Below are 55869 nucleotides of genomic sequence, written 5' to 3' on the forward strand. Positions count from 1 at the left end.
GCACAGTTCACAGCCCCATCCCGGAGAGGCAGGGGTGACCGGGCTCGCACAAGGGCTGCGGGGAGCCGAGCGCAAGGACTGCCGCGGGCCCGGGGTCCGACGGCTCCGCTCGCAGCCGCGCGCCTCCCCTCCCCGCGCGGGGCTCGCCCACGCCGCTCCTGTGCAGGTGCCCCCCCTCCCTCGCCCCCTGGCGCCCCTGGTGCCGCCCGCGCCGACCCGGTCGGGATGCCGGGGTCCCTGAGTCCTGAAGCCCCAGCCGGGCCCAGCGCACTGGCCCCAGGGACCGTGCCCAGAGCGACGGCTGCCTCCAAAGCGGGCAGGGACCGCCGCGGCTTCGCCCGAGCCGTCGTCCGGCGCCCGGCACGCAGGGGTGGTCGAGGCCCGCAGCCCCGGGGTGGGTGGCCCCGGCGAGCAGGGGGTGGGGGGCCGCCGAGGGGCGCGGGCCGGGCGCGTGGCGGGCGGGGCGCCGGCGGGCGGGGGCGGGCGCGGGGGCGGAGCCGCGGCCAGAGGCGGCCGTGTCCCGAGCCCGGCTCAGGGGCCGGAGTGGCCGCCGCGGAGCCAGGCTGCCTCCAGGGAGCGCCCGGGCACAGAAGGGTTAACGGGCCGCCGGGGCCCGCGCAGAGCAGGTACAGACCCCTCCGGGACCACCCCCCTCCCCGGCCCCGGCCGCCCTCTCTCCCCGGTCCCGTTAGAGCCCCCGCCGCGCGCGCCCGCGCCGCCCCCCACCCCCGCTCCCCGCGCCCCGCGGTCGTGCCCCAGCCGCGACCCCGGCCCCAGCTCTGTAGCCTCGGAAGATCTTCCAGTTCCTGGGGTCGAATTCCTGGGGAGGGGGCTCTGATCCCGTGGAACTGTGGCCGCATCACCCGGGCGGAGAATCAGCCAAAATTCCTACTAAGTCACGGAGTAAAGTTGGAAAACATACCCAGGACCTCCCCGCACGCGCCGGCGCCTCCTGCCCTCCTCCTCTAGGAGGGTGCTCCTTCGAGGATGTGGGCCCCTGCCACCGCCTTAAGTCCTGGAGTTGCGGCCAGGGACGCTGGGAGGGTTGCCGAGGGGTGCCTTTGATCCAGCTCAGCCTGATGACTAGAAAGGAAGGACACCTGTTTGGATGGTCCTCCAGGACCCAGGAATGGAGGGCACGGTGAGGACCAAGGAGTTCTGACCCAGGACAGGGACTCTCCAACCAGCCCTGAAACATGCCGTCCCACCCCCTCCCCCTGCAGCAGCAACCCATTTCCCAGGAGTGGGTCCCTCTGGGGGTGAAGGGGTTAGCCCTGCCCAGGCCTCTCCTCCTTGATCCTCACCAGCCAGTGTGGAGGTATGGCCAGGAGGAGCCCAGGTTTGTCCAGACCAGTGTCCAGCCTGGCAGCGGGGTGACCACTTCTCACCTCTCCTTTCCTCACCCTGGGCAGTGAGACACACCAGATGAGGAACATGAAAAGGGGTGAGGAGCACAAATGTGTGTCTGTTTCTGCAGTGGAGGGGGTATCAGCCCCCTGCTCAGCTGTGCAGGGGGTGGCATAGGACTTTTCCAGAGAGGGAGCCAGGCCTGGCCAGGGCTCCAGGAGTTCACGTCACCCCCACCCCCCACCCCTCACTTCTCCAGGGAACTGCCAAAGCCAAACCCAGATCAGGACAGGATTATGTGTACTGGGTAGACCCATAGAGAGAGACAGCAAGATACAGACCCCGGGGGGGGGCGGGGGGGGCAGAGAAAAGCAGAGGCCAGGAGGGAGTGGAGAGGGTACCCAGCAGTAGAGAAGGGGAAGACAGTGACCATCACCGCCATCTCTCCTCTTCAGCCTCAAGCAACAGAGTCAGGCAGAGAGCTGAAGGTTTGGGTGGACCGTTGGCCCTTCTCTGGAGCCCCTACGCCCCCATCAGGGTGGAGCTGCTGACCTCAGTGGCCAGCCCAGCCAGGGGAAGGAGCGGCCATCAGCAACCCCTTCCCAACCCAAAACAGCTGAGGTGACCCTGTGCATTCAGATGCAACCTCTGCAAACCCTCCCTCAAACTTCCAAGTCTTGGGGTGTCAGAGAGGGGAGTGGGGCTGAGAGTGTTGCTACCCCCAAGTACATTCCTGCCCTTCGCTCTGTCATTTTCCTGCCCCTGAGCTGGCCCACCTCGGCATTAGCTCCTTGGATTCCTCTCCCGGGTGCCTTTCAGATCCAACAGAAACATTTTTTTTTTTCCTGGAAAGCAGAATTGAGAGCGGGTTGGGGAGTGCGTGTGGGAAGGGCTCACGCTGAGCAGCAGGGGGCTTTGAGACCAGGGTTGGGCTCCCAGCTCCACTTCCCTGATGATGAAAGCTAGACTTGAGGATGGACTTCCTGGCTCCCCAGAATGATAGGCCTGTGGTTGGGGAGCAAGGGCAGCTCTAGCTGCATCTCTCCTTCCCAGGTTCCCCCAGCCCATCATCACTGGGCCTGAAATAAGCCTCATTGAACCAATGCCCAGGGACTCTGGCCCCTAGAGGGAGGTTAAATAAAATGGGAAAATCACCTGCTTCTCTAGAGATTAAACCATCAGCCCATTTAGTTTATTTCTTGCTAGAAAGTGTTTCGAGGCGGGCAGAGATGCGCCTGAGTGTTCCAGAAAGAGCTTAGTTAAAAAAGGGAAGAAAAGCCTGGGAGTCAAGTAAGAAAAGGAAAGCCGAAGGGGGTTCCGGTCAGCTCCTCAGAGTGGGTATCGGCATGTTCTTACCCATGCCTCCCTCAACTGTCCAGGACCTCTGGAAGGGCAGGAGGCAAACCAGAGGAAAAATCATCTTAAGGAAGACGCGTGTGCCTGTGTGGCCTGAGCCGGCCTGGAAGCAGGCCCCAGTGGGGATGAGGGAGGAGCTGAGGAGTTCCTGCAGGCTGAGGGGAGGGGACTGTGCCCCCGTCGGGAGGCTGAGGTCAGACCCCCACCCTCTAGCCTCAGCGGTCGGGAAAGGGCAGCATTCCTTCCCGCTCTCACCCTTAGGGTCATAAAGGGGTGGGCCACACTTCCCCCACCCCTCCATCCTCACTCGGAGATGCCCTTCTGAGGAGCCATCCCCGCCAACCCCCAGCTTTCTGGAGACAGGAGAGGTAACCACCAGGCTTCTGTCCCCGCAGAGCGCGCCCCCTCCACACCCAGATGCCTGAGTAGTGTGTTTACTTCCGGTCCCCTCTCCCCGGCCCGGGGCGTCGAGGGAGGAGCGATGGAGAAGTGGGCGGGCAGGTAAGTGTGGGGCTGCCGGCCGGAGGGGCGGCTCTGTCCCTGGAAGGGAGGGAAAGGCCATTACTGGGCGGGGCGGGGGCAAGTGATGGGAAACTTCTGCTTTCTGAGAAGCTAGCCTCAGGATGTGGGGAGCCTGCTGCGGGGGAGGGGGTGTCATAACACCTCGTCTGGCTGGTTTGCAGGCCCCGGTTGTGTCTGATGCTGCTTCTGTCCCTCCCTGAGCTCTGCCTGGATCAGGAGGTAAGCCAGGGACCAGAGGTTGTGCTCCTGTCATCCTCCCTGGCGCCCACCCCACTTCTCCAGGCCAGGCGTCGGACTGGCCATTCGCGCAGCTTCTGATGAGCCATGGCGCCTTTCACATTTGCCTTCCTCCCACCCCCCAACTCACTGACTCCTTGCCAAATTACGTCAAGTCTTTTGTCTGATCTTTTTGTCCACACAGGTGTTGTCTGGACACTCTCTTCAGACACCCCCTGAGGAGGGTCAGGGCCCTGAGGGTGTCTGGGGTCCTTGGGACCAGTGGGCCTCTTGCTCCCAGCCCTGTGGAGTTGGGGTGCAGCGCAGGAGCCGGACCTGTCAGCTCCCTACAGCTCAACTCCACCAGGGCCTGTCCTTCCCACCCCGGCCCCCAAGACATCCAGAAGCCCTGCTACCCCGGGGTCAGAGCCCCAGACCTCAGACTTCCCGAGAAACCCTCCCCCTGTACAAGCCACAGCCTCGGGGAAGAGGTGGCCCACGTCGAGGTCCTGCTTCCCAACTAGGGAGAGCAGAAGCCCGGGAGATTCCAGGAGCTCGGAGGTGAGGGGTGGGGCTTCGAGGGGGGGCGGGGCCTCGGGTGAGGGGCGGGGCTCGGGAATGAAGGAGAGGGAGCAAAGGTGCTTGGCTTAGGGAGGATTATCTTTGGTGCTAGGAAGCAGGCTGAGGAGGCAGGTCGGAGTCGGCCAGAGCTGTGACCCCATGTCTGCTACACCTTCTCAGGTCCCGGGTTCGAGACTCCATCAAGCCCGGAATGTTTGGTTATGGGAAAGTGCCCTTTGCTTTGCCACTGCATCGGAATCGCAGGCACCCCAGGGGGCCGCCCAGAGCTGAGCTCTCCCAGGCCTCAGATCTTCCATCCCTGACTCCAAGGACAGAACCAGCCTCCATAAACCACACAGCTCAAACTCAGCTCCCTCCTACAGAACTTTCTGCCCACTCCCCACCACCCCCAGCAGAGCCCCCAAGCCCTGAAACTGCTCGGAAGGAGGTGCCCTCTAGAACCAGGCCTGCCCCCACACGGCCCCACCCCAGAGCCCAGGCCTCTGGCACAGAGCCCCCCTCATCCATCCCCTCCCCAGGAGAAAGTAGCTCCTTCCACATGTCCCCTCAGCCAAGAACGCCAGATTCCCAGGGTTGGGCCAGTCTCCGGGTGGCCGAGAGGCACCCTAATCCTTTCCTTTCTGTCCCTCGGGGCAGAGGCCACCAGAGCCAGGAGCACTGGAGACCTGGGGGGAATCTTCATGGGTCCCTCATGGAGTCTGCCTCCCACTACCCGGATGGCTGGTTGCCTCTGCTGAGTGATGGTCCCCACTCCAGTTCCCTCTGGAGCCTCTTTGCTCCCAGTAGCCCTGTCCTGAGATGTTCTGGGGAGAGTGAGCAGCTGAGAGCCTGCAGCCAAGCGGTGAGTTCTTCCTTGGACCATCCCCTCCCCAGACTTGCGATTCTGTTTCCCTGACCCTGAGTCTGGGTCCTCAGCTTGTCAGATCTGGACCTGAGGGCAAAGGGCCTTGGCGTCTGACCTCCTCAGGGTAGGGGCCTTTGAGCTCTTCCACAGACCTGACCTCCCCTCCCACGCCCCCAAAGCCAGCCCTGACCCACACCCCATTTTCCTCCCCAGCTTTGACTCCTCTGTATCCCCCACCTCAGCCCTGCCCCCCTGAGCAGCCAGACCCCCGGGCCCTGCAGTGTGCAGCCTTTGACTCCCAGGAGTTCATGGGCCAGCTGTACCAGTGGGAGCCCTTCACAGAAGGTGAGGTTTCTAGCCCACCCGCCCTGGGAAGCTGAGCTGGCTTCGGACTGGGAGATGATGGGGAAAGGGAGACCCTTTTTTTCTGTAGACCCTTGCATTTCCCCTCTGTGTAATATTTTCTTTCTTATTTCTCAGGGTTGGGGTGAAGAGACAGCACAGGCCAGGAAAGGGGCGTGGGTTTCAGACAGGGCCCAGCAGTCAGATGGTGATGGATAACCCGGGGGGCGGGGATCAGGCTGGGAGACAGAGTGCCCAGAGGTGCCCTTTGGCTGGCTTCCTCTGGGAAGAAGCCCGTCCCAGGAGGTGGGGCGGGCATGACGCGAGAAGGGCATGGTCAGAGAGACCCTGTCCGGTGGTGACAGCAGGGTGGGGCAGGCTGGCGGTGGACCACTTGCTCCCAAGTTACCGTCCACTTGATTTTCAGCCTGTGTCAACTCGATGCCAGGAAGCCCCTCATGAGCTCACATAATCATAGGTTTCGGGTATCTCTTCTCTCTCACGGCTCACAACCCCTTTGCTGATCTCAGTGACCTCAACTGACCTGACTCAACTTTTATGGGACCCTCAAAGCAACGTTTCAGAATATGGAATTGTCCTGTCTCCTTCATCCCTGGAGACGTAGGCGAGCTCAGGATGTTCTATAGCTAGGATGGGACTTTTGTCAGCCTCCCGCCAGGGACCCCAGCTAACCACTCTCCCACCCTGTTTCTTAGTTCAGGGCTCCCAACGCTGTGAACTGAACTGCCGTCCCCGCGGCTTCCGTTTCTATGTCCGTCACACGGAAAAGGTCCAGGATGGGACCCTGTGTCAGCCTGGAGCCCTAGACATCTGCGTGGCCGGCCGCTGTCTGGTGAGAGAGGGTGGAGTGTGTGTGCATGTGCACACCCATGCACACACACGCAGGCGTGCAGTCTCCTTAGTCATCACCACAGAGACAAAACACCAGGCTGAGATTGCAAAAAGGAAAGTTCTCACCTGCCCAGCTGGAGGTGAGAGCAGAGCCGGGAGGCCGAATTGCCAGAAGAAACCCCTCAGGCACTTCCCTGCTTTCCTGAGGCTGGCTGGGGATGGTGGGCTGGCATAGGAACATCTTCTCACTCAACAGTGTGAAGATCAAGATGCAGGGTGAGCTGGAGGGTCCCAAGAGGACCAGGCGGGGGTGCGGCGGTGTCTGGCTTCAGGCAGCCCCTGCCTCAATCTCCCCCAGAGCCCCGGCTGTGATGGGATCCTCGGCTCTGGCAGGCGTCCGGATGGCTGTGGGGTCTGTGGAGGAGATGATTCCACCTGCCGCCTGGTCTCTGGCAACCTCACGGACCGGGGGGGCCCCCTGGGCTATCAGAAGATCCTGTCGATTCCTGCTGGAGCCTCCCAGCTCCAGATTGCCCAGCTCCGGCCCAGCTCCAACTATCTCGGTGAGCTCTCCAGATTCTCTGAGTCTTGGGTCCCCGTTCCAGTCCTGGTCTCTTGGTTCAGCCCTCCACACCCCCGTTGAGCACAGCAAATGGGCCAAGCAGAGAGAAGTCAGGGGCTCCTTCCCTTGCGGAGGTGGCGGAGGAAGCCGAGAGGGTGCGGGGCATCGGGGCCTCTGTGTGGAGGAGCACGGTGTGACTGACCTCGTGTCCTGACCTCCGATCTCCAGCCCTTCGAGGCCCTGGGGGCCAGTCCATCATCAATGGAAACTGGGCTGTGGATCCCCCTGGGTCCTACTCAGCCAGCGGGACTGTCTTCCTGTACAACCGTCCTTCTCGAGAGGAGGGCAAGGGGGAGAGTCTGTCAGCCAGAGGCCCCACGACCCAGCCTGTGGATGTCTACGTGAGCTTGGGGCCTGGGGAAGCTGGACTGCTGGACGGGGTGGGGGCCTTTCCCTCTGGGGGCAAAGTTGTGGGCCACAAGATGGAGAAGAAGGCTAGTGGTATGCGCCCCCTTACCTCCCCCAGACAATTCATTATCTTCTCTCTCCCCAGGTGATCTTTCAGGAGGAAAACCCAGGCATTTTTTATCAGTATGTTATCTCCTCACTTCCTCCAAACCTTGAAAGCACCACCGCAGAGCCCCACCTCCCCCAACTCCAGCCGGGTGAGACTCTGCTCCTCAGACGTAGGAGGCGGGGAGGGGCTGAAAGCGGAGCTTCAGGGCAGTGGGGTGTATTTGATTTGCCTACTCAACTGCCCCTGCACAGAGATTTTGAGAGTAGAGCCCCCACCCGCTTCGATGCCCCGCCCTGCCCGGACCCCAGGCACCCTCCAGCGTCAGGTGCGGATCCCCCAGATGCATGCTCCACCCCATCCCAGGACATCCCTGGGTTCTCCAACTGGATACTGGAAGCGAGTGGGACACTCAGAGTGCTCAGCATCCTGTGGAAAAGGTGAGACTTCAGGCAGCAGCCTGTATTCCTGGCACCCTTAGCCCAAATCCCTGACTTGGCATCCTGATCCCACACTCTGGATTGTGGGTCCATACCTCCACTCTGTGCCAGGTCAAATTCCAGTGTCTGGGACCCCACTGACACTGGGCTCTGAGCCATCCTGCCTCTCCTGGCTTCCCTCTCATCCACTTCAGGTGTTTGGCGCCCCATTTTCCTCTGCATTTCTCGTGAGTCAGGGGAGGAACTGGATGAACACAGCTGCGCCGTGGGCGCCAGGCCCCCAGCCCCCCTGGAGCCCTGCCATGGTCCTCCGTGCCCCCCATAGTGAGTATGATCCACAGGGAGGGCTAGGGTCCTAGGAACACAAGAGTTGTCCCAGGCAGACACATCCACACTGCCTTAGGATCTCACCCTGAACTCTGCACCCAGCACGCAAGATCTCCTGGCTGCGGAGGGACAGTATTTGATTAGAAAGGCTTACATTCCCAGGGCGCCTGGGTGGCTCAGTCGATTAAGCAGCTGCCTTCGGCTCAGGTCATGATCCCAGGGTGCTGGGATCGAGCCCCACATCGGGCTCCCTGCTCAGGGGGGAGTCTGCTTCTCCCACTGCCCGCCCCCGCCCCGCTTGTGCACGCGTGCGCTCTCTCAAATAGGTAAATAAAATCCTAAAAAAAAAAAAAAAAAAATAGAAAGGCTTACGCTCCCCAGACAGGAAGAAAACCCTGGCAGCCTGAGCCCCACGAGGGCACTCAGACTCCAAGTGATGAAACTGCTCCCTCTCCTCTGTGGAGCCCCCCCACCCCGGGGCTGTGGTCCCTCACCCCACGCACGGCAGCCCTACCCATCTCGGTTTTCCTCCTCTGTGTCTCTGCCTCTTCTGGCCGCCGCCGCGCCCACAGCTGGGAGGCGGGCGAGTGGACGTCGTGCAGCCGCTCCTGCGGCCCCGGCGCCCAGCACCGCCCGCTGCTCTGCCGGCAGGAGTTCGCGGGGGGCGGCTCCTCGGTGCCTCCCGAGCGCTGTGGGCATCTCCCTCGGCCCAGTGCCACCCAGCCGTGTCAGCTGCGCCTCTGTGGCCACTGGGAGGTTCGCTCCCCTTGGAGCCAGGTGAGCGGGACCCAGCGGGGAGGCTGCTGGGGCGGGAAGGACCCTAGATGAACGGGCACCAGTGGGTGAGAGCAGTGGTCTCTCCAATCCTTTTGAATCAGCGGAGGCTTTTTTACTGTAAGAAGATCTCATGTGAAACCCCCGTCTATAAATCCGATAAGACACTGAACCAGGGGATGGGGGCCCAGAACCACCTGTTCCGCCTGCCCCTCAGCCCATAAAGCCATGTAACCCCTGAGTCAGGGACCAAAGGCAGGGCCTGGTTCGAAGACCATGGAGCTGGAGGCTGGGGAGGAAGCCGGGGAGTCGGGGTGCTCAGAGGCTCTCCTCCCCTCAGTGCTCAGTGCGGTGCGGGCGGGGCCAGAGGAGCCGGCAAGTCCGCTGCGTGGGCAACAATGGTGACGAAGTGAGCGAGAGGGAGTGTGCGGCAGGCCCTCCGCGGCCCCCCAGCAGAGAGGCCTGTGACATGGGGCCCTGTACCACAGCCTGGTTCCACAGCGACTGGAGCTCCAAGGTGGGCCCCACACCCCTTCTCCAAGTCGTGTGTCCCCGGTGCCCCACACCCAGGACCTTTCGGACACATTTCAGTATACATTTACCGAGCAAGCCCTATTATGTGCTGGATGCTGCTGATGCTGGGAACTCTAAGATAAGTGAGAAAAACCCACATTAGGGTCCTCGACCCCCAGTACAGCTTCCTCTTATCTGGCTGGTACCCGGGGCATTCCCTAACTCTGGGGATCCAGGATGCGCCACCCTCAGCCCCTCCTCCTCCTCCCCAATCCACCACCTTCTCAACAGTGCTCCGCCCAGTGTGGGACAGGAATCCAGCGACGGTCTGTGGTCTGCCTTGGGAGTGGGGAGTCCCATGGGGCGGGCCAGGAGGGAGCAGGAGCAGGGACCAGTGAGCAGAGCTGTGCACCGGGAAGCCGTCCCCCGGACATGCGTGCCTGCAGCTTGGGACCCTGTGAGAGGACGTGGTGCTGGTACACGGGGCCCTGGGCCGAGGTGAGCCAAGAGCCTGGGAGGGGGGTGCCCATCAGTGGGATTCCCTGTTGGGTGGCGGGAGTGATCCCTGTTCTCCCTTCCCCTTGCACACCCTACCCTTGCTCTGTATCAGTGCTCCTCAGAATGTGGCTCTGGCACGCAGCGTAGAGACATCATCTGTGTGTCCAAACTGGGTACTGAGTTCAACGTGACCTCTCCCAGCAACTGTTCCCACCTGCCCAGGCCCCCTGCCCTGCAGCCCTGTCAGGGGCAGGACTGCCAGGACCGATGGTTTTCTACACCCTGGAGTCCGGTGAGTGCCTGGCTCCCTTGTCCTACTAAGCAGGGACTGCCAGGGAAAGGGAGGCTTCTCTCATGGTATCGGACCGTGTCCCAGGATACGGCCAGCTGCAGTTGGTTCATCATTGTCCCACCTCCTGTAGATGTGGAGGACAGGTGGGCCCTGTCCATGTGGGATTTCACAGTGTTCCCGGAGAGGCCCGCCCCCCGCCCCGGCACACACATGCACACACTACTTTCAGAGAAGGAGGTGGCCTGGGGTTCAGGAGGAACCTGGTCATAGCGAGGGTCTGATTTGATAGCGGGGTCTCCGCAGTGTTCTCGTTCCTGCCAGGGCGGTATGCAGACGAGGGAGGTCCAGTGCCTGACCGCCAACCAGACCCTCAGCGTCCGATGCCCTCCTCACCTGCGGCCCTCCAGGAAACAACCCTGTAACAGCCAACCCTGCAGCCAGCGCCCCGGTGAGGAGACCTTTTTCCCCCCAGCCCCCAATACAGTGGAGTTAACTGAAGTATGGGGGAGATGAGAGAGGACCAGTGGGAGTGGGCACTGCATCTCCGGAGGGAAGGGTCTGCGTGACATGCCCACTGGCCTCCTCTGTCCCCAGATGATCAATGCAAGGACAGCTCTCCACATTGCCCCCTGGTGGTACAGGCCCGTCTCTGCGTCTATCCCTACTACACAGCCACCTGTTGCCGCTCTTGCGCCCATGTCCTGGAGCGTTCTCCCCCAGAGCCTGCCTGAAATGGGCCCAAGAGACCTTCTCCTCATGGTTTCCTCGAGCCACCATCAGTCACCCACCCATCGGCCCACTCTGTACTCTCTGGCTCTCCAGCCCGCCCTAGTCTCATCAGGGACGCCCCCTAGGGTGGTTGAAGGTGGCAAGGTGACTATCAAGATGTGTGGTTTGGGTGTGTGTGTGGTGTGATGGTGTGTGTGCACACACGCCCCCAGTGTGTATCGGGGCCTGCATGGATGTTATGTGCTCACACACGTATATTACTTTCCCCCAAGAAGAAGTGAAACAGACTGAAGAGGAGTGGAGAGGGGACAATGCCTGTTGCCCTGAGACTTTTCTAGGCTGAGAGGAAAGCAAGTTTGCAGCTCCTTAGTAATCCAGACTGCCTAGCAACTGGCCCCCCCATCGACCCCAACTTTGTGCCCTAAACTTCAGTTCTCATGTTGAGGCCTCACCTCTTCTAAGCCACCATTATCGTCTGACCGCTTCTCCCCACACTTAGTCTCTCTATCCCTACCTCTCATCATCAGCTAGGGATGATGGGGGTCAGCCCCTGCCAATCCTGCCTTACCCCAGGAAGAGAGACTACCTCCCCAGAGCAGGGACGCTGGGCAGAGGACGGGAAAAAGAAAAAATAGAACAAGACACCCTAGCCCCTGCTCCCACTCCACACCTCCTAAAATGGTTCCCACCCCAGAACTAATTTATTTTTTATTAAAGATGATAATGACAACTGAGAAACAGGCTCTTTATTGTCCTGATGGGAACCCAGCCACCTGGGCCACCGAAACAAGCAGCGTGAGGTCAGAATGAGGGGTGGGAAGGGGGAATAGCACCCTATAGTCCAGGCGGAGAGAGTCTGGGCCCAGAAAGGCTATTAAGTGAACCCCAATCCCGGGAGAGGATCCTGGCCAACCGTAGGTTGGTCATCGACCACTAGAGGTCACCACTTCTCCCACTTTAGGTATGGAGTTGGGAGCTTGGTTCCAGAGCTGAGGAAAAACTGCATGGCCTACGGTGGGTTTCTCCGTAGGCTGAGTCTTTCTGTAAAGTCTCGTAGAATCTAGTAACCCTGCTTTCAGTTTGGGGCTGAGTTGAATAGCGGTTGGCTTTGCAGGGGTCTTTTCTCCTGTTCTCCTTCTTTGGCCCTCCCTGCCTGCCTCCCCCGTCCTTTCTGCTATCACCCAGTTCCCTACTGAGGTCTTGGTTTACTGCTTTTGCTAAGGTGGGGGGAAAGGAAGTGATTTCTGCCCCTCCCCCCCCGCCCTCAGCGGAAACGCCCGGAGGAGGAGGAGCCGGGCCTGGCCCTACGGGACTTAGGGCGGGGTCGGGGGTGGAGCCAAGGCAGTACTGGATGTCCTGCCAAAGACACATTCTTCAGAGATGTATCATCCTAGCCTCCCTCCCTTCGCTCTTGTCATCTCTCAAGGTAAAAGCTTGCTAGAGGTGGTATGAGAGCGGGCAGCCTTTTTCATAATACAGATCCTTTCCCTGACCCCCTGCGGTTCTGAGGTCTGAGTTCCAGGTCTCTGCTTCTGGAAGCCAGATTTCTTGGGGTTCCCTGTGTCTAGGAGAGGAAGGGGGGCAGTGCAACAGAATCAGACTCATCCCCATTGGAAGCATCCCTCCCCCATCTCTGCACCTCCACAAGTCTGACCAAGTAAGACCATGAGTAAAGGCCTGTGGTAAAGTTGAACTCAGTGACTACTATTTCCTTGAACACACCAAGACCCTGTGAAGGATACCAGAGTTGCCCGAGGATATAGGATTTCTACTCTAGCAGCAAACTGGGGTCATGCTGTTACCTTGGGACGTAGACTTTTCCTGGGTTGGAAGTGGCTGAGAAGGAAGACTTTGGGCAACGTTTGGGGAGGAGAGTGGGTGAGGAAGGAGGCCAAGGGAGTGGAGGGAGAGTAAAATGAAACTGACGAGCCCCGGGGAAGGAGTGAGGAAAAGGGCAAGGCGAGCCCAGTCTCCGTGTTTCTGCTGAGCCTAAAGACGAGGTATTAGACATGTTCTTCTCTCTCTGGTGAACCTGTAAGGGGATCAGAGACGTGGGGGACCAGGGAAGTGGGACCTGAGCCAGCCCAGTAGATAACCGAGGGCTGCAGGCCGAGTCCTAAGACCAAGGGAGGGGTGGCAGTGAATAGCTGGGGCCCTCCCAGCGATTCCTGGAAGCGGCAGCCTGGGCGGTGGCCCCAGCTCAGCTGACTTCTCCGAAGTTCCCCTCCCTCTTAGGGCCTCTCAGGGCTGTTGCTGGGCAGGTTTGGAGTTTGGCCTGAGTCTGAGAACCAATCACAGGTGGGGAATGCAGCCACAACCCTTCTTAGGGCACCCCCAGCTTCAGCACCTCCTTGCTCTTTGTGGTTGCCCCTGAGCTCCCTCACAGCCACCAGCCTCTGACTTCTCAGGATATGGGCTTTCGTTTGGGGGGGGCGGTTTGCCCCCTTTCCCCTTTCATTTTAAAGCTAGGATGCAGTGCAGCCTCTTAAGGATTCTTCCCTCTGGTCGCTGAAGTCAGTATGGGGTCAATGTGGAAGCTTTCAGGAAGGGGAATTTGACCCGGAGCAACCCCTTTTCCTAGTCCCTTCAAGGGGAGTAGTGTGGCCAGACACCTCTCCTTTGACCTCTGAAACCCTCTAGAGGGACTTGGGAGAGAGGAAGCTGCAAGCCAAGGCCAGGGAGATGTGGTGGAGGGGCCCCAGGGTTTGGCGCACTGGGGGGAATTTAGGGAAGGACACAGAGGAACTGGACCCCTGAGAATTGAGGTGGGGGTGGGGTAGTTATAGGAACAATCTTGATAATGCATGAGAGAGATCAAGCGTGCAGAAACCAGCCAGCGTCTTGCTGAGTGCTCCTCATTTCTGAGTGTTTGCTGGGGCAAGGGGATTGTAGTTCTCTCTCAGTGTACTTGGGGGTGAACTTGTGAGGTCTCAGTTCAGCAGGGTCAGAATTCCTCTCCCCTCCCCCCTCCCGGCTTCCCCAGGGTAACTATCCACCCGATTAAGCTGGAGCCTTCGGACTAAATTTATCTCCTAGACTTCCCCAACCCCCTGGGCCTCCCTGCAAGCAGGTGCTCACAGCTGCAGGGGTGGGTCTGTGGAGACCCCCACTCCTCACTCAGCCAGCTTCAGCCTTGCAGCTAACCAGGAGTGAGGCAGAGCGCAGGGCCCACCGGCTGGCCCAGGGCATGTGTCACGGCCTTGAGGCTCCCTGTCTCAGTAGCCCTTCTGAGCAGAAATATGGTTGGAGGGACAGAGTGGGAAGAGGGATGGAGTGAGAACATGCAAGGAGAAGCTCCCCTTCAGATTCTCTCCAACCAGATCCTCTTTCATTTTTCACTTTCCCCTTCTGCCTAGTTTTACAGATAGACTTCGTTTTATTTTTATTTTTTAGAGACTTCACTTTAACTTAACCTGCTCCCCGACTAGAGTGAACTGAATCAGGGAGCCCTCCCCTATCCTTGAACCACAGAGAATCGGGCTAGAGATCGTAGTTTGGGTGTATGTGGTAGAGGTTCCCACGTTCCCACCCTCTCCTACTGACACCCCTCAAATCCACCATCTCTGGTGCTGGGAGGCAGCTGGGTGGGGAAGTTAGAGCAGAGGGGGCCGGTTTGTCACAGGCAGGTGATGAAGAGGTGTTAGCTTTCAAGGGTGGGGGCGGGGCATCTTCCACAGGAAGTATCTTTCTTCAGGAAAGTACCTAAGTCTGAATCTTTCAAGAGCAATAAACAGTTTGGGTTAATCTCAAACTAGACAGCACAAGTTCTGAATCTGACTTTGGGCCCTTAACCCAGGAGACTCGGGAAATTCTAGAGGGTGTTTTGGGGCTGAGGTCTGAAGGTAGAGAGAATTTGAGGGACGAATGTGCAACACTAGTCCAAAACAAGGTATGCGTGAGGCATGGCAGTCAGACCCTAGGGAAGAAAGCAGGCCTATCAGCTGAAGGGGAGGTGCAGAAGGAAGTGGACAAACCAGGGCATTTCCTCGGGCAGCACCAGAGAACTGTTGGAGTGGCCTGGGGAAGGACCTCAGTAGAGGAGGGATGGGCTCAACTTAGGAAGATCCCTGGTCGGGGTTAGGATGTGCAAAGCTGTACTTTCCTGTGCCTTACCTCAATCTCTTTAAGACACAGCTCTACAGGGGCACCTGGCTGGCTCAGTCAGTGGAGCATGTTTGGGGTCGTGGGTTCAAGCCCCACATTGGGCATAGAGCTTACTTTTTTTTTTTTTTTTTTTAAGATTTCATTCATTTATTTGACAGAGAGAGACACAGTGAGAGAGGGAACACAAGCAGGGGGAGTGGGAGAGGGAGAAGCAGGCTTCCTGCCGAGCAGGGAGCCCAATGCGGAGCCCGATGCGGGGCTCGATGCCAGGACCCTGGGGTCATGACCCGAGCTGAAGGCAGACACCCAACGACTGAGCCACCCAGGCGCCCCCATAGAGCTTACTTTAAAGAAAAAAAAGACACAATTCCACAGAACGTTGAATGAGGAGGAAACAGAACCAGGAAAGATGGTAGGGTGGCTCCTAAAAAGGAGGAGACCGTGTCCCTGGGATCCCTGGGCTAAAAGGCATGGAGGCAAAGGCCCTGCCGCTGATGAGAGGGACAGAGCTGGTCTGCCCTTGGAACCAGAGTACCCCTCCTTTCATCTCTCCCTCCCCACCCTGCTACTGATTCCTGGTTGACCTGCCTCTTTCATCACATAGTGTGACTCCTTTTTGGCTCTGGTAGAGGAGTGAGCAACCTTTTTCTCTGAAGGACCAGAGAGTAAATATTTTGGGTTTGCAGGCCATAGAATCTCTGTTGTGACCAATCAACTCTGCTCTTGTAGCACAAAAGCAGCCAGAAACAACATGTAAACAAATAGGCCACGGTTGTATTCAAATTTACGACACTGAAATTTTAATTTCATGTAAGCTTAACATGTCACAATGTTTTTCCAACCATTTAAACATGCAAAAATCACTCTTAGCTTGCTGGCCATACAGGCACTAGGGCAGATTTGGCAGGCAGGTAGTTTACTAACCCCTGGGATTTTTTCCATCTGGCTGAACTTCTGCTCTGCCTGGCCATGGAGAATCCTGTTTGTGTCACCTCTGGCCTTCACAATATAGCTATAGAACCTTTTTAAGGTCCTGCCTACTGATGTCTGCTTCCTAGTGGCTTCTTCCAGGGAATTCAGTGACTTGGAAATGGCTAATAGAGTAAACCCTTAAGCGACATTTCCTGACATTCCTTATGTTTTGTATGGTGCTTTAGGGTAAAGCAATTGTATATATTCTCTTTAAATCATCACAATAACAAAATAGGGTACAGGGGAGAAAACAAAGACCTGAGACCTAGGGTAGTCTTTTCACTCTTTAAATTCTACCTAATTCCTTTGTTCTGTTACTCAATTTCACTCCCATAAGGCACCCTTTATCAAAATACTCAGTAATTTGGGCCACAGTGATCCAGAACTTGGATGGCTGTAAGTGTGTTTGTTGTTTTCAAATGCCTTTCATGACTTGCCAGCATTTTAGGAAAACCCTAAGTTTTCTTTTTCAACCCAAAGTTTCAGGGAATTAAAAATACTTTCAAATGTATTCAGCATTTGGGGCGCCTGGGTGGCTCAGTCGGTTAAGTGACTGCCTTCGCTCAGGTCATGATCTCGGGGTCCTGGGATCGAGCCCCGCATCGGGCTCCCCGCTCCGTGGAAAGCCTGCTTTTCCCTCTCCCACTCCCCCTGCTTGTGTTCCCTCTCTCGTTGTGTCTCTCTGTCAAATAAATAAATAAAATCTTTAAAAAAATGTATTCAGCATTTTAGATCCAAGGAAATAATATACATGGTCTTTAAGGTACACTGCCATGAAACCTACACTTAGGTATTACTAGAGTCACCGTTTTTTCCCTAAGAGAAACTTTATCACTCAAAGTCCTGTACTTAAAAGCAACGCAGCTGCATTTCTTTTTTAAAATAACCTGTATCTGGGGCGCCTGGCTGGCTCAGTCAGTAGAGCCTGTGACTCTTGATCTTAGGGTTATAAGTTTGAGCCCCATACTGGGTATAGAGATTACTTAAAAAGAAAACCTTTAATAAAATAAAAACCTGTATCTGGGATTGCTTACCAAATCCTTATTCTGTCTTTGGAGTTTTTCTTTCATTCAGTAGCACTGATATATCCTTCATGGCTCATCATGGGGAAGGAAGATACAGAGACCTTTTTTGTTGCAGACCTGACCCCAACTACCGAACTCTGAGGTGGGGGAAAGGTCAGGGAAGCAGGAGCAAAAAACCTTCCTCCCCATTATTACCAAGCTCCTCCAGAACTGCTGTTCCTTAAAGCTGAAAACAAGCTACCTCATTTCAAAACACACACGCACACACACGCACGCACACAAGCACACAACATGCACACGCTCACACACAAAATATTTCATTTCGACACGAAAGCTATTTCCCCCTTTCTGTTTCTCTACTTTGCCTGATGAGGGATTTCTGAGAAATGAAATGTCACCTCCCACAACCTCAATCTGCAGTTTTGTTTTTTGAAATGAAGAGAGGGTTAGAGGAAAGGAGCATACTGCTGTAAGCATACAGTATTAATTCAAAAACTTGACCACAAAAGAAAATTGCCCTTCCTAAAACCCTTCAGCCTGGGTGGGCCCACCTTGCCTTCGATCTGGGCTTTCAGGGTCTAAGGAAATAAACAAGCTATCCTCTCAGGAAATTTCAGTAACAAAGCAGTGAAACACAACAGCTGTTCTCTGCAGCAGCCCAGCTGCCCTCCTCCCCACGATCCCACCAAGGATAGGAGAGGGGTAGGAATTGTTCCAGGCAACCTCAGAAGTGGAGGTGTGAGCGGAGGATGAGGGTGCATAGAGATCTGGGCATTGAGATTCAGGAATGAAATGCACACAAAGGTCAGGCTTCCCAGATAAAACCCCTACCTCCCCGTGGACTCTGAACATTCGAGAGTCAGAGCAGCCAAGGAGGGGAGACTGAAATGGGTAGCAAAATTTTCGAAACCAGCTCCTCCTACTAGAGAAGAAATTAACTTTTTTTTTTTAGGGGCACAGAACTGAAGGCATTTCTTAATCAAAATAAAGTGGAAAAGTCATCAAATCCCGGATGAAACCCAACAGTTAAACATTCTTTTCCTTGTCGGCTTTCCCAGCACACCTTGTCCCAGGCTAACTTGAATAAACACACACATGTGACCACATGAGGGCGGGAAGAAAACCAAGTGGGGGTGGCGAAATTCTGAATGGAATGCAGCCCCAGCTAGTTAGGGGGCCCAGGCTGAGTCCTCTGGCTCTGGCAGTGGATTTATACAGACAGGGAAGCCAAAACAATGAGCTCATGGGCAAGAATGCAGCCCGTGGGGAAGTCTGGGCAGTCAGAGCAAACTGGTTTTTTAACCAGGATGGGAATAGCTGTAATTGAGTCTCCCACGGGAATAGAATTAGGGAGCATGGAGCCACCATTCAGTATCTCGGGGTCCAGTTTAATAACTTTTGAGGGCTGTCCTTTATTCTAAAAGTCTGTTCTGTAGATAGCACAGCACTCTCCGGTCTGTGTTCAGGTTGGTTCCTTTCTCTTGTTATGTGAGATGTGTGAGGGAGCTACCTACTCTAGGTGAGGCTCTTCAGACAACCTTATTCAAAGCAACTGGATCCAAAGCAGGTCTGCCAAAGCCAGCTCTTACACCAAGATCCAGCAACAGCTATGACCCCAGAGACTGTGTATTCAGGGCTGCCACTTTAACATGATAGAGGAAACAATCAATGGCGTCTGTCTTCTTTACTTCCCAAATAAACACGATCCACCCAGCTGTGTGTCATTTACACCAAATTCAGACTTTCAAGACCAAAGACACATTCTTTTCTCTCCACCACTGTTTTTCACTATTTTTATATAAGGCCCCAAAAGGAAGAAATTGAAGATATACTACTTTCGGTGGCTATGTATGGTGAAGGGGAAGGAAGGTAGGGAGGGAAGAAATGAGAAGCAGAAAATTATCTACATCTCCCCACCCTACACTCCTGGAGGTTCTTTCCCAACTCTGTGCTTTTGTGCATTTTATTTCCTACTCATTAAGGTTCAACCTAAAATGTGTTTTTTTTTTTTTAAAGATCGTATTTATTTATTTGACAGAGAGAGACACAACAAGAGAGGGAACACAAGCAGGGGGAGTGGGAGAGGGAGAAGCAGGCTTCCCGTTGAGCAGGGAGCCCGATGCGGGGCTCGATCCCAGGACTCCCAGGATCATGACCTGAGCCGAAGGCAGACGCTTAACCACTGAGCCACCCAGGGGCCCCTAAAATGTTTCTTTTGAGGCCTTGACCATATCTGCTTCCATAAGTGGTCACCCTGCTTTGTCCCACTCCTTATCTTGGAATATCTTTATCATAGCACTTTATGCAATGTATTCTAATTTTTTGTCCATGGTTATCACTCCTACTAGACTGCAAGCTTTGACATTTTGCCACAATTGCTTTCTCATTATATGGTTGTGTGATAACATTCAGCTCTTCAGCATGTATCCCCTAAGAACAAGGACATTCTCTTATATAATCACACTATAATTAAAACACTCAAATTTAACACTGATACAGTACCATTTAACATATTGTCCATATTAAAATTTCCTCAGTTGTACACGTCCCTTAGACCTTTTTTTCACCTAGGATCCAATCAAAGATCATTCTACAATTAGTTGTCATGTTTCTTTCCACTTTTTTTTTTTTTTTAAGTAGTCTCCATGCCCAATATGGGGCTTGAACTCACAACCCCGAGATTAACAGTTGCATGCTCCACTGACTGAGCCAGCCAGACACCCCAGTTTCCTAGTCTTTTTTGACCGGGTTTCTTGAGGGGAAGAATTATTCTCTTTAGAATTCCAGTGTCCAACAGTGCCTGGTAAATAGCAAGCAGTCCACTGCCGTGTAATGAATAAATGAAGAGACTCAACAAACATCTGGCTGCCTAGAACTCATTAAATGTCCCGGCTCGGGCACCTGGGTGGCTCAGTTGGTTAAGCGATTGCCTTCAGCTCAGGTCACGATCCTGGAATCCCTGGATTGAGTCCCACATCAGGCTCTCTGCTCAGCAGGGAGTCTGCTTCTCCTTCTGACTCTCCCCCCCTCATATGCTCTCTCTCATTCTCCCCCAAATAAATAAATAAATAAAATCTTAAAAAAAATGTCCCTGCTCATTGCAGAGTTGAAACGTTCTTAATAAACTAAGGTAATCCCTGAACAGGAAATGAGAGCAGGCAAAGTGAGTAATACAGAAACTAACAGCAGAAACAAGCAATGAAAATGGATACTTGGAAGGGGTAAAATCTGGAGTAGTATTCTTGGCCCCAACAGATTTCCCACCAGTGAGGAACTATTATTCTATGCAGGTAAAAAAAAAAAAGGAACTGCAAAGGGAAACCAGGTATAGTGTGGGAACAAAAGCCTGCCATATGTATTCTTTTTTTACCTCACAAGAATCATTAGTAAAGAACACTGAATTCTCAGGGCACTTGGCTGGCTCAGTTGGTAGAACATGTGACTCTTGATCTCTGGGTTTAAGGTTTGAGCCTCACGTAGGGTGTTGAGATTACTTAAAATCTTTTTTAAAAGATGTATTTAAGGGGCGCCTGGGTGGCTTAGTCGTTAAGCGTCTGCCTTCTGCTCGGGTCATGATCCCAGGGTCCTGGGATGAACCCGGCATCAGGCTCCTTGCTCCGCAGGAAGCCTGCTTCTCCCTCTCCTCCTGCTTGTGTTCCCTCTCTTGCTCTGTCAAATAATAAAATCTTTTAAGAAAAAAAATGTATTTAAGTAATCTCTACACCCAACATAGGGCTCAAACTCATGACCCTGAGATCAAGAATCACATGTTCCTCTGAACCAGCCAGGCACCCCCTTTTTTTAAAAACTAGGCTCCATGCTCAACCTGGGGCTTGAACTCACAACCCTGAGCTTGAGTTGCATGCTCTATCAACTGAACCACATAGGCGCCCCCAAAATAAAGTCTTAAAAAACAAAAAAACCACACCCACTGAATCCTCAGAGGTCTGTTCCATTTGCCTGAAGGCAGATTCCCAACCCCCATCTTTCCACATGCTTCACATAACTAAGATAACACTGTAGCAACTCTGAAACTAAAGCTGGTCTAGTTAAATTTTCAAATCTTGAAAATGACAAGCCTTTGAACAGTGTGGGAGGGTTCAAGAAGACAAAGTTCTGTAATCTTTGAACAAGTAGGGCCAAAAAGAACTAGGGATAAATTAAGACAGATCATTTTGAACTCCAGGAATTAACGGGCCATGCTCTGAGCATCTGGCTGGAGCCATGCTACACACCAGTTGTGCAAGTTATTTCACTTTTTGTAAAATATACCAGCTGTCACAACTGCTTTAACATTTTCTGAAAGGAAACAGTATGAAGCAAGAGCTCTAAAGTCGCAAAACAGGAACTGAAAGACAAAGTCTGGTTGTGTCAAATGAAGGGAAGTGTTGATTACTTTGACTCCCTCAGTGACTCATGTTACCTAGTTACCGTTTGAGCCAAGTTTTTAAGGTGTTAAAACTAAGGAACATGACCGCAGAAATGGCTTCATATCACAACCTACCAATGGGAGCAACTGCAATGCACAGAACTCAACAAGGGCCAAGATTTGGACCCCTGGATCCTATGCTACCCTCACTCCAACCCTCTGCTTAGAAGTGCCCTAGTATGTAACAGCTTTGTAATGATTAAAGTTGCCCTCTCCTAGTAGTTAGGCTTCAGAAAAAGAGGGGCTTCCAAGCAGAAATGACCTTTTAAATGCACAAAAGCACAGAATCCTGTTTGTACAATTAGCATTTGGTGCTCAGGGCTTGAAACCAATATGCAAACTTCGTATTTGCACATTTCCATGGTGATTCAGCTCCCTTTCAAGGCAGCTGAAAATAAAGACAGGATAGGGTTTCTGAAATTAATGTGCTTATCCTCACCTTTGTTTTTGGGAGAAGGGGAAAAAAGTACCAAGAACCTATCAAAACTCTTAACTGTGGGTGTTAACTCTTCTATAGCTCCTTCATCTAAGAAGGTGGAGATGGGGAGATAGAACTGCAGCAATGAACCAGCACACGGTGACTAAAAGGTGAAAAATCAGACAGGGATTTTGTTAAAATGTACAGGAACTACTCCATAGTACAGCAGTAATACATTTCAAAACCCAACACCTCTAATTTGAATGAAGGAAGGGCTTATTTGGAAGGGAACCATCCTTTGCTCTAAAGCAAATCAGCTTTAGCAGGCTTTTGCTTGTTAATTCACCTATTTATTTGCTCAGCTGACTTCCCTAAAAGGCTTGTCTAAGTGGGGGAAGGAAGACAGTCATCGATTAGAAAACACCCATACCACACCTTGCATTTGAATAAAAGATTTATTATTTTCTTCTCAGGAAAAACAGGAAGTTAGGGAAACATACTACATTTTACAGCCCACATTAATTTGTAGTTGGTCCTAACCCTTCCTGGCACAGCTGTCAACAGCATTAGCTGTTTAACCAGAACCAAGGTGTTCACCCCCCAATAAAGTGTGCATGGACACTAGAGGATTGCATGTTTTTCCCTGAGAGAAGCGTAAGACAAGTTGCTGAGAGCCAGCTTTCCAAGCAGCCCCTCCCTTTCCATTTCAGAGGATTTGCTTAAACTATGCAAGCCAGTCAGCACTTAGAACACGTGCCTCCTCTCCCTAGAAAACCACCCACCCTTCCCTAAAGCACTTGGCTCCCTAAGCCCTGATAGCCCCCCTGACACAAAGTTTCAACTAAGACCCTCCTCTACATTTCAGCAGTCACACCTAGTAAATTGGGAAGTGGGTTCCCTAAACTCCTCCAATTTACATCTATGCGCTTATTTCCACAACTGGATATGGGGAGACAGGCCTTTTAGTCATCTTTACCAGATTTTAAGATTAATTAAAAACTACATAAAGTGCTTTTAGGTCCTTAGAGATAGACAGGACATAAATAAGTGGTTCATGATCAAGAACGATAAATACATAGGTAAAAATAGCTCTAGCTAGATGACCTTATGGCTCAATGATGGGCAGGCAGGGCAATCCTTCCCTATTACATTCTTAGTCATTTTATTCATGCCTATTTTCATCTGGAGTCCACAGACTGAAGGTCTTGTTCTGCGAATGAAGCTTTCAAATGACCCTAGGTCTTCTATAGAAGCTTTCTTCAGTTGACCAGCAGTAGCTTTTACATAACTCTTTGAGGTTTAACAGAGCCCATCTCTTTCTATAATTTTAAATGAGCATTTCTGAACGCAAAGGAACATAATTTGTCATCCCCTCCTCTGAAAAATTCCTAAAGGGACTTTTAAACCTTTCCCCCCAAAGATAGGATCAATCAACAACTGAAAAGGTACCAATCCAAGGAAAAGGGACTCCCACCACATGACTGTTATGGTCATGGCACCCACTGTACTACAACCTCCCAAGAATAAAATTCATTAAGGATGAAGGTCTCTGCTGGGGTGGGGGGTGGGGGTTACGTAGGGTTCATAGTGCCAAAAACTAAAAGGGCTAGTAAGAGTTCAGGGATGGCGGGGTAAGGATGTAAGAACTGAAATAACTATCTGTAGAGGGAGAACAAGCAGCAAATATTTCAAGGAAGGACAGAAAATAAACAGTTAACTAAGTTCGATAAAATGTCAAGTCTGAAATCCAAAGAGATGCCAATGCAAAAATCTGAAACAAAGTGTGGGAATCATTAACAGAAATGAAACGTAAGTATTTGTTTTATTGATATACTAGGCTTAGACCTGTGTTTAACAAGCAAGCCTAATAATAGCACCATGGTTAGACTATAAGCCTGCTTTTCCAAGCCATCATTTTACAATTTATTAAGCAAACAAGGGATCAAGTATCTCTCATCCACTGATGTGATCTTTTTATATACATACTGTTAGTAAGTCCCATTTGGAACAGCTGAAAATTTTAGCAAAAGTTTTGAAGATGAGCTCATAAACTCAATTTAAATTTTACCAGTTAAATTAGGTCAAGTGGAAGGAACTCAATTGAGTAGCTACTCATCAGTCAGAGCCCATTATTTTGTAAGTTATCAGCCCACATGCGCCCCCTGCCCAAAACTTAAACTCCACCTTGACTCAATTATTGAAAACCCACAAGTAAGGCCGTGAAAGGATGAATTCCCATTCCTCAGTTTCTCAATCCCAGGTTTAAAAAAATAAAAACAAAAACTAAGGAATACTTACCAACCAGATAGGAAAATTAAAGTCTGCATAGTTATGAATCAGAATTGTTCCATTACAACCAAGTTGTGTACAATTATACCAATTGGTTCTGTATACAATCTAGAAGACCAGAACAATTATTTAGAATAGAAAAGCTGTAAGAAAGATTCCTAACTACAGAAGTTCAAATGGGTATGCAAAAACTGATGTATTTTGAGACTCTTCATCCCTTTACATTTCAAAGAAATAGACTTTCTGTAAAAATATATACAATTTTTACAGACAAATACATTTACAAGATGTTTTTACCTTAAAAATTGAGGATATTCTCATATTTGCAACTCTAATTATTGAGCCTTAAGTCAAGTATTCTTGGCCATCACTAGGCTAATAAACTAAACCACTCAAACCAAGCCAAAGTAGAACAGGGGTATAAAAGTCCTGAGCACTTGGACTTTCTATTCAAGAAGTATACCTGGGAAAGCTAATTACAGAGAAAAAGCTTCCCTTCACACTCTGTTGTACAGTACTGAGGCTTCTAGTCATAGTTCTATTACCTGTAGCTTAAATCCATTTGATACAGATCAATGCCATTGTTAGTGCTTCTCTTTTAACACTATAAGAAGTTAATGAATTCAGTGGACATATTTAATGGACTCTATGACTAGCCTGGCTACTGGCCACTCTCCTGTTCTGGACAAGGAAATTAAGTCTCTTCAACCCTACCATCTTCACTAAATCTAAAAGTTCTCTTCCATGGCCTCCCAAAGTTTGCCTGTTGCTGAACTAACTTGGCTTCTTTTAGACAGTGACTCTTCAAGGGGGACTACTTTTCCCATGTATTTATTCCTGTTAGCCATAATCCTCTTGCCACTTGCTGTTCTATGTTGCTAGAGTAGAACTCTTGGAGGTTACAGCCTGGACAGCTCAAAGTCCAACTTCATAAATACATTTGATTTCACAGCAGTCGTATGTGGTTTTGGTGCAGGTTGGTTAAAAGTCAATTATTGCACTTAAAAGGCTATCTTATTAGATATGCCAAACCAGCTCCTACTCCAGCAACACCTGCAAAAGCCAGCAGCACATTTCTGATGCCACCTTCTAGGTCCTCTACGTGGAAGAACTCCACAAACCCATCCTAGGAAACAAAAAAGAAAAGCACATTTTCAAGTATGGGTTTCCAAAGGCTTAAAAACACTATTCATAAAGAAAAGATGAATTAAAAAGTCTAAAGTTTCACCCCCCTCAAAACATAATAAACCAATTATTATTTACACAGGTTACAGAAGACACATTATTCAATTAAGGGGGGGGAGGTTGCCACGCAGCACTCAGAAATGTAATTTACTATCATCCTCAAGTGATTCTTACTTTTTCATAATTTGAATCTACTGAAAAGTATCCAGCTGAATTACAATACCAAAAGCAAAACACTCAACAACCGTAAACAGCCTACAGAAAACCGGATTTTTGATGCAACAATTCAAGACAGTCATACCCCACTGTCTCTGTGAACCCACTACTTAAAACGTGAGGCAAACAGAGATCCTAACTTGGAGCCTAAAACCTGAGTTGTGCATCATAAAAAGCTTTAGATAGCCCCAGACTTTCTCTATAAAATCCTTCATTCCATTTCCACTCCAAGACCCCTCTTCAACCTTAAAACAAACTTACCCAGCCTCTTTGTTTGACTAGCCAGTCTCGTTTTGTCCTTACAAGAACATCTGTGATGCTTTCTGCTAATGGTTCGATGCAGCTTTCTTGGTTTATACTCTTCAAGTGTTTGGCCACAAAGGCACCAAAAGAAATAAGAGTCACAATCCTGCCCCAGTTTGTTACTCCGTCACTGAAAACATGGACCATCACTCTAGACAAAGATTTGACATCGTCTTCGTTTTTGATGTCCAGTTTCCGAAGCATGCCTGAGAGGAAGAAAAGCATTGCAGGTTCTCACGGCCTTTGTCTAAACCAGGGCATGATTTGTCTGCCCACCCACGGCGAGGGAAATCGCTATTTGGGGTCTATAGAACTCAGGCCGACCCCAGTTGAAAATTGACATCCCACCCTTTCCGGGCTTTGAACAGAGCTGCCATTTCCAAAAGAATTAGGACGGGCGGAAACAATGACTCACGGCCAGAAAATTCTGGTTTCAGAAATAGATTGCGAGTCGTTTCAACAGACTTGTTTTCGGTTTCCACCCACCAAAGGTCCTGGGACAGGTGAAACAAGGCAGTGCAGCCTCCACGACTTAACCCCCTTACCTTGGAAGGCCGTCTCGTGGTTGCGCTGTACCCCGTCCCCGACCCGTCGGAGGGTCTCTAACGCCTTCCGGCCGGCCGCCCCAGACCCGCCCAGTGGTTTCGCGTCCTTGGCGCCTGTTGCCTGCTCCCGAAGGTACCGAGAGATAATCTCCAGCGACTGCCGGTACAACTCGTCTTCCTCCTCCTCTGCTGGGGGTGGCGTCGAGGGCAGTGAGCCGTCCCTGCAAGGGCCACTGCTGGCCTCCCCGACCAACTCCAGCAAAGGCAGGACAGCCGGCCGCTTCCCCAGAGGTTCCGGCTCGTACCCGTCCAGCTCCTCTTCGGGCGACATGATGGCGTCGGCGGCTGGGCCTTCCATCTCTTCAGGCGGCGACGCGCGGCGGGTGGGCTCGAAGAACAGCAGCCTTGGGGGGGTCGCGGTGACGTCGGGGCCCTCGGCGCCAATGGGCGAGGGCCGCGCGACCCTCCGGGCGTCCGGCGCAAGAGTGGCCGGGGCACTCGCGCCTGCGCTTCCGCCAATCACCGCACCGGCCTCCCCTCCCCCTACCTCCCGCCGGGCCGTGGCCTCCTTCCCCGAAGCCAAAAGCCGCCCTCCCGAAGAGGAGGCCCCACCGCTGCCGGCCCCTAGCCCGGCCCCCCCACAGTAGAGGTTGAGTCCAATTACTGCGTTTCTTTTGAGGCCAAACATCGCAAGCTGCCGCTGCTGCCGCTGCCGCTGCCGCTGCCGCCTCCTGGGTGAGAAAAATGGGGGAAGGCCCTGATTCCTCAGTGTAAGGAAGCGGAAGTACGACTGTGAGAGGAGCTTCTATATCATGGTTTTAGGGCCAGTCCTATGGTGGCGTCAGCAAGTTTAAAAAAAAAAAGTGTAGTCCCATAAAAGGGGAAAGGGGCGGAAGCTTCCGGAGAATTGCGCACGGCACCTCACCGGCCGGTAGGGGTAGGGGCGGGGCTTAGGGGCTGGGCGGGGTCTTCCGGCGCTCGAGGGCAGCGCGGCCGGTTATGTAAGGGCGGCCCGGGCGCTAGGGCTGGTGGGTCCCAGTTCTTCCCAGGTGCTCAACTGGGGTAGCCAGTCGTTTTCTCGCTGCTTCCCAGAGTCCTGGTTTCGAGCCCCCGCTGTTGTATCTGTAGCAAAGCCTTTTTTTTTTTTCGGTACCAAAGTCTTAACCCATTGAATCACGCAGAGACTGAGGAAAAGGGGCTGGGGCAGTTCTGGCGTGGCTGGGGAACAACGGTCTAGATAACACGGGTACTTAAGAGGGCACTGTTGGGGACCTGCGGTTATTTTGCACAACCTTTGCTCTCAGTCCCAACAATATTTGGAAATAGGGACGCTCCAAGAACTGCCCTATGGATCATTTATATGTAAGTTGACTAAATGAAATTGTTTTGCCCCTGGTAAGTTTTATTCGTGCCTCCCCAACTTGCTTTCTCTCATGCCCCATCTCTACTCCACAGTCTCTTGGTTATTTACGTGTAAGCCTTACCCTATTAGCACCTTTTCTGAGACTCCTGACACCTTTTATTTATTTATTATTTAATTTTTAAGATTATTTATTTATTTGACAGAGCGAGAGAGGGAACACAAGCAAGGGGAGTGGGTGAGGGAGAAGCAGGCATCCAGCCGAGCGGGGAGCCCGATGCGGGGCTCGATCCCAGGACCCTGGGATCATGACCTGAGCCGAGGGCAGACGCTTAACGACTGAGCCACCCAGGCGCCCCGATACTTTTTATTTTCTTACTGAGTATGAGGCACTTTTGATTCTAGTGGTAAAACCTCTTGAGGACAGGGATCCTGCTATATGCCATATATGCGAGTTAACAGTAATGGAAGCAACCCCCCCTTTTTGTTTTGTTAAAAAGATCTGTAGAAATAATAGCTAAAATTCAAGAGCCAGGTGTTTGAGGGACATAAGCTGGAAAGGTGAGCAAGGTTCCTGTTCCCCAAAATATCCCAGTTTAATAAGGAGTTAGGGCACCCATATCACATAATTATGTGGCAAGACCTAGAACCATGGGCATTTATAATATGTGGGAGAGAGGACAGAGAGAAATATCCTGTGGTTGTAATGAATAAGAAATGGTTTCTCTAAACTGGTGCAGCCACTCTGGAGAACAGTATGGAGGTTCCTCAAAAAAACTAAAAATAGAACTACCCTATGATCCAGCAATTGCACTGTTAGGCATTTACCCAAAGGATATAAAAATACAGATTCAAAGGGATATATGCACCCCGATATTTATAGCAGCATTACCCACAATAGCCAAACTATGGAAAGAGCCCAAATGTCCCATCGATTAATGAATGGATAAAGAAGATGTGGTATATATATACAATGGAATATTACTCAGCCATCGAAAAATGAAATCTTGCCATTTGCAACAACGTGGGTGGAGCTAGAATGTATTATACTAAGTGAAATAAATCAGAGAAAGACAAATACCATATGATTTCACTTATATGTGGAATTTAAGAAACAAAACAGATGAACATATGGGAAGGTGGGGGAGGAGACAGGGAAACAAACCATAAGAGACTCTTAATGATAGAGAACAAACTGAGGGTTGATGGAGGGAGGTGGGTGGGGGTTGGGCTAGATGGGTGATGGGCATTAAAGAAGGCACTTGTGATGAGCACTGGGTGTTGTATGTAAGTGATGAATCACTGAATTCTCCTGAAACCAATATTGCAGTGTATGTTAACTAAAATTTAAATAGAAGAATGGTTTCTCTAATTTTTATTTATTTATTTATTCATGAGAGTCAGAGAGAGGGAGAGAGAGAGAGAGGCAGAGGGAGAAGCAGGCTCCCCGCCCAGCAGGGACCCCAGTGCGGGACTCGATCCCAGGACGCTGGGATCATGACCTGAGCTGAAGGCAGATGCTTAACCATCTGAGCCACCCAGGCGCCCCTGGTTTCTCTAATTTAAGAAACTTCTAATCCTGCACAGTACTAACCATGTGAGATGGAATACATGCTCTATAGGAGGCATCAACAATTTATTTTTGGAGTTGAGAGGTTGGAAGAATCACTTTGGGCTAGGAGAGCTATATGACCTTTTGGAAGAAGTAGCTTTTTTAGTGGGCTTTCTAGAATGCAATTTTATCAGATAGACAAGGAGAAAGATTGAGGAAACAGCAAGTGCAAACGCTTTTTCTTTTTAAAGGCTGAAAAAGGAAATGCATTGCTGGTTTCATTTTAAGTTTATAGCTAGAAATCTCAAGTGCTCAGCATTCCTATTGCATTTCTTCCATTCACTCCCTTATGGTCCAAGATGACTATTGCACACCTTCTCTTCTGTCCTTAAACCTCCAGTGTTCCCTCTTGCCCTCCTCATTCTCAGCTGTTTAACTTACTTCACTGGGAAAATGGAAGCAATCAGAAGAGAAAAACTTCATTTCTCACCACCGAGTCTACTAATTTACTCCTTCCACCATTCTGCCTGCTTTTTGTGTGATTAAAATAAATGAACCTTTCCTGCTATCTCAGGTCAGCCTCTTCCCTTGTGCATTGGATCCCACTTCTTTGCCTCAAGTACTTGCAGTTATCCCTTTATGGTTTTTTTTTTTTTAATTTTATTTATTTGAGAGAGAGAATGAGAGACAGAGAGAGAGCATGAGAGGGGGGAGGGTCAGAGGGAGAAGCAGACTCCCTGCTGAGCAGGGAGCCCGATGCGGGACTCGATCCCGGGACTCCAGGATCATGACCTGAGCCGAAGGCAGTCGCTTAACCAACTGAGCCACCCAGGCGCCCTATGTTTTGTTTTTTTTAAGATTTTATTTTTAGAGAGAGAGTGTGCACGTGTGTGAGTGGGGCAGAGGGAGAGGGGGAGGGAGAGGGAATCTGAAGCAGAGTCCACGCTGAGCATCGAGCTCAATGCAGGGCTTGATCTCACTATCTTGAGATCATGACCTAAGCCAAAATCAAGATTCAGATGCCTAACAGACTGAGCCACCCAGGCGCCCCATCCCTTTACATTCTTCTATCAATTTCTTTCTGTTGAATCATTCCTGCCAACATACAAACCCGATGTTCTCTCTTACATCCTCTTTTTGAGGGCTTTTTGCCTTCCCTAGAACCCAAATTCTTTGATTCTCTCCTTTATAGCAAACATCTTCAACCTCCTTACCAGCTTTCTTTCTTGAACCCACCCCATTCAAGCCTACATGCTGACCATTCCACTGAAACCATTCTTGTCATGTCATCAATTGACTCTCATGGGCAAATTCTAGGGGTCAATTTGCAGGCCTCATTTTACTTGACCTTTCACAGTATTTGATGTGGTTGATCATTCCCTTCTTGAAACACTTTATTTATGTGCTTTTAGGGCACCACACTCTCCTGGTTTTCCTTTTTCCACCCTGGCTACTCTTCAGTTTTATTCACCTCTTCCACTGGCTGTCCACTTAATGGGGACATTTACTGTGTTTCCCTCTGTAACCCTAGCCATGCCTAGATACTCCATTGTTGAATGGATGAATCTGAATGTTTACTAACATGGGATATATAAAGGCTAGAAAAGTGGGATGGGGTGATATTATTGAGGGCTTTGAGAGCCAAAGAGCTTTGAACTTTTCTAGGCAGTTGGGATCCACTGAGCACTAGAGTACTGTGCTGTAGGCTCTGATTTAGGTTCATTATTCTAATTGTGGGTTTTAGAATGGATTGAGGGAAAAAGGATTGGAAGCAAATAAATTAGGAGGTACTACAATATGATAGGCAAGAATTATAGGTGAACTGTGCTTAGGTGATGGTAGTGGAAATGAAAAGGATGACATGGAGAGACACTGGAGGCAGAGTCTATAGTGCTTGATGACTAAGAGGATGACAGAACATTGTGTGACATTATCATAATGTAGGCATCCATATTACACAAGATTAACAGGTAGACCCCCTTACAGACTTCTGTGGACTGCCCTAGCGAACCACTAATCTCACCAGTAGGGGGAAGGGTCTGTACGGCTTAGAGGCAAGGAGTCAGCCTATCTCCAGGATATCTGGGAGGTCCTGTCCTCCGGGAATTTGAGTTCACTTAGGACTTCTGATCCCTAGTATTGTTCAGAGTCAGAAGTAACCTCTGGATTTGTGTACACACCCTATCAAGAATGGTTCTTGTTCTTAGGATAACTGCTTTGGCCATAGTCCTGACTCTCAGTAGAAAAGCATTGTTGACATCCTGACTGTGCCAATCTTTTTTTGTAGGCATATATTAAATCCTTTGAAACTTCCCAAAACTGTGAGCACATTTCCTCCTCAAAATGTGCCTTTGTTTCAGAGAATTCATTTACATCATTTCTTTTAAAATAGAAAAAAAAATAGGTCCCAGTGTAGGACTTACTAAGATGTGTTCTTTTTTTGTTGTTTGAGAGAGTGTGAGTTCTGGGTGGGGGGCAGAGGGAGAGAGAATCTTAATAAATAAAATCTTTAAACAAAATGAGGGGCCTGGGTGGCTCAGTCAGTTGAGCTTGGACTCTTGATTTCAGTTCTGTCTTGATCTCACAGTTGTGGGGTCGAGCCTCATGTTGAGCCCCGTATCAGGCTCCATGCTCGGCACATAGTCTACTTAGGACTGTCTTTCTTCTCCCTCTGCCCCTCCCCTCCCCTGCTATATCTCTAAACAAATAAAAATTTTTAAGGATTGGGGCACCTGGGTGGCTCAGTTCGTTAAGCGACTGCCTTCGGCTCAGGTCATGATCCTGGAGTCCCGGGATCGAGTCCCGCATCGAGCTCTCTGCTCAGTAGGGAGCCTGCTTCTCCCTCTGACCCTCCTGCCTCTCATGTGCTTTCTCTCTCTCATTCTCTCTCTCTCTCAAATAAATAAATAAAATTTAAAAAAAAGAAAAAATCTTTAAGGATTTACTTAGAGAGAGGGGGGGGGGAGGGGCAGAGGGAGAGAGAGAGAGATCTCCAGCTGAGACCCTGCCAAGTGCAGGGCTCGACCCCAGGACCCTGAGATCATGACAGAACTGAAATCAAGAGCCCCACACTCAACTGAGCCACCCAGTTGCCCCAGAACTAAGATGTCTTCTAATAGCCTTGTTCTCCATCTTTTGGGGCCTGAAATTGGGTATACTTAATATTTCATGTTGCCTTTCCTCTTCTGTAATGAAAAAACTCTTGCTCTCATCCTTATTACCTCCCTTAATTATTCATCCCTCTTTTTTTTTTAAAGATTTTTTTAAAGCTTTTTTTTTAAAGATTTCACTTATTTATTTATTTGAGAGAGAGAGAATGAGAGAGAGAGAGAGAGCACATGAGATGGGGGGAGGGCCAGAGGGAGAAGCAGACTCCCTGCCAAGCAGGGAGCCCGATGCGGGACTCGATCCAGGGACTCCAGGATCATGACCTGAGCCGAAGGCAGTCGCTTAACCAACTGAGCCACCCAGGCGCCCATAAAGATTTTATTTATTATTTGACAGAGAGAGAGACAGCAAGAGAGGGAACACAAGCAGGGGGAGTGGGAGAGGGAGAAGCAGGCTTCCCGCTGAGCAGGGAGCCCGATGCGGGGCTCAATCCCAGGACCCTGCGATCATGACCTGAGCCAAAGGCAGCCTCTCAAAAGACTGAGCCACCCAGGCACCCCTGACATTTTTTAAAAAGATTTTATTTATTTGAGAGAGAGAGAGAGGGAGGGAGAAGCAGACTCCCTGTTGAGCAGGGAGCCTGATAGGGGGCTTGATCCCAGGACCCAGAGATCATAACCTGAGCCAAAGGCAGACAGTTAACCGACTGAGCCACCCAGGCGTCCCTGAATGACATTTTCAATTTTTTTTTTAAGATTTTATTCATCTGAGAGAGCACAAGCAGAGGGAGAGGGAAAAGCAGACTCCCTGCTGAGCAGGGAGCCCAATGTGGCACTCAATCCTAGGACCCTGGGATCATGACCTGAGCTGAAGGCAGATGCTTAACCAACTGATCCACCTAGGTGCCTCCATTTTCTAAGTGTTTAGAAAATCTGTAGATTCAGAAATGGAAGAAGCAGATCCTTACATAAGCTGACCCAGATAACTGAAGCCTAGGAAAGGAGTAGTAAACTTGGTTTACTACTCAATTTCAATGTTTCTCCTTTTGGCCTGGGACATGGAACTCAGACTGACTTCACTTCTTTAAAGTCTGACAATGGGACCCGCAACTGCAGGTTCCAACTGAACCAAGCTCCTGATTGCTATAAGGTGAAAAGGCAATGTGAGCACTACCCAGAATCTCGTTAACTAATAATAGATTAATACCAAATTAGAGGTCTCTAGAACATTCCACCAGGCTCTGACCTGGGAGCTGTCTTGTTCAACGTTTGTACAAATGGTTTATTTAAGAATACTGATGACAGGGGAGCCTGGGTGGCTCAGTTGGTTAAGCGACTGCCTTCGGCTCAGGTCATGATCCTGGAGTCCCGGGATCAAGTCCCACATCGGGCTCCCTGCTCAGCAGGGAGTCTGCTTCTCCCTCTGACCCTCTTCCCTCTCGTGCTCTCTATCTCTCATTCTCTCTCTCTCAAATAAATAAATAAAATCTTTAAAAAAAAAAAAAAAGAATACTGATGACAGCTGCACCTGGCTATGGTGGTCTACAGTTGGTAGAACATCGACTCTTGATCTTGAGGTCATGAGTTTGAGTCCCATGTTGGGTGTAGAGATTACTTTAAAAATTAATTAATTTTAGAAAAAAGAACACTGATGACAGATGATCACACTTATAGATAGCAAGAATATGGGAGGGGTAATGAATATATTGTTGGAGAACAGAATCAGAATGCAAAGAAATCTTGGTAGGTTAGACCAAATCTAACAAGATTTAGTTTAAATGGATTAATGTAAAGTACAGCACAAAGGTTATGTGTGTGTGTGTGTGTGTGTGTGTGTGTGTGTGTGTGTGTGTGTGTGTGTATGATATAGGAGATATGGCATAATATGTTTTGAAATTACTTAGGAAACTGAATAGAAATATGGGCAGAATAGAGGGCACCTGGTGTGGCCCAATCGGTTAAACCTCAGACTCTTGGTTTCAGCTCAGATGGTGATCTCAGGGTTGTAAGATCAAGCCCCATGCTGGGCTCTGTGCTCAATGCAGAGTCTGCAAAAGATTCTCTCTCCTCCCTCTGCTCCTCCACTCCCCCCACACATTCACACTGTCTCTCTCTCTCAAATAAAATCTTTTTTTTAAACATTTTATTTATATATTTGAGAGAGAGAGAGCGTGCACAGGAGAGGGAGAGAGAGCAGGCGCAGGGGCAGAGGCAAAGGCAGCGGGAAAGGGAGAAGCAGACTCCCCACTGAGCAGGGAGCCCGATGCAGGGCTTGATCCCAGGACGCTGGGATCATGACCTGAGCCGAAGGCAAACACTTAACCAACTGAGCCACCCAGGAGCCCCTCAAATAAAATCTTAAAAAAAAGAAAGAAAGAAAGAAAGAAGGGCAAAGTAGGCAATTAAAATAGAGGACATACAAATGGCATATACATACATATACGCTTATACCTATATATACATATATATACATACATATACATGTATGTGTGTGTTATAACTTTTTTTAAAAAAGATTGTATTTATTCACTTGAGACACAGAGAGAGCATGAGCAGGAGGAGAGGCAGAGGGAGAGGGAGAAGCAGGCTCCTCGCTGAGTCAGAATCCTGACGTGGGGCTCGATACCAGGACCCCGGCATCACGACCTGAGCTGAAGGCAGATGCCCAACCATCTGAGCGACCCAGGTGCCCCTATATGAGATAACTTTCATTCATCTTTCTTATTGGCAAAAATTTAAGACTGCTAATACCAAGTGTTAGCAAAAGTATGGGGAAATATCCAAGGTATTCACACAAGGTTGGTGGGAATATAAATCATTTTAGGGCAATTTTAAAGTATATATTAAAATTTTAAAAGTACATATCCTGTAACCTAGCAATTGAATCTTTTAGTATTTACCCCAGAGAGTCTCTGTTGGTTAAGCATCTGACTCTTAATCTCAGCTCAGGTCTCAATCTTGTGGTTGTGAGGCCTGCGTTGGAGCCTACTTAAAATTTTCTTTTTACCCCAGAGATACTCCTGTATAGCACTAAGAGTCATAAAGAATTTTCACTGAAACATTGTAATAACCAAAAAAATGGAAACACTGTGTGTGCAACAACAGGATGTTTAAACTGATACATCCATACTGTAGGATACTAGATGGCAGTTACAAAAGGGAGATAGCTTTATACCTACTGATGTGAAAAGTTCTCTGTAATGTGTTAAAGTGAAAAAAGATGTAGAATAGTACAAATCGTTTTACATATTTCCACATGTAAATGTATACCCATGTAAATATGTAGGAAAAAGTCTGGAAGGATACATAACCAAAATGAAACAGTATGTATCTCTGGAAGGAAAAGACCAGGATTTGGGATAATGGTCAAAGAAAACTTTAGATTTGTCTGTCGTTTTTTGAATGGAGATTTTGATCCCTATTATTTACATGTTTTACAAAGTAAATGCATTCATGTTATTCACGAAGTCAAAACAAATTAAAACAACCCCACCTCACCCAATAATTATACCTGTAGGTTTTCTGTAGTAACAGTTTTATTTATTTTATTTTTTTTAAAAGGACTTTATTTGACAGAGCATGCACAAGCAGGGGGAGTCGCAGGCAGAGGGAGGGAGAAGCAGGCTTACCGAGCAGGGAGCCCGATGTGGGGCTCAAACCCAGGACCCTGGGCTCATGACCTGGGCCAAAGGCAGACGCTTAACCAACTGAGACACTGAGACACCCGTGTAGTATCAGTTTTAATGAGTCAACAGTGTGGAGCACCTGGGTGGCTCAGTTGGTTAGGTGTCTGCCTTTGGCTCTGGTGGTGGTCTCAGGGTCCTAGGATTGAGCTCAATGTCAGTCTCCCTGCTCAGAGGGGAGTCTGCTTGTCCCTCTGCCCCTCCCCCTGCTTGTGCTTTGTCTCTCGTTCTCTCTCTCTCTCAAATAAATAAAAATCTTTAAAAAAATGAGTCAACAGTGTGATAGGGTAGGCAGTGAATCTAAGGATGCCTAAGGCTCTCTTACAGTCTAAGTCCACAACCAAGCAAGTGATGGTTTAGTTCTTGCTCAGTCAGGCCACATCTGGACCAAACTTAGGCACATTGACATATTTGAGCTCTTCTAGAAAGCAGCCAGGGTCATGCCAGGAGTGCACATCACAACCAAGGAGAAATAACTGAAGGAAGGGAGAATGTTTAGACTAGTGAAATGAGATGTAGAGAGATGTAGAGCATTTGATACTTGAATAGTTTTTTTTAAATTTGTTATTATGTTAATCATCATATATTACATCATTAGTTTTTGATGTAGTGTTCCATGATTCATTGTTTGTGCATAACACCCAGTGCTCCATGCAGAATGTGCCCTCTTTAATACCCATCACCAGGCTAACCCATCCCCCTACCCACCTCCCCTCTAGAACCCTCAGTTTGTTTTTCAGAGTCCATCGTCTCTCATGGTTCATCTCCCCCTCTGACTTACTCCCCTTCATTCGTCCCCTCCTGCTATCTTCTTTTTCTTTTTTCTTAACATATGTTGCATTATTTGTTTCAGAAGTACAGATCTGTGATTCAACAGTCTTGCACAATTCACAGCGCTCACCATAGCACATACCCTCCCCAATGTCTATCACCCAGCCACCCCATCCCTCCCACCCCCCACCACTCCAGCAACACTCAGTTTGTTTCCTGAGATTAAGAATTCCTCATATCAGTGAGGTCATATGATACATGTCTTTCTCTGATTGACTTATTTCACTCAGCATGACACCGTCCAGTTCCATCCACGTCGTTGCAAACGGCAAGATCTCATTCCTTTTGATGGCTGCATAATATTCCATTGTGTATATCTACCACATCTTCTTTATCCATTCATCTGTCGATGGACATCTTGGCTCTTTCCACAGTTTGGCTATTGTGGACATTGCTGCTATAAACATTGGGGTGCACGTACCCCTTCGGATCTCTACATTTGTATCTTTGGGGTAAATACCCAGTAGTGCAATTGCTGGATCGTATGGTAGCTCTATTTTCAACTGTTTGAGGAACCTCCATACTGTTTTCCAGAGTGGTTGCACCAGCTTGCATTCCCACCAACAGTGTAGGACGGTTCCCCTTTCTCCACATCCCCGCCAACATCTGTCGTTTCCTGACTTGTTAATTTTAGCCATTCTGACTGGTGTGAGGTGGTATCTCATGGAGGTTTTGATTTGGATTTCCCCGATGCCGAGCGATGTTGAGCACTTTTTCATGTGTCTGTTGGCCATTTGGATGTCTTCTTTGGAAAAATGTCTGTTCGTGTCTTCTGCCCATTTCTTGATTGGATTATTTGTTCTTTGGGTGTTGAGTTTGATAAGTTCTTTATAGATTTTGGATACTAGCCCTTTATCTGATATGTCATTTGCAAATATTTTCTCCCATTCTGTCGGTTGTCTTTTGGTTTTGTGGACTGTTTCTTTTGCTGTGCAAAAGCTTTTTATCTTGATGAAATCCCAATAGTTCATTTTTGCCCTTGCTTCCCTTGCCTTTGGCGATGTTTCTAGGAAGAAGTTGCTGCAGCTGAGGTCGAAGAGGTTGCTACCTGTGTTCTCCTTTAGGATTTTGATGGACGCCTGTCTCATGTTTAGGTCTTTCAACCATTTGGAGTCTATTTTTGTGTGTGGTGTAAGGAAATGGTCCACTTTCATTCTTCTGTATGTGGCTGTCCAATTTTCCCAACACCATTTGTTGAAGAGACTGTCTTTTTGCCATTGGACATTCTTTCCTGCTTTGTCAAAGATTAGTTGACCATAGAGTTGAGGGTCCATTTCTGGGCTCTCGATTCTGTTCCATTGATCTATGTGTCTTGTTTTGTGCCAGTACCATACTGTCTTGATGATGACAGCTTTGTAATAGAGCTGGAAGTCCGGAATTGTGATGCCGCCAGCTTTGCTTTTCTTTTTCAACATTCCTCTGACTATTCGGGTCTCTTCTGGTTCCATACAAATTTTAGGATTATTTGTTCCATTTCTTTGAAAAAAGTGGATGGTATTTTGATGGGGATTGCATTGAATGTGTAGATTGCTCTAGGTAGCATTGACATATTCACAATGTTTGTTCTCCCAATCCATGAGCATGGAACGTTTTTCCATTTCTTTGTGTCTTCTTCAATTTCTTTCATGAGTATTTTATAGTTTTCTGAGTCCAGATCCTTTGCCTCTTTGGTTAAATTTATTCCTAGGTATCTTATGGTTTTGGGTGCAATTGTAAATGGGATTGACTCCTTGATTTGTCTCTCTTCTGTCTTGTTGTTGGTGTATAGGAATGCCACTGATTTCTGTGCACTGATTTTATATCCTGCCACTTTACTGAATTCCTGTATGAGTTCTAGCAGTTTTGGGGTGGAGTCTTTTGGGTTTTCCACATACAGTATCATATCATCTGCAAAGAGTGAGAGTTTACTTCCTCTTTGCCGATTTGGATGCCTTTGATTTTTTTTTTTTTGTTGTCTGATTGCTGTGGCTAGGACTTCTAATACTATGTTGAATAGCAGTGGTGATAGTGGACATCCCTGCCGTGTTCCTGACCTTAGGGGAAAAGCTCTCAGCTTTTCCCCATTGAGAATGATATTCGCTGTAGGTTTTTCATAGATGGCTTTTATGATATTGAGGTATGTACCCTCTATCCCTATACTCTGAAGAGTTTTGATCAAGAAAGGATGCTGTACTTTGTCAAATGCTTTTTCTGCATCTATTGAGAGGATCATATGATTCTTGTTCTTTCTTTTGTTATGTATTGTATCACGTTGATTGATTTGCGGATGTTGAACCATCTTTGCAGCCCAGGGATAAATCCCACTTGGTCGTGGTGAATAATCTTTTTAATGTACTGTTGGATCCTATTGGCTAGTATTTTGGTGAGAATTTTTGCATCCATGTTCATCAAGGATATTGGTCTGTAATTCTCCTTTTTGATGGGGTCTTTGTCTGGTTTTGGGATCAAGGTAATGCTGGCCTCATAAAATGAGTTTGGAAGTTTTCCTTCCATTTCTATTTTTTGGAACAGTTTCAGGAGAATAGGTATTAATTCTTCTTTAAATGTCTGATAGAATTCCCCTGGGAAGCCATCTGGCCCTGGGCTTTTGTTTCTTGGGAGATTTTTGATGACTGCTTCAATTTCCTTAGTGGCTATAGGTCTGTTCAGGTTTTCCATTTCTTCCTGGTTCAATTTTGGTAGTTGATACATCTCTAGGAATGCACCCATTTCTTCCAGGTTATCTAATTTGCTGGCATAGAGTTGCTCATAATATGTTCTTATAATTGTTTGTATTTCTTTGGTGTTGGTTGTGATCTCTCCTCTTTCATTCATGATTTTGTTGATTTGGGTCATTTCTCTTTTCTTTTGGATAAGTCTGGCCAGGGGTTTATCAATCTTGTTAATTCTTTCGGGCGCCTGGGGGCTCAGTTGGTTAAGCGACTGCCTTCAGCTCAGGTCATGATCCTGGAGTGACAGGATCGAGTCCTGCATCGGGCTCCCTGCTCAGCAGGGGTCTGCTTCTCCCTCTGACCCTCTTTCCTCTCGTGCTTCCTATCTCTCATTCTCTCTCTCTCAAATAAATAAAATCTTAAAAAAAAATCTTGTTAATTCTTTCAAAGAACAAGCTCCTAGTTTCATTGATCTGTTCTACTGTTCTTTTGGTTTCTAGTTCATTGATTTCTGCTCTGATCTTTATTATTTCTCTTCTCCTGCTGGGTTTAGGCTTTATTTGCTGTTCTTTCTCCAGCTCCTTTCGGTGTAGGGTTAGGTTGTGTATTTGAGACCTTTCTTGTTTCTTGAGAAAGGCTTGTATTGCTCTATACTTTCCTCTCAGGACTGCCTTTGCTGTATCCCAAAGATTTTGAACAGTTGTGTTTTCATTTTCATTGGTTTCCATGAATTTTTTTTAATTCTTCTTTAATTTCCTGGTTGACCCATTCATTCTTTAGTAGGATGCTCTTTAGCCTCCATGTATTTGAGTTCTTTCCGACTTTCCTCTTGTGATTGAGTTCTAGTTTCAAAGCATTGTGGTCTGAAAATATGCAGGGAATAATCCCAATCTTTTGGTACCGGTTGAGACCTGATTTGTGACCTAGGATGTGATCAATTCTGGAGCATGTTCCATGGGCACTAGAGAAGAATGTGTATTCCATTGCTTTGGGATGGAATGTTCTGACTATGTCTGTGAAGTCCATTTGGTCCAGTGTGTCATTTAAAGTCTTTATTTCCTTGTTGATCTTTTGCTTAGATGATCTGTCCATTTCAGTCAGGGGGGTGTTAAAGTCCCCCACTATTATTGTATTGTTGTCAATGTGTTTCTTCGCTTTGGTTATTAATTGCCTTATATAATTGGCTGCTCCCATGTTAGGGGCATAGATATTTACAATTGTTAGATCTTCTTGTTGGATAGACCCTTTCAGTAGGATATAGTGTCCTTCCTCATCTCTTATTACAGTCTTTGTTTTAAAATCTAATTTGTCTGATATAAGGATTGCCACCCCAGCTTTCTTTTGGTGTCCATTAGCATGGTAAATGGTTTTCCACCCCCTCACTTTCAATCTGGGGGTGTCTTTGGGTCTAAAATGAGTCTCTTGCAGACAGCATATTGATGGGTCTTGTTTTTTAATCCAATCTGATAGCCTGTGTCTTTTGATTGGGGCATTTAGCCCATTTACATTCAGGGTAACTATTGAAAGGTATGAATTTAGTGCCACTGTATTGCCTGTAAGGTGACTGTTACTGTATATTGTCTGTGTTCCTTTCTGATCTATGCTGCTTTTAGGCTCTCTCTTTGCTTAGAGGACCCCTTTCAATATTTCTTGGAAGGCTGCTTTCGTGTTTGCAAATTCCTTTAGTTTTTGTTTGTTCTGGAAGCTTTTTACCTCTCCTTCTATTTTCAATGACAGCCTAGCTGGATATAGTATTCTTGGCTGCATATTTTTCTCGTTTAGTGCTCTGAAGAAATCTTACCAAGTCCTTTCTGGCCTGCCAGGTCTCTGTGGATAGGTCTGTTGCCAATCTAATATTTCTACCATGGTAGGTTACATATCTCTTCTCCCGAGCTGCTTTCAGGATTTTCTCTTTGTCTCTGAGACTCGTAAGTTTTACTATTAGATGTCGGGGAGTTGACCTATTATTATTGATTTTGAGAGGGGTTCTCTGTGCCTCCTGGATTTTGATGCCTGTTTCCTTCCTCACATTAGGGAAGTTCTCTGCTATTATTTGCTCCAATATACCTTCTGCCCCTCTCTCTCTTTCTTCTTCTTCTGGGATCCCAATTATTCTAATGTTGTTTCGTCTTATCGTATCACTTATCTCTCGAATTCTGCCCTCGTGATCCTGTAGTTGTTTATCTCTCTTTTTCTCAGCCTCTTTATTTTCCATCATTTGGTCTTCTATATCACTGATTCTCTCTTCTGCCTCATTTATCCTAGCAGTTAGTGCCCCCATTTTTTTAAATATTTATTTTTTTAAAGATTTTATTTATTTATTTATTTGAGAGAGAGAGAATGAGAGATAGAGAGCACGAGAAGGAAGAGGGTCAGAGAGAGAGGCAGAGTCCCTAACGAGCAGGGAGCCTGATGTGGGACTCGATCCCGGGACTCCAGGATCATGACCCGAGCCGAAGGCAGTTGCCTAACCAACCGAGCCACCCAGGCACCCCAAGTGCCCCCATTTTTGATTGCACCTCATCAATAGCCTTTTTGATTTCGACTTGGTTAGATTTTAGTTCTTTTATTTCTCCAGAAAGGGTTTCTCTAATAACTTCCACACTTTTTTCAAGCCCAGCTAGTATCTTTGAAGTCATGATTCTGAACTCTAGGTCCGACATTGTACTAATGTCTGTATTGAGTAGGTCCCTGGCTGACGGTACTACCTCTTGTTCTTTTTGCTGAGGTGATTTTTTTCATCTTGTCATTTTGTCCAGAGGAGAACAGATGAATGAGAGAACAAAATGCTAACAGGTTAACAACGTCCCCAGCAAATATACTGTATACAAATCAGACCTGAAACCAGGGGAAAAGAAAGGGAAAGAAAAAAGAAAGAGGAAAAAAAAGATAAAAACAAAAACAGAACAATACAAAAAAAGCAGAATATGATCAAATATGATCAGGCTAGTGCATAGATCAGTGCCACACACTAGATTTTGGGCGTATTTTGGTCTGTTAGAAAAAAGTGCCTCCTAAAATTTTAAAGGAAGAAAGACATATATGTACAAAATAAGGGTTGATACAATGAAGGGATGGAAGATGACTGTAAAGATGAAAATTATAAAAGATTTTATAAAAGGAATTGATAAGATAAGTTGTTTGAAAAAAGAAAGAAGAAGATTAAAAAAAAAAAAGGGAGAGAATGTGATCAGGCAGGAGACTAGAACAAAGCCAAAATCACACTAGTGATTTAGGGTATATTTTGATCTGTTAGAAGAAACTGTATCTCAAAATTTTAAAGAGAGAACTTATATATATATATGCCAAAAATAAGGGTAACTACTATGAAGGGATAAAATATGACTCTAAAAATGAAAAATAAAAAATGTTTTTTTTTTAAAGGGGATTGATAAGATGTTGGTTGGAAAAGGGAAAAATAAAAATTAAAAAAAAGTTAAAAAAATTAACTTTGATGAACTAATGAATCATGGTAAAAAAGCCATGAATTCTATGTGCAGTATTCCCCTAGTGCTGGAGTTCTCCCGTTCTCCTTGATCGGTAAACTTGGTCTTGGCTTGCTGGCTGTTCGTGCTGATCTTCTGGGAGAGGGGCCTGTTGCCACGGTTTCCAATGTCTTTGCCGTCTTTGCCCGAGGCGGAATTGCCCCGCCCTTGTCGGTCCGGGCTAAGCAAGCTGCTTGGGTTTGCTCTCAGGAGCTTTTGTTCCCTGCAAGTTCTCGGTACAGCTTTGGAGGACCAGGGCGAAAATGGTGGCCTCCCAATCTCCACCTGGAGGAGCTGAGAACTCGGGGCCCCGCTCCTCAGTGCGCCCCCAGAGAAAAGCAGTCACTCCCGTGTCCCTGGTCTCCGGCCGCACTCCGTGCTCACTCGGCCTGTGACCGAGCATTTCTATCTCTGGCACCCACCCCCTGTGGAGTCTCCAAACCCAGCAGATCCCTGCGGTGTGCGTCTGCACCGCTCCTCCCCGGGGGAGGAAGGGGAGTCTCCCCGGCTCTGCCGCTTGCTGGGTCCCTGCTTCCAGTAAGTGGTCGCTTCTCTGTTCAGAGAGTTGTTGCTACTCTCCTCTTCGATCTCCTGTTGAGTTCGTAGGTGTTCAGAATGGTTTGATCCCTATTCAGCTGAATTCCTGAGACCAGACGAAATCTCAGTCTCCTACTCCTCCGCCATCTTGCTCCGCCCCCCCCGATACTTGAATAGTTTTAAAGATTTATTTATTTGAGAGAGAGCGAGCGAGAGTGCACACGCACACGAGTTGGGGGAGGGGCAGAGGGAAAGAATCTTCAAGCAGAGTCCCCGCTGAGCGAGGAGCCCCACATGGGGCTTGATCTCACAACCCGTAAGATCATGACCTGAGCCAAAACCAAGAGTCATACATGCAACCAACTCAGCCAACCAGGCACTGCTTATACTTAAATAGTTTTAATGAGGATGAAGATAGTAAATTTCAAGACACTGGAGTTATTCAAGAAAAGCCTGAATGATCACTTGTCAGGGATGCTGCGGAAGAGATTAATTCAGGAGGAATTAGCTGGAACTAGATGATATTCAAGGTTTCAACTAACTTTAAGAATCTATTTTAGGCGATTAACATAACAATAAAAAATTTAAAAAAAAAAGAATCTATGTTAAATTCCCTTGGCCTCAGCCACATTTGCCAAACCCCAAATCCCTAAAACTCCTTTCTTTTGAGTTGTCTTATTATAGAGAGGATGTTAACTTTTCCTTTTTTTTCTAAGATTTTTTTTTTTTTTTAAGATTTTATTTATTTGAGAGAGAGAGAACGAGAGACAGAGAGCATGAGAGGGAGGAGGGTCAGAGGGAGAAGCGGGCTCCCCGCTGAGCAGGGAGCCTGATGCGGGACTCGATCCTGGGACTCCAGGATCATGACCTGAGCTGAAGGCAGTCACTTAACCAACTGAGCCACCCAGGCGCCCTCTAAGATTTTTTTGTTGTTGTTATTTTATTTTGTCTTGTTAAGTAGGCTCCAAGCCCAGCGTGGGGCTTGAACTCAGAACCCTGAGATCAAGACCTGAGCTGAGGTCAAGAGTCAGTTGCTTGACTGACTGAGCCACCCAGGCACCCCTTTAAGATTATATTTTTAAGTAATCTCTACACCAAATGTGGAGCTCGAACTCACAACCCCAAGATCAAGAGTCTCATGCTCTACTGACTGAGCCAGCCAGGTGCCCCAGAGGATGTTAACTTTTCAAAGGTACTTTGGCATACTATGAACTGGAAAGAGTAGTCTCAATTCCATGAGTGCCAATTAAATGTCTCAAAGAATACAAAAATGATTATAATTGGAATGTTTAACAAGTACCAACTGAAGGGATATAATAAAAAGTAAAAGTTTGTCTCCCCCTGCCTCTGCAAAATTTATTTCAGTGGGAGAGGTTTTCCTCTGACATGGATGAAAATTCCAGCATCCCTCCTATCCTTTCATTACCTTTAGGTCACAGTCTTGCAATCACTTTAAGCAAAAGACACTCTTGATTCAGAAATATATTAAGAAACACATAAGTCTTCATCATATGTGAGGATTTCTACCCGCCCCCCCACACACACAGCTGGGCCTGCCTTTATGGAAGAGGGGTGGTTGGCTTCTCCTTCCCTTCTGCTGCAGGTCCTTCTTTACTTCCTGGGTGCTGACACTGCCAGCTCCAGGAGTGGAGTGGAAGGGAGACAGTGAAACGCTTCCTAGGCCTGGCTGATGGCGAAGGCTGATGGTCTCATGGGCATTTGTACGGATTCATCAGAGGCTTCCCTGCTGGGCCTTTCCCATGGCAATGTCAGCTTTCCTGACATGGAGATGACGCAGTGTTTTTCTACGGCCACCACATCCCCTCTCATCCTTTTGTTTTCCAGAGGTCCATTCTATGCAGAACCCTCTGTGAAGAATCCCACTATGCTTCCACAAAGTTCTCTTGAGTAGGATTTAAACTGGCTCCAGGGGCGCCTGGGTGGCTCAGTCGTTAAGCATCTGCCTTCAGCTCAGGTCATGATCCCAGGGTCCTGGGATCGAGCCCCGCATTGGGCTCCCTGCTCTGCGGGAAGCCTGCTTCTCCCTCTCCCACTCCCCCTGCTTGTGTTCCTGCTCTCCCTATCTCTCTCTCTGTCAAATAAATAAATAAAATCTTTTAAAATAATAAAAAAAAAAAAAAACTGGCTGCATACTTGGTTTCCAGGATTAATGCATATTTGACCTTTGTCAGAAGGGAGTGCAGTTACTATCAAGATGTTGTAGCTGTTTACTTGGTCAGGCTTTGTTGCCAGCCAACCTTTGCCTTGAATTTTCTCTGCCATGAGTCACACACAGTCTAATGACCATCCTCTACCCAGAGACAAATATCAAATGCTGCAGTGGTTCCCTCAAGGCCTCTCTTTCTGGGTTTGAGGAGAAGAGAGAAGTGCTCCTGACTGCTTCTCCTTGGGATTTGGTGCAGCTCACAACAGGGTAGTAGCTGTCTCCGAAGAAATCTCTTTTGAAAACCCTGTGTACCTACTTTTTATATGAATAGAATTTCATATCTATTATATGTTGGTACCCCAGCTGAAACATCCAACTTAAAATCTTTTTCTTTTTAAGACTGATTTGAGAGAGGGGCACCTGGGTGGCTCAGTCAGTTAAACATCTGCCTTCAGCTCAGGTCATAAATCCCAGGGTCCTGGGATTGAGCCCTGCATCGACTTCCCTGCTCAGCGGGGAGCCTGCTTCTCCCTCTTCCTCTGCAGATCCACTCCCCTGCTCATGCTTGCACTCTCTCTCTCTCAAATAAATGAAATCTTTTTTAAAAAAGGATTTTATTTATTTGACAGAAAGAGAGAGAGAGCATGAGCAGGGGGAGCGGCAGGCAAAGGGAAAGGAGAAGCAGACTTCTCACGGAACAAGGAGCTGGACTGGGGGCTCCATCCTAGGACCCCAGGATCACGACCTGAGCTGAAGGCAGATGCTTAACCAACAGCCACCCAGGCGTCCCTAAATAAAATCTTAAAAAAAAAAAAAATTGAGAGAGAGTGAGAGCGCATGTGAACGTGAGTGGGGGGAGGGGCAGAGGAAGAGAACTTCAAGCAGACTCCCCACTGAGAGTGGAACCCGATGTGGGGTTCGATCTCATGACCCATGAGATCATGACCTGAGCTGAAACCATGAGTTGGTTGCCTAACCAACTAAGCCACCCAGGCACCCCCAATTTAAAATCTTACTAAGGGGCACCTGGCTGGCTCAGTCCATAGAGCATGTGACACTTTTTTTTTGGTAAGATTTATTTGGGGCGGGAGGGGCAGAAGAAGAGAGAGACTCCAGCAGACTCCCTGAGTGAGGAGCCTGACACTGGGCTGGATCCCACAACCCTGAGATTGTGACCTGAGCCAAAATCAAGAGTCGGATGCTTAACTGACTGAGCCACCCAGGTGCCCTGAGCATGTATGTAACTCTTGATCTTAGGGGCATGAGTTCAAGCCCCACATTGGGTGTGGAGCTTACTTTACAAAAAAGAAAGAAAAGGGGTGCCTTTGGCTCTGGTCATGATCTCAGGGTCCTGGGATTGAGCCCCACATGGGACTCTCTGCTCAGTGGGAGTGTGCTTCTCCCTCTCCCTCTGCCTCTCCCCCCAGCTTGTGTGTGCCCTGTTTTTCTCTCAATCTCACTCTCTCAAATAAATAAATCTTTAAAAAAGAAAAAAAAGAAAAGACAGGTACTCTAAGCACCTTGTCAATAAATCAGTAAGTAAATAAAATTTTATTAAATATAGGGAGCCCGGACTGGCTCAGTTAGTGGAATGTGTGACTCTTGTTGATCTCAGGGTTGTGAATTTGAGCCCCATACTGGGTGTGGAGATTACATAAAAATAAAATCTTATTAAATATAAAACATAATCTGCTTTATTAATTCTGCTTTACAGCCTTCCCTTTTTCCTACCTGGGGTCTATGTGATTCAGTCATACTTCACAGACCGACTCATAGGGTAGTCAGCAAGTTATTCTGACATGGTCTGGGCATGTTCCCCTTTAGCGATAAAAAAAAAAAGAAAAGACAACCCAGGGCCTAGGGCTATACAACAATTCCACTGCCCATGAGATGGAAAGTTGAGGACTCCCTCCCTGATCTAAACCTAGTTTTCCATGAGGGTTGAACAGAGGGCATTGTGATTTGGTAGAACAGCCATGGACTTTGAAGTCTGTCAATTACCACGTGACCTTAGATAAATTACCTTTTTTGAGCTTCATTAAAGTTTTGTAAAATATAAAATAGTCCTTTAATTTACTTTTTAATTACACAATACATATTCTCCTTGGAAAAAAACAAAACATGACAGATGAGACTAAATTTCCTTTGATCACCACCTTCAAACGCACTCCTTAACCCCCTCCCCAGTGGCCTCCCCAAGGTAACCACAATTCTCAGTTTAGTATTTATCTTTCCAGGGCTTTTTCAATTAAAAAAAAATTTTTTTTTTCCTTAAGATAGAGGGGTGGGGGTGGGAGGGCCAGAGGGAGAAGGGGAGAGAGAGAATCTTAAGCAGGCTCCACAACCAGTGTGAGCCTGATGTGGGGCAGGGCTTGATCTCACAGTCCTGAGATCATGACCTGAGCCAAAAACAAGAGTCGACGCTTAACTAACTGAGACACCCAGGTACCCCTCAATCAAATCAGTTTTACCTGTAAAAATAGGATAGTACTATCCATTCTGTGAGATAGAACAGTGGTAAAAATGCAAGTGCATAATGTTTTCTTCTTTCTGTTTCCTCAGTGTGTTGGAAGGAGCTGAGACCTCCTGCAGGAAGAGAAATCTTACCTATTTCCTGGGGTGGAACTGCCTGCCCTCTATCTGGTATTAGGTCTGGTTCCCCCCCCCCCCCCCGCCCCTGCCCAAAATTCAACAGACATCATGCACAGAATCTGCAGTAGGAACACGTCTCAGCTTGTTACATTGACAGAGCCAGCCTCTTCTTGAACAGGGGTCTGTTGAAGGAGGGTAGCAGGAGCCAAAGGTCCAGACAGTATTCTGCCTCCTTTTTATTCTTCCATTTTAGCCAGGCAAGGATAAGTTAATGTCTTGTGTCTTCTCTTCCCTGTGGCTTTCCTTTTAAATTGCAGAAAGGAAGAGATCATACGCCCAGATTTTTCCTCCAAAACAGCTTTCTGAGTACAAAGACAAAGCAACCCCTCACCCCCCAATTCTGCTCTTCTATCACTCCACAGGACAAGGGGTACTCCCACAATAGCTTTTTCCTACTATCAGGGAGGAAGCACAAACCAAGATTTCCAAAGGCACTAGGGGTTGGTTCCCAGGTGCCCCGGAGCAGGATTTTATTTTAGCATAAGAACAAATTCCATTTATTGAGCATCTACTTTGCCAGTCATGATACAAGTTTCTTTACATATATCTAATTAATTCTAACAAAAGCCATATAAGTTTTGTATTATAATTATCTTCTTATTACAGATGAAGGGACTGATGCTCAGAAAGGTTAAGTACTCTGTTTTTTTGGGGGGGGGGCAAAGGGAGAGCGAGAGGGATACAGAATCTTAAGCAGGCTCCATGCTCAGCACGGAGCCCAACGCAGGGCTTGATCTCACAACCCTGACATCACGACCTGAGCCAAAATCAAGAGTTGGGTGCTTAACCGACTGAGGCGCTCAGGTGCTCCCCAGTTCTTCTGTTCTTAAACTGACTTCCTGAGGCAAAGGAGATATTTAAGAACAGTACTTGTCAGTAGGAAGTGGTATATGGAAGCAGGAATGAGAAGCATGGAAATCTGTGGAGAACAGAAGAGGTAGGGTAATAGCAAATTAAGAAAAATGCATGTCCCAGCAAGAACTGCCATTCACCCCTACCACTCAGCCTGGGCCATGCTTTAGGGGTGTGTATAAACAAATCTCTATAGCAACCATCTGGTTTCTGTCTTTCTACAACAACACAGGCTTGCATGTGTCTAAATATGGACACTGGTGAGGATGAGTGTAGCTGGGGAGGGGAAGTCGACGGCTGAGTCAAGAGAAAATTGTGCAAAAAAGGCAAATTCCTTTGGTATGCCCTCGTCTACTTCTCCCAGCCCAACCCCAACGTAGGAAAGGGCTTAAGGCCCTGATCTCCCCTTGATTCACAGTCACAGTTAAGAGCTAAGCCCTGCATACATTTGGTCTTATTTTAACCAAGTATGTAAATTCTCATGCAGTCAGGGGGATCCCCTTGGTGCAAGAAGGGGAGGGTAGAAACTTCTGCTTCCCATTTCACCCCAGGTGCCACTTTCGGGGCCACTGAGGGTAAGAAGTTGGAGGAGCCCATCTGCTGAAGGCATGGTAGCCCCAGAGGGAAAGGTGAGAGAGAGAAGCCAGGCACAGGGGTATAGGAGTAAGGATAGGCCCTGCTGAGAGGATTAAATGGGACTGGGACTGAGTTACAAGAGCCCCTAAGTCAGCACAGGGGTTCTCAACCAGGGGACCCCAGGGGACACGTGGCAATGTTTGGGGACTTTTTTGTTGTTCTGACTGAGCACCTAGTAGATAGAGGACAGAACTACTGTTAACATCCTAAAATACACAGGACAGCCCCCAGAACAAAGGTGTGTCTGGTCCAGAATGTCCATAGTCTCAAGGTGGAGAAACCCTGAGTTAGAAGAGCCTTCTCCTTGGTCCACTGCAGGACACCATCATATGTTACTTGAAGGGGATACCACGGATGCCAGCTTGTTCACCTGGGCCTTGAGTTCCTCTCAGACTTCCAACCCAAGTATTTAGTTTGTTTACTTCTAATAAAAGTAAATGAAAACCAGAGTCTCAAATTTGCTGTGAAATCAGCCTCTATTTTTTTTAAGATTTTATTTGACAGAGAGAGAGAGAGAGCGAGCACGGGAGCGAGCACAAGCAAAGGGAGCGGCAGAGGCAGAGGGAGAAGCAGGCTCCCCGCGGAGCAGGGAGCCCGATGCGGGGCTCGACCCCAGGACCCTGGGATCAGGACCTGAGCCGAAGGCAGACGCTTAACAACTGAGCCACCCAGGCGCCCCTGAAATGAGCTTCTAGAGAAGAGAGCCTTGGGTGTAGGAAAAGCCGCCTGATAGAGGTTGTGCAACTAGGCAGAAGGTACCACCATCTCTTGGCCTCAGCTTTACCATTTGTGAAATGAGCACACTGAACACAATGACCCCTGGTGTCCCATTAGTCCCAAAAGTTGTCCTTCTGAATATTTCCCATATGTAGTTGTACCAGTGTAGGTCATTGGAAAAGGAAATGAGTCAGAATTTCAAGAAGGTAAGTCTGAGGGTGACTCAGACTTTCCTAATCATAAAAGATGTTTCACACATGGCCCTTAATGCTGAGCCAGGACTCCTGATCCCTGAATGATGCCAGGACTTCCCTTTGTATATCTGAGTAGGTGGTCTCCTCATGGGGTAACTTTAACAACAGTAAGAGGCTTCTGCCAAACGCCCCCCCCCGCCCCCTGCCAACAGGTCTGCTAGTGCATGAGAGTTTTCTTTCTAGTTGAAAATATAAATATTCTAGTATAAGTATCAGTTTGATGTTACTAATTGGGTTTGAGGCTGTAAGGCAGGTAGCTGGCATGAGATCAAGAATGGTGCTTGTTCATGGGTATGTAGTCCTAGCAGTTAATATGAATACTTTGAGAAAAGTTCATATACTGTGTCAATTCTATTTAGTTCCAGCTTTTCAACTAAATATTATAATAAAGATTTAATAACCAAGAGTTCGTATTTTGTATTAGTCTCTAGTATCTACCTATGATAAATATGTCAAAACAAGGCTCAAAAGAAGTCCATCTAAATACACTAAGTGCCTCTGTCACCAAACGTCCATTTATATCAAAACTTTTTTTTTTACCTGAAGGGGCCACTTTACCACAGTGTGGTTATCAGTACTGAGCGCTCTCTTCCTGTCATAAGGAGACATTTCAATGTCTTGAAGAGAAGCTATCCTTGGTTGATAGAGTATTTGGCTTTTTTTTTTTTAAGATTTTATTTATTTATTTGACAGAGCGAGAGCGAGAGAGGGAACACAAGCAAGGGGAGTGGGAGAGGGAGAAGCAGGCTCCCCACTGAGCAGGGAGCCCAATGTGGGGCTTGATCCCAAGACCCCAAAATCATGACCCGAGCTGACTAAGCCACCCAGGAGTCCCTTGGCTCTTACTTGTTCTGAGTCATGTGGCTCATCTACAAGTTTTCCAAAAGAGAGGCCCAGCTTTGTCTGGGGAGAACCTTCCAATGCTGTTCTTCCGTGAGAGGTTTCATCTCTCTGCTTACCCACTACAGCTGCAGTTCAGAGACTGCCGCAAGACACCAGACTCGTTGTAATCTTTTCTGAATAGTGACAGACTCACAATGAACAATTCCGTCCTTCAACAAATATTTATTGAACACATATTATGTGCCATTCTTGATGGTGGGGATATACCAGTAAATAAGACAAAGTCCTGGTAGTTCAAGACGTACTTGTGAGATGAGTGAAGGACCCTCTTCCAGTTGTTTGCTTTAGTCTAGCCTGCTTGTTCCTCTTTGTAATCAGTTTAAAACTACTGCTCCATTCTCTTTTCTTCCCTAGGATGCCTTCTCAGAGGTGCAAGGCTGAACCTACCACTCAGTACCTATCACTCAAGGCAGGCCTGAGGAGACTGGGCTTCATAATCCTCTGGGGTGTTCAGTCAACACGGATACCAAACAGCTTGTAAACCAAAGTTGGGAACCTTAAGGCTAATCCATCGCACAAGTGGTTCCCGTCTTTCTATAATCTTTGGATTCTGCCCAAAATGCGGAACTCTCCCACTTAAACCCTCACCCCTGGTCTACGCATTTCTCTGATGCCTCATACAGAAATTCTTTAGAGAATTTCCCTCAACCCACTCATTCAAATTATATCTGGGTTTCCCCTAAGACATTGCTTTGTTTGCAGCCCTAGAGGTCCCCCCCACCTTCCAATATCAGAAAGTGGGGAAATTGAGATACTTCTAGTTCCCTAAGGTCATTTTCAGGTCATTATTCTTCCAAGATATTTACATGCCATTCCTCCTGCTTTGGAGTTCATTCCATCAGGCTAAACTCTCTTTTACGTTCTTTGCTAGCCTTGGTCACTTCTATACCAGGATGGTACTAGGCTTCATCTTTTCCCCAATCCTGAATAATTCTGGATTCATTCCAACAACCTGATTTGCTGATCCAAACATTCCATGCCCATAATTCTTTGTTGTTGTTTTCTAAGCTAAAGGCTTTAATCTTTTATAAAAAAAAATGCAGTTGGGTTTAACAAGAGATAACAACAAAACCACAAATACATGAGCCACCTACCTTTGCAGCTGGATGTGGGAACTCCCTTGTTCTTTAACACTCTAATGACCTTTACTTTTACTTCACTTCTGATACCCATCCCTATGACCCATGTCGTTACATGGACGAGTTCCAACTCTAAAATCCTCAACTCTTAATGTCATTCTGACTACCAGGTACTGAGCTTCCAGCTTAATCACTTCTTTGACTTCTAAATCATCAGCTCTTTGACCTTATCAAGACTCCTCTTGACCAGAGCTGATCATACCTTCCTTAGCCTACCTTCTTACCTGGTCTAATCAGATAGATTTCTTGATCTCTCTCCCCAGCACCTTTCATTCCCTTATTCCCTTGTGAGTCCACTTCCTGTGTCTACAAATCATGATCCAGGAGCTAAATGGTAATGTATCTTCTCTGCTTTTGTTCCCAGGCAGCTGGGTGTTGCTAGAGAAAGTAGCAGAAATATATAGACTGGTAACCATTCCAGTAGCTTACACATTCCAAGGATTATACATTCATGGTTTCCAATCTGTTAGGCCCTTGACACTGTTCCCTAAACCTTTTACTTAGTATTATTGTCAGCTCTCTTCCATTTCCCTCCCTTTCATCAACTCTTCTAAACTATGGCCACTCAAAAAATCCCCGACTCCCACCTCCCTCTCAACTAGCAACTTTACATCTCCACAAAGAACAATGAAACTGTCAGACAAGGACTCCCATCAATCACCGACCCCCAGTCACAAACAGCTGTGAGTTTACCCATTGTTATATCTTCACCTTGAGTCTCAAGCAGGATGCAGTATACATCTTCCTGCTTGAGACCAATTTCCTACTTAGCTCTGGCTTCCCACTAGACTAACCCCAGCACCTCCCCTTGCATAGTGGTTGGCGCATAATAAGTGCTTAATAAATGTTTGTTGAAGTGTTTAATTGACCACATCCACCTGAACTCATTTTCATCCACTCCTTTTTCTTCAGGACCTGTTTTAGTTATCATTCTGTACTGAGCTTCAACTTTTACTTGTTCCTTTCACTCAATCAATGTGCCTAAATCAGTCCCATCCTAAAACAACAACAATCTTCCCACACTACTCAGTTCGATAGGCAAGATTCTACCTCTACCAATCCATTGACACTAGTGGATCAAAATGGTTACTAACTGCCAAATCAAATGGACACCCTTTAGTCCGTTTTTTAAAAAAACATTTTGAGATTTTTATTATTGTTTTTAGAATTAAAGTGACCTCTATCAAATGTATGCTCATTGCCAAAATCTTGAAAAGTACAGAAAGTGGACATACATGTATACTCTAAATTATATTCCTGACCAATAGTTACCCACTATTGTGGCATATTTCTTTCTTGGACATTTTTGGGTACTTTTTATTACAGAGGTGAGATAGTCTAATTTTTTGCTTCATCAACTTCCAATAGCATTTTCCATTATTGACTGACCCAGTTCTTAGAATAAACTCTGTCACTGGGCACATCTTCCTGATTCTCCTATTTTGTTGGGCCCTTTTTATTCCCTTCACATGTTAGCTTTCATCAGGGTCAGCCCTCCAGTCTTTCTGCTCTATATGCTTTCACTTCCATGGTTTTACTAAGTATATCTTGAAATCCACAGAATCTACATTTCCTATTTTGACTTCTCCAACCTCTAGACTCATAAATCCAGTAACTTCCCGGTCATCTACTCTTGGATGTCCTAGAGGCACCTCGTATCATCCCTTCTGCAACACTGAACTCATTATCTTCCTTTTTAAACTTGCTCTTCCAGTAGTAGTGTCTCTCTAGGTTATGACATCATCCTTTACCCCATAACCCAGGCCAGAAACCTAGGAGTTTTTTATTAAAGTCCTGTCTCTTCCCAAGTCGCACACCCCGCCCCCCCATCAAGTTCTGTTGATTGTTACTTTCCGTGTATCTCTTGAATTTGTCCACTCTTCTTCATCCCCACTGTCCTTACCTTCTTCAGTTCCTAATCTGTAGTAACACGATAGTCTGTCTTACTCATAACTAGCCCATGGTAACAGTTAACTAAGTGGAGTGTCCGCACTTAGGTGTTGCATTGCTGCTTCGAATTTACTATGCCACAAATTGAATCATCTTTCCCTTCATAACAACCATACCCCTTAACTTTTCCATCCTGTTAATAGCACCTCTAAATACATCAATTTCACCCTCTCCAGTCTCTTGCCCACACCGTAGTCAGAAAGATTATTCTAAAGAGCCAATCTGATCATGTCATCACCTTGCTTAAAAATCTCAGCAGCTTCTCATTGCCTCCAGGATCAAGTCCAAAGGGCCCTTTGTGATCGGACTCTCCCCTCCCTCCACCCATTTCTCTGCACCCTGTCTGCTGTTTGGTATGCTCCAGCTACTCTCAATTATTATTTTTTAAAGATTTATTTATTTTAGAGAGAGAAAGAGAGTGCACGAGCAGGGGGAGGGCAGAGGGAGAGGAAAAAAAATCTCCAGCAGACTCCCCGCTGAGTGGGCCCGATCTCATGACCCAAGCAGAAACCAGAAGTCGGACACTCAACTGACTGAGCCATCCACACGCCCCTCAATTATTTTAAGTTCCCAAAACACAATACCTCTAAATCTTTTCACATGCTGTCCTTGCATTTGGGAGACCCCCTTTCCCAATCTAACCCCTTAGCATGACCATGTCCTACTACTCCATCAGATTTCAGCTTACAAGCTACTTTCTGTGAAAGGATTTTCCTGACTATTCTTCCACCTCCCAAATTGGTGAGTGCTTTCAGAGCATTTTGTGCTTATCCCATCTTGTATTCTGTCTGCCTACCCATCCTTATTACATCCCCCTATAGTTTGTAAGCGCCTTGAGGGCAGAAACCATTTCTTAGGTGCTGTTACATCCCTGAAGGGCTTTACATGCCTTATTTTGTTTAATCAGCACAACCACCCTTTATGGTAGGTACCACATCATTCCTATTTTACAAATAAATAAACTGAAGCAAACAGAGTTTAGGAAACTTGTCCTGAGTTACCAAAATATATCAAAATCAGAATTTAAAACCAGATAGCTTGACACTAGAACCAGTCCATCCCTAGATCCTTCACCTTTAATTTAAAGCCCTTCTCCACACAATTTGGCAGTAACCTACCTAAAACACAGATCTGACCAGGTGTTTTCTCTGCCATCCCCTCAGAGGTCCCTAGGCTTGCCTGCCTGCCATATCCTCT

The 55869-nt window shown here is 47.8% G+C and overlaps 2 protein-coding genes across 6 annotated transcripts; one reads left to right on the plus strand and one right to left on the minus strand.

Annotated features, from left to right (window-relative positions):
• Positions 1–516: 516 nt before the first annotated feature.
• ADAMTSL4 (ADAMTS like 4) lies at positions 517–11844 on the plus strand. Of its 5 annotated transcripts, XR_003517880.1 has the most exons (19): positions 1381–1444; positions 3099–3204; positions 3387–3444; positions 3647–4002; positions 4183–4864; positions 5110–5212; positions 5926–6062; positions 6420–6624; positions 6852–7024; positions 7177–7288; positions 7392–7577; positions 7772–7901; positions 8477–8681; positions 9019–9195; positions 9483–9689; positions 9802–9981; positions 10285–10429; positions 10576–10854; positions 10986–11844. XR_003517880.1 is itself a non-coding variant. In XM_027582212.1 (18 exons), the coding sequence occupies exons 2-18, from the start codon at positions 3185–3187 to the stop codon at positions 10710–10712; spliced, it is 3213 nt and encodes a 1070-aa protein (XP_027438013.1). In that variant the 5' UTR covers positions 517–626; positions 3099–3184; the 3' UTR covers positions 10713–11844. The 5 variants fall into 5 exon arrangements, 4 of the variants coding, with proteins under 4 accessions (XP_027438013.1, XP_027437998.1, XP_027438019.1 ...); XM_027582212.1 differs by lacking the exon at positions 1381–1444 and adding an exon at positions 517–626 and having other exon boundaries at positions 10576–11844; XM_027582197.1 differs by having other exon boundaries at positions 10576–11844.
• A 10255-nt stretch (positions 11845–22099) lies between these two features.
• On the minus strand, positions 22100–27014 carry MCL1 (MCL1 apoptosis regulator, BCL2 family member). The gene is made up of 3 exons (XM_027609771.2): positions 26197–27014; positions 25610–25857; positions 22100–25073 (listed from the first exon to the last, which is right to left on the minus strand). The coding sequence occupies exons 1-3, from the start codon at positions 26882–26884 to the stop codon at positions 24957–24959; spliced, it is 1053 nt and encodes a 350-aa protein (XP_027465572.1). The 5' UTR covers positions 26885–27014; the 3' UTR covers positions 22100–24956.
• Positions 27015–55869: the final 28855 nt, after the last annotated feature.

Source organism: Zalophus californianus, chromosome 4 (genome assembly GCF_009762305.2).
Source record: "Zalophus californianus isolate mZalCal1 chromosome 4, mZalCal1.pri.v2, whole genome shotgun sequence".
Taxonomy (NCBI): domain Eukaryota; kingdom Metazoa; phylum Chordata; class Mammalia; order Carnivora; family Otariidae; genus Zalophus; species Zalophus californianus.

Coding starts and splice junctions, on each gene's coding strand:
- ADAMTSL4 (XM_027582197.1), top strand. Junction 3,445..3,646: donor AGCTCTGCCTGGATCAGGAG/GTAAGCCAGGGA, acceptor TTGTCCACACAG/GTGTTGTCTGGACACTCTCT. Junction 6,063..6,419: donor GCGTGGCCGGCCGCTGTCTG/GTGAGAGAGGGT, acceptor AATCTCCCCCAG/AGCCCCGGCTGTGATGGGAT.
- MCL1 (XM_027609771.2), bottom strand. CDS start 26,884: ATGTTTGGCCTCAAAAGAAACGCAGTAATTGGACTCAACCTCTACTGT. Junction 25,858..26,196: donor CCACGAGACGGCCTTCCAAG/GTAAGGGGGTTA, acceptor TCTTCCTCTCAG/GCATGCTTCGGAAACTGGAC. Junction 25,074..25,609: donor TAGTCAAACAAAGAGGCTGG/GTAAGTTTGTTT, acceptor TTTGTTTCCTAG/GATGGGTTTGTGGAGTTCTT.